At 38.8% G+C, this 72,089-nt stretch overlaps 1 protein-coding gene across 1 annotated transcript; it reads right to left on the bottom strand.

Annotated features, from left to right (window-relative positions):
• Positions 1-21,240: 21,240 nt before the first annotated feature.
• Positions 21,241-54,197, bottom strand: LOC134944327 (olfactory receptor 1E16-like). Its single transcript, XM_063932907.1, has 9 exons — positions 54,045-54,197; positions 53,756-53,884; positions 53,238-53,396; positions 50,536-50,599; positions 49,196-49,318; positions 36,384-36,442; positions 31,485-31,503; positions 23,936-24,789; positions 21,241-21,354 (listed from the first exon to the last, which is right to left on the bottom strand). The coding sequence occupies exons 1-9, from the start codon at positions 54,195-54,197 to the stop codon at positions 21,241-21,243; spliced, it is 1,674 nt and encodes a 557-aa protein (XP_063788977.1).
• Between the last annotated feature and the right edge of the window lie 17,892 nt (positions 54,198-72,089).

The raw sequence follows: 72,089 nt of genomic DNA, 5'->3' as shown, positions 1-72,089 counted from the left end.
AGTTCTCCATCACCCCCCTCTGTCTCAAACAAGCCCTGCTAAATGAAATAATCTACCGTAAAATACTATCTGAAATTACAGTGATCAGACTTGTACTGATAGAAATACATAACAAAATTGCAAATGTGCAGAAACCATATGAAAAATAACAAATGTCTCATACAACTGTACTGACCTTTATAAGTTGATTGACATTAATCAGAAGTGTAGACATACTCCTATCCTTAATTAGTCCTAAATAGCCCCATATGGCTCAACATGAAAAATGCATCTAAGTCTTAGTGTTTGTCTTTTCTGATTAATATTTGCAAAATATGCATTTTTTTCACACTGCTAATGTAAAGATATGAGTACTCTATACTGTTACTGGATCTGCATTCTAAAAGTAGTGCAAAAAAGATGCTAATCCATGAATAGGACAGATTTGACATTGCCCCGCCAAGCATTCTGCAATCCAGTGATGTGCAAATTTACGCCACAATCACGGAAAAGTGCAAATTTTAAGTCCCGAATGCACTAACAGTCTCTTGGCCTGCAGTTGTGGTGAAAGCATTTTTCTATGTGGTGTTAATAAGATCTAGGTCTTAACAACGACCCCTTCTCCATGCACTTTCTTCCTTTCATTTTCGCAGAAGTCATTCACACAATAGTCATTATAACGTTTAATTTTAACTTATTCTGTCAAAATGGTTATTGTCTGCTCACTTGACAGATACAATATATAACACAATTACCAATCTGAGACGGATAAAAAAACTTCTAGTTTCTGGAATACAAGATCACTTCTGAATGCTATCTGCAGTACATAGAACTCTATAATAAGACTACTCTACCCAGAATCCTCTCACTCCCAGTTGTGGATCTACTATACCATCCAAAAGGAGAAACAGAAAGAAAGGAAACCACATCCCTCAGAAATATGACATTCCTGATAAAACTCAAAATATAAAGACTTTTATTTTTATTTTTATATTTATTTTAATTTTTAATTTTAATTTTATTTTTATTATTATTTTATTTTATTTTTGTTTCTACTTTAATTTATTTTAATTTATTTTTTATTTTTAGTTTTATTCTTGTTTTATTTATATTTATATTTATATATATTTTTTTCTCAGCAACAAGAAAACTACATTTCCCAGAAAATCCTCACTTCCAGTTGGGATTCCGGAACAGGAAGTGCATCCATTTTCTAATAATGCTCACTGCTATATAAAGCCCAGAGATGGGCCTCACCCCTCATGCCTTGAAAAAGGATCCCTATAGACTCGAAATGCGTTGACCAGTAGGGGACACTATGCTGATGGACTTGGGTGCGGCACTCTGAAGGAAGCTAGGACCCTTTTCTTAAATATATATTCTATACATTTAACCCTAATTGGGAGTCACAAGTTGGACACTTTTTTCTCCCAAAGGGTTCCTACTTCACTCAGAGCCTAACACCCGCACGCAATATAGTTTTTTCTCCATGTTTTATTTATGTTTTAATTTTTGTATTGAATAAACACTTTTTTTATGAATGAACAGATACAGTCAAAATTATGTTGAAAGAAACCGTTATGGGAGGATCTGACCTACTCTAACTGAATGTTAGGAACGCAAATATCTACCTTTCTTTGGTTTATCCACCTTATTTACTTTAAAGTACCTTTTATCATCTACCAGTTGGAATTGTTCTGTGACCCTGAAAGATACCTTTATGAGCTTATATACACCTTTCCTGTGTAAGTCAGGTGTGTTTTTGTGAAGAACTCCTCTTTGGTGTTAGATCTAAACATACCTTTGTACATCTCTGTTGACCACTCACATTGCTAGCAGGGTATGCAAACAGTATTACAGATTAATAACATCACCCAACACTATTATTCTGTGAGGTCATAATGATACTACACATATTTTTTTTGTGTTTTATGTCATATTCGTTCACGTATTTGTAAGTGTCTAAATGAATCATCGCACCAGTTTGAGGGGACTAACATAGCTTGTCTGCTGTTTAAAGAAACCGCTACACAAGGATCATAACAGCTCTAACTGTGGGTGTTAGGTACGCAATCACCTACCCACTGTCTATCAAAACATCCTGTCCTTGAAATACCTGCACCATCTGTCCAGATAATCTGACAGCGATCCAAAAAGATACCTTTATGTTTTTTTATACCCTTACTTGTGTAAGTAAGGTGTGTCTATGCCAGCATTCCACTTTGTTTTAAATTTGTTATATATGCCTAAAGTCGACCACTCATATTATGAATGAAAGTCGCTAGCAGCATCAAAGCACCTGTGGACATCTATGCATTTATATACTATTATTCTGTGAGGTCATAACGATACTACACATATTGTGATTTATGTCATATTCTTTCACATATTTCTGAGTGTCCGATTGACTCATCGCAACAGCTTGTCCGCTGTTTAAAGAGACCGCTACACGAGGATCATAACAGCTCTAACTTCCACTCACCAGAAGCAGAATACTTAGGACACCAACTATAAGCTAAGTATAATGGTTTTTCACTCCATCTCACCTTCACTACTTGACCAGTTGTGCCATCTACTCCACACAACCACAGATCTTTCCTTTATAATCTTGAACCTTCTGGGATAGGTTCACCAGTGGACCTAGAAGGCAGTCACCATCTGACTAGAAGCGCCACAAAGGACTTATTTATGCTTTTTCTGACTTTCTAGCACCATATGGCAGACAAGTAGAAGGTGTATGAAGACACATCTGACTAATGACTAGTGAGGGTATATTTGGTCAAGGTTGATCGATTTTTGTTTGATGTTTGGTAAATTTTTGATCAGTTTTGTGATTTTGGGACTAAGTCACACTAACAGATGATTTTTGACATCATTTTAAAAGAATTATATCAAAAATCATCTGTTAGTAAATATAGGATTTCGGCATATATTTACTAAAAATCGTTCTGGGTCGATTTTACTGTTGATATCTGGTCAATTTTGTGTTTCAGGATCTAAATTCCACATTTACTAACAGATCATTTTGGACATTTTTTTTAAAACTATGTAAAAAATCATCTGTTGTAAATGTGTGATTTAGACCCTGAAACACAAAAGCGATCAAAAGTCAACCCAACATCGACCAAAATTGACTTTCAGTAAATATACCCTTTAGTGTTTGTCCATCATTCATGTTGAAATGTTTTCTCTTTGTGTATCCATGCTGAGGAGCCCTGCATGGTTAAAAACATTTGGAGATTTTAGATATTGCTGTAAAGTTCTACTATTGTCTATTTTTCCATTAAAGTCATGAGACATAAGAGTATTGCTAAAATTACTAAAATTAATAAAAGAACAATAGAAGTAGATGCCAGTCATAGAGTCATGAGATATGTTGTACTTATATTAACAAAATAAATACATTAAGTGATTGTTTATGGTTGTTATATGATAGGTTGTTTTTATGTATTTATGTGAAATAGTCCTCCAAAAATTAGACCTGGTCACTGCACAAGGAATAGAATTTCTCCTTTGATGTTCTATCATACAGTCTGTATTGTTTGTTATAGAATAAAAAAATCACCTTCAGTAATATTTTCTTTAATTTTTTTGGGACTAGAATGTCAGTCAATTGTTGCAGAGGTACTGTATATTACACTACAATGGATATCACCAGCCGAGGGTTTAATCAGTATAACGGAACCCCCTGCATATATACATCTGATGGGTACAATGTAGCAGCAGTACAGCAATACTTTATTACTTATCCTATTACATTAAGTCTATGCCAACAGTATTGTCTCACATGTATGAGGTCTGAATATCAGTGGTCACCAGGTCAATATTCACAACGGTGAGAGCAATAGGTCAACATTGATAATAAAAACATGGTTAAATTGTTGAGATCATAAATTCCAATCTCTGTAAAATGTTGATACAGTATTTACAGAATGTCGACATTTCCATTAAGCTTGGGGTTAGGGCTGCTGTTAGGGTGAGACTAGGACTAGGGACAGAATTACGGGGAAAACCCTATATGTAGACAGTACAGCAATTTTGGCATAACATTAGCGGTGACATGCAGAATGTCAAAAAAATATGCTGAACTAATCTCACAGTCTGCTAAGGCAGCTACATACTTTACTATTACAGTGTTTATGAATAATTATAGCCATGGCTATTTTTCAGGTGGGATGATCCTGACGCCGTTCCCAAAGCTCTTTTGAAAAATTATTTAATCAGAAACGGCATTCCGGAAACCGCTCACCACAAAAGATGGTCACACAGCACATCCACAGCACCATCCTTAAAAACACAGTCAGCCTCTTCCCTCAGCTATGGGTATCTGCACAAGCAGAAGGCCTCTCGATCCCCAGCTCAGTAGCCAAGGAGCAGATAGGAGAGAGCAGCAATGGGCTTGCCGGGCAGAGGGGGAAGCCAAATTCCATTGACTGCAGGACACAGGGAGCTCCCGCCAGACACCACCAGTAACCAGCCCCAACAATGTCAGAAATAAGATGGTAGGGTTGGACGGGGTCTGCAGCCAGTGTCAGCATTTCAAATTCTGCAGTGAGCAGATGAGTACTCGTTAAACGGCAGCCAATAAGAAATGTTTTAAATGCTATCCCTGTCTCTCCAGGTGCAGGTCCTCGCACCGCAACCAGCCTGCACATCCACCCACAGCCAGACCACCATGCAGAGCACCACAGGCCACACACATAGTAAGTTTCAACTACAGGGCTGCACATGAAGGACTGCTGTGGGTGCATAAAATGGTGTCAGAGTCAATACTTTGTGAGGCTTAATATGGTAGAGAAAACAAATGGTTTAACCACACAGGATCCCTCCTTGCCCTATTACCCTTCAAGGTAAGTAAGAATGCTTAAAGTTGCATAATGAGATAATGTTGCAGATGAATAACCAAATTCCTCTCATTTAATGGCTCATACCACATCAGCAAAGTCAATGATAAAGGGATTGGTGGTGCTCCCCAGAGTCAGAAAATCATGTTTTGTGTAAAGAGAAAGGAAGACTCTATACTGGGGGCACTCTTAGTTACAATAGGAATAGAGGTACAGAACCATGTCAATATTGATCTAAAATCCACTGTTAATTAGATATGTACTAAAATTCAAGTGACAAAAAAACCACAGACACATATACACATAAAACAAAATAATTATTTGTGGACAGTGTAAAGATCGTATTGAATTTCAATGATACTTACTTCTAAAGAAATAGGTATTGATTAATAGTAAAGGGATTGTATAGACCCCAACATTTTTTTTCTATTATTATTATTATTATTATTATTATTATTATTTAATCTGCATTAAATCCTAATGGATAAGTTCAATGCATGTACTTAGAATGGACACTCCTATATTGTGTGATAATCGCTGGTACGTCCACTGGGCTGTTTTGGTATAATGTTTTTATTCGGTTTTTAACACAAATAGACATTATATATACATAAAAAGTGAGAACAGAGAACAAAGTGTTCCATGTGGACAGATATATAATGATGTTGCAAAGTGAACATATATGAAGTTACAAAAGAAACATATATATCCAACAAATATATAAATGATGGTACAATGCCTTAGGAACCAGTGCTAGTTGAACTGTAATACAATGAAATAACATAAATGAGTACATTCAATAAAAGTCAAGAAACGGGGGGTAAGACGAAGAAAGAGAAGGAAAGGTATGTTGAAAGAGGAATAAGGAGAGAAAGGGGGGTCTAGTAGGTGGGGGAAGGTGGGTGTGGGGGGAGGGTTTAATGTGTAAAAAGGAGGAGGGTGGGGAGTAGAAGGTCATACTGCAATCAGAAGTAGAGGAGTGCAAGACGACAATGAAAGTAGGTGCATCTATAGTTGTGGATTGTCTGAGGTAACGGTAAGATTGTACCAAATATCTTTTCTAGTCTCTGCATCAAGAGAAGAGATGTATTTTCCCGATTTTTTTAACAAATTTATTGAACTGACTGCCTGAGTTGAACAAAAGGGCTCTCTTGTCAAAATAGATCAGTTGTAGGAGTTTATGTTTCAACTCTTGGATGGTTGGAGAAGATTTTTCAATCCAGTGTAGTAGGATGAGTTTCTTTGCCAAAGTTAAAGTGATAATAAGAAAAGGTGAGAGGCTGCGATCATTTGTGGGGAGCTTCCAACCTTCGAAATTTAAACATAAACAAGCTAGTGGATTTAATTCTAGTTTCAATTGAATAGAAGAGTTAAGGAAAGCTAAGACCTTACGCCAGAATGTAAAAAATTTTGTTCAAGCACAAAAGGAATGAAAATATTTAGCATTAGTCATAGAACATTTAGGGCATGAACCAGATTCTAAGTTTGATAAACGTTTTCTCTGAGCAGGTGCAATATATATTCTGTGTATTTATAACTTCCTGTAGATTAACTGAATGGAGAGTGCTCATTATCCTAGGGGTCTGAGTATTAAATAGATCATTTCTTGATATTGCAGGGATATCAGCACTCCAAGCATGAGTTAATGTATCAAGGTTATCATCTTTTTGGAATATAATGAGAATGTAATGTAAATAAGGTAGAGTGACTTGACTTTAAAAGTATGCTTGGAGAGGGAATTGAGCAAAGCGTCCAGAGGGTGGGTTGGAGTGAGCAATGAGTTAACTGGTCTTATAGATTGGGCAAAACGTCGTGCTTGTAAATATAAATAAAAATGGGAGTTAGGAAGATCATAGGAATCCTTGAAGGAGGAGAAAGATAATATAAATCCTCCTTGGTCAAATCATCGAGTGCACTGCAGTGCAGCACACTCGTGTATCGTCAGCCGGTGGGAGGAAACTAGGTCCGGAATCCGGAAGTGAGCCGCGAACAGCGGCTCACGAGGTAGGGAGAGCAGGGTCAGTTAGAGCGGGACTCTTGTCTACAACACCCAATCCAGGACATTCAATTTGGAATCCTCATTGCTCCATACACAAACCTCCACTAACACATCTCTAAAAGAGCTGTAAACATTTTAACTTAAGCCAACCTTTTTTTTACAGGTATGAGCGGCATATAAACATAAGTGCTTCTATATTACACCTATTTAACCACGATTTTTATTGAAGCAGCTACAGATAGATAAGCGCAGTAATAATCACAATTTTAATTCCTGAGTGGGTACTGTTATCATGAAGTGTAGGGACTACTTATAATCAGAGAAGCCACAAAAGGGCTCAGCAGCTTACCATGTAATTGCAAATGCATGTAACAAATATCTCTGAATTTCTATTACCATATAGCTTTCAAGTATTGTTGCAAGTATTCAGTGTGCTGGTGAACACCTGGTGGGAATTTTTTTTTTGCTTTTAGTATTGTGACACTGTAGGTGATACCACAACTGTAGTCAACCGCAGGTTTGATTTGTGGTACATAAAGTGGCTACTGTGTCCATGGTATACGGATGGTAGGACCACATTCAATATGTCGCCAACTATTGGTCGACATGCATTGGGTCAACATGAACAAAAAGTCTGCATTGTTAAAAGGCTGACATGTCAATGATCAACAGAGAAAAAGGTTGATATAAGTTTTTATTTTATTTATATTTTTACCTTTCTCATACTTTAACATCCACATGGACTATGATTAGGATTAGTAAACTGCAGTATGGCGGGTGAAGCGAGCCATTCAAGGGTCCATAGTGCACTAATTGGGGTTTCATGGTCATGTTACAGAGAAAAAGTCACCAAAACATAAAAAACCTCATACCTCTACATGTCTCGTGTCAACCTTTTGTTCATTTCAACATTTTTCCCATGTCTACCATATCCATGTTGACCATTTGTTGTTAACTTAATGATCAACAGACTTATCCAGGTTGATCCATTAATCCATGAATTGAGTCTGTCCAGGGGTGCTCTGTAAATCTAAGGGTGCTCTGCCCCACTGTAAACAAAACAAAAGCTAAAAATATAATAAAATTAATGTGTGGGTATATATTTATATATATATATATATATATATATATATATATATACACACACAGATATGATGGGGCTACTAATAATCAAGAAAGAATATATTCAATTAAAATTTAATATGAGCACTTTATTTAGGACAAACTATATAAAAGGCATACAATTCAATAGACTGTAGGTGGAGCTATACTAAAACAAAAAATCAGTCTCTTAAAAGTAAGCTAAAAAAGCGGTATATGAAAAAAAAAATGTATACATATACCCCTTCAGTGGAATACACACTCCCCTGCTCCATTAGCCTCTCACCCGACCTCGCAAAGCTTCAAACAGGCACTAAAAACCCACGTATTCATCAAAGCATACCCTTCCAATGCATAACCTAGTCCTGAGGCTGCTCCTCCATTCCCCTGCCTCATGCCTTGAACATCTCTGCTTTGCTTACATCCTGCCATCAGGCTACCTCCTGCTTTCTTGCACCTCATGTCATCTGTCTGTCATTCCTTCTCACTTGATTGTTAGCTCTTCAGAGCAAAGCCCTCTTTCCTATTTTTGTCAAAGCCCTCTTCTCAACACATTTCACTCGCAACTCTCTCCTACTCAGCAACCCTCTTTACCCACTTTTTCTCCTGCTGTTAAAGGCTCATCTCTATCTATAGCCGCCAGCCCCAAGTAGTACGATGATTACTCTCTTGCTACTTACATCTTAGCTGTATTATGTTTAGAGAATTGTGGTGCTCTTTTTTACATGTACTCTATTCTTGTTATTTATTTAATGTAATGCTAAGTTTTGTCTCCCTGTACTGTCCTTTGTATAGCGCTGCAAAACACTTGTGGTGCCTTATAAATAAAATGTAATAATAATAATAATAATAACAACAATAATAAAAATAATAATAATATATATGGTTGTGTAAGAGAAAGAGAAGGATTTTTTTTAAATAAAATATATTAAAAGATAGAAGGTATGTCTTATCTTTTTAAAATGCAGGATGTCACAGTGAGGGAGGCCGAATGCGTTTTGTCCTAAGACTTCATCAAGGGAAAGTCTTTATGAAGCACTGTCTGTGCTCACAGAGTGACTCAATGAGCTGCCGTTAGTTAGAAAAAACTTCTGCTGCTGCTAATGAAGGCAATTCACCCATCTAGTGGGCTGTCACAGTCACTTAATCTTTAGTTTGACCACTACCACTTGTCCACATATCTGTGGTTAAGTGGACAGGTGATACAATGGCATTTTTTAGGTCAATAATTATATTTTTGTTAACATCATGATACCGCCGAGGAATGGCTTTTCAGGTAAAATGGAACCAAGACAGAATTGGTACTGGGGACATAGGGGCTAATTCCAAGTTGATCGCCGCAGGAATTTTTTTTAGCAGTTGGACAAAACTGTGTGCACTGCAGGGGAGGCAGATATAACATGTGCAGAAGGAGAGAGATTTGGGTGTGGTGAGTTCAATCTGCAATCTAAATTGCAGTGTAAAAATAAAGCAGCCAGTATTTACCCTGCACAGAAACAAAATAACCCACCCAAATCTAACTCTTTCTGCACATGTTATATCTCCCTCCCCTCCAGTGCACATGGTTTTGCCCAACTGCTAACAAAATTCCTGCTGTGATCAACCTGGAATTACCCCCAATTTGCTAGTGTTAGCTTCAAATGTACAGACAGTATAATCGTATCCTTTATTTGTCTTTTATAATGGGTTGGCCATGACCAAACCATTTTCTTAAATCAGTGTAAAGGCTAATCTAAGAAGATTACTGTGTTTTTTTTTTCTCCACAATTTTTGTAATGGGTTGTGTTTTATTTTGTGGTGTATATTTTTGGACTCACCTGGAATTTGAGGGGACTGCAGTTGAAATGGTGGGGAGGGTGCCAGCAAATCGGACGGTGGCCTTGATGCGACCGTATTGATGCGTCGCGTTGGTGGAGAGGCAGATCGTGTCGTGGTCTTTTCTGTGCCACGTGTTGTTGCGTTGTGGATCCGTGGCCAAATGTACTCGTCTATATTTGGCAATCATTGGAAGTCCTCCTTACGTTTTAAATTGTTACAAATGTACCTCCAACATCAGCACCACGTTCAACATTTGAAGGAGTGGTTTGACGTGTGCGTTTCCGAGCCACTGTAATACAAAGAAACATATGATTTGAACACACAAATGCATTTGCAAAAAACAATAACAACAAACAGCATTTCTCATAAATTATTTACAAACAAATATGTAAACATACATTATAAAACAAATCCTCTAAACTAAAACACAAAAGGGTAGTGCAACTTCATCACAATGTTGCAACAACTATGCAACACACATGGCGACACATGCATAGCATACAAAATAAAACAGATTAATGTTACAAACACAAATCTGAACAAATACAATTTTGACTGAAAAACAAACTACATTCCAAATGCATACATAAAATTTTTTTTAAACTTTGGAAATATAAAATAATTTGTGAGAAAAAAAAAACACCTAGTAAAGCGTCTTTGTTTAAAAAATCACTAAGCATCATGCGAACATGTGTCCTTAACAAATAAATCATGAAGAGACCACACTTACACCTTTGCAGATAAATGGTATATCCGACCAATAACCAATACAATCAATTCTAAATAAGATACCTTTCACCAGGTACATTAAAAAGGACCTTAACTAATTAGAACACACAATACTAACATACAGGATATTTTACAAAAACAATAATGATAGATACAATTACACATTAAACTAGCATAGTCCAAATATAACACATAGCAGGACTCCAAAGTTTTATCTAAAAAACAATTTTACACAAAAAAATGACCAAAAAAACTACTCACCATCCTGCCTGGGCCGATCTGAATCACGCACTTAAGTGGCCCCAACCACTTCGCGAGGAATTAAGCTCCGCACTGGCTCCTCCCACTCTGCATAAGTTGCAATATACGGATGCCCACCACCGGTTTGATGGGCAGACTTGGCCTCCTTGGCCATCTTGGCCTTGACACACCGCTTTATGTTGTAAAAACATTTACGACATGTGTCCTCTATCCTGCGAACAACTCCCTCACTATTCACAGCCGCTACAACTTTAGACCAAATAGCACTGTTTCTGCGAGAAGTGACTTTGGAGGCCTCAGCACCAAAGAGCTGCCGATGATGGGGCATCAGCTCACCAACCAGCGCAACATTTTCTGCATAACAAAACTTCACGTTGTGCCCGGTCTTTGTAGTGGTGCGTGGCTGCGGAGCCACAGCACCATCACTCTCACTCACACTAGAGTCCGCTGCAGCAACCTCACCCTCCTCCTCACCCTCCGACTCACTACTCTCCTCCCTCTCACTAACACCCTCAGCCTCACTCACCTCCTCCCTCACACTAACCCCCTCCACCTCACTCAACACCTCCACTTCACTCACCTCCCCCACCTCACTGACCTCTGACTGAGATATAATTGACACAAACAACAAATAACACAAATAACAAAATACACAAAACACACTCCTCCACTAACAGTACACACCACACACCAAACACACCCAACCCCCCCTACACACACACACACAAACAACAATAGACTGAAATAAAAACACAAGCACTAAAAATATGACACACTTCAAAACAACACCACAACAATAATCACAAGATGACTTACAAACAAAATACACCACTCAGCAATCACTTAAACTCACCTAAACAACTTTCCACAACTCCTACTGCAAACAACACTACCTCTCTCCACTAGCTAAACCCACAAGATCCGTTCGGTTTGGGGCGTATTTATACTATGCTGCACAGACACTCCTCCATCACAAACCCAACCAATCACGGACGAGTGACGAAAACGAAAATCAGAAAAAACGTGGCCGAAAAGGGAGTCAAATCTCGGCCGTGAAAACAAATATACGAACCCGTAAAATAAAACAAAAAATACGGCTGCAAAACAAAATTCGGCCGCATTAGGACCTTAAAAAATACGAATAACATCGACATCCGAAAATACGAATACCAAAAATACGACAGCATAGTAAATGATGCGTAAATAAAAAAAGTTGCACATTATCACTCCCGATGTCATTCGTGTTTAATCTTCAAACAAATTCCGCAAAATACGAATCTTAGTAAATATACCCCCTGGTGTCTAAATTACAGACTAACCAGTCAGCTAAAGTGCCTATGGTTGTCGGACTTGATATCCCACACACAGAGAAGACCTGGTGTCTGGATCTGCTTGAAACAACAACAGACCAAATCAAAGTGTCATAGATGGGTACTGGACAGCACTGGCCACAATATCTTCTCTCATCCAAGGGTGAAACAGCCAAAAACATCAACTCAGCCTAAAACTTGCCGACGTACTTTTACACAAATTTCCCATTTCAGAGATAGAAGATAAGAAAATGGCAAATAAATGCCAGTACCAAAAAGAGGACATGGTCAAGAGTATCAAGTACTGAGTCTGTATGGGTCAAGGACTTATACCTGCAGGTGAGCTCTAGTATGACTGCAACACTCGAATCAGTTGTTCAGTGGGGGGCTGACATTGATCAGGTGGATGCCCAAAGACACGACCTACTGCCAGTTCTCATCCCAGTGAGAAAAGCAGCAGTGCCATAACACTATCCATTGGGTGTGGGTGAACTGACCAAGACTAGAAAGATTATGGAGACTCGGGAATCCAGGTGGATGCCAGGAGGCACCACATGCTGCAGCTTTTCTCTGCTATGAGTGAAGCAGACACCCAGTATATGACCACCAAGTTTCCTATGGAAATTGAAAAGCTATAATTTCCTGGAATCTACAGGAAGGCTGTTATCATGGAAGATGTGCCTGTGATCAAAAGAATTTCAGAGTCCCCAGGTTTGGATACCACTTAGCAGTTTCTAACTTCTTGGTTAGGATAGGGGGAGACAAGCCACTGTCCAGATGCACCAAAGGTGATGGAAGTGGAATTCCCTGAGAATACAGCTTTGGAATGGCAGACTGGGGCCCCCAGAGATTAGGGAAACACCTATTGATTCCAAATGCAAAGTTATCCGAGCTGCAGATTTCTAAGGTACCTAAAAAAGTTCTGTTTGGGGTCGATAAAGTACTGAACCTTGCACAGAAACAGTAAAATTAAGAACCACCAGAGGGCCACACTGCACCAGCCACTCTATGTTGCTGCAAGTTAACTTACATGGGCTCCAAGATAACACCGACTACTCTGATGCATTCGTTGCCAGGCTGTGCATCCACACACAGAGGTTTTTGGAGAAAAACTTTGACTATCTGGAGTATGAGTTTACCTATATAATTACATGAGTCCCTATCAGGCCATTGGTTATACAGTAAACAGAAGGATATTAAAAAAAGTTTGAACACTAGAATACAGGTGCAAGGTTTTGAGCCTAACACACTGGCAGCATGCAGTAGTCAGAATGAGTCTTATGTCAGGAATCCCATCTGAAAGTATCACCTACTGATGTCAGCACTCATGGAAATAAAATTACATGGTGCCTCCCTATATGGAGTGGCAGTGGCGGATTTAGGGGGGGGGCACCAAGGCACGTGCCCCCCCTGTCATTTTTAGTGCAGACTGACATGCGGACGAACGTCCGCATGTCAGTCTGCGGTCTCGTTCCCTCCCTGCTGTTAGGAGGGACACGGAGGGCACAGTGCGCGCCTCTCCTGTGTCTCCGGCGGCCGCGGGTCTCATAAAGGAAGTGCCGTTCTGAGCACTTCCTTTATTACAGTGACCCGCGGCCGCCGGAGACACAGGAGGGACACAGGGAGGCGCGCACTGTGCCCTCCGTGTCCCTCCTAACAGCAGGGGAGCGGGGGGGGAGCGGCGGCGGCGGAGGAAGGGGGGGACGGGGGACACACTGGGGGGGAATATCTGGCACTGGGGTCATATTTGGCAGGGAGGGGGAGGGGGGGAATATCTGGCACTGGGGACATATATGGCACTGGGGGCGTATCTGGCACGGGGGGGGGGGATATCTGGCACTGGGGGCATATGTGGCACTGGGGGGGGATATCTGGCACTGGGGGGAATATCTGGCACTGGGGGGATATCTGGCACTGGGGCATTGTCTGGCACTGGGGGCATATGTGGCACTGGGGGGGGGGATATCTGGCACTGGGGCATATGTGGCACTGGGGGCATATATAGCACTGGGGGGGGCGATATCTGGCACTGGGGGCATATGTGGCACAGTCGGGGAATATCTGGCACTGGGGGTATATGTGTACCTGGCACATGGGGGGGGGGCTATATTTGGCACTGGGGGCATGTGAGTACCTGGCACCGTGGGGGAATATCTGCCACTGGGGACATATGTGGCACTGGGAGCACAGCCCTAGCAACAAGGACTACCTCCTAGCAACGAGCATGACACCCAGTGCATGAAACCCCTGGCAACGAGCATGACACCCAGTGCATGAAACCCCTGGCAACGAGCATGACACCCAGTGCATGAAACCCCTGGCAACGAGCATGACACCCTGAGCATGAAAACCCCTGGCACCGTGCATGGAACCAAGAGCATGAAACCCCTGGCAACGAGCATGACACCCAGTGCATGAAACCCCTGACAACGAGCAGGTATTTGAAAAGTAATTAGAAGCCTTACTGTAGGACTTAATGTGTAATGGGCATTACGGTGTGTGGCATAATGTATCACGGACATTGCGGTGTGTGTCATAATGTGTCACAGGCATTACCGTGTATGGTATACTATATCGCTGGCATTGTGATATGTGGTATAATGTCTCAGGGTCATTGCAGTGTGTGGCATAATGTATCACGGACATTGCGGTGTGTGTCATAATGTGTCAGGCATTACGGTGTGTGGTATACTATATCACGGGCATTGTGGTATGTGGTATAATGTCTCAGGGTCATTGCAGTGTGGCATAATATATAACGGGCATTGCGGTGTGTGGCATAGGGTATGACGGGCATTGCGGTATGTGTCACAGGCATTACGGTGTATGGTATACTATATCACGGGCATTGTGGTATAATGTCTCAAGGTCATTGCAGTGTGTGGCATAATGTGTCACAGACATTGTATGTGCTATAATGTATCAGGGGCAGTGCAGTGTGTAGCATAATGTATAACGGGCATTGCGATTCCTGTCATGATGTGTCACAGGCATTACGGTGTGTGGCATAATGTGTCTGGGGCATTACAGTGTGTGCATATTGTGTCATGTGCATTATTGTGTGTGGAATAATGTCTAAGGGCCATTGCAGTATGTGGAATAATGTATACTGGGCATTACTATAAGGAGGAAAAATGACAAATAATGTAAGGGGCATGAATCAGGATTATTTTTCTTTCCTGTGGTGGCCAACGTCTGGGCGTGCAGGTTGCAAAACTGGGGTATAAGGTAGTCTTTTCCTGCAATACCACGCCCATTCAAATGAAGCCACGCCCATTCCAACGAAGCCACATCCCTTATGGGGCCCCCCCTGCAATTTTTTTCTGGATCCGCCCCTGTGGAGTGGGGACTGTGTGAATTTAGAAAACAAAGAAAACCAACAGGGAGGTGGGAGTCACGGGGACAGCTACCATCAAATTTATTAAGTAAGGAAAGGATACTACAAGTATAACATTTTGAATCAACCCCCATATTTTTTATGAGAGGCCTGTTGTCACATTGCTGCCTACTCCAAGAAGAGAATAGTTATAAAAGCCTCGTAATTATGATTGGAGGGTTGCGATGAACAAAGCTTTATTTGATAGATTGGAGAAAAGGTACAGTAGAATCATGATGGATGAAGCTGAGGTACAGTAGGTAGTTAGGAGAATTTTGAGGGATACAACTGAAGTCGATAAACAGGCATACAAAGAAAGACTCTGAAAGCACCACCAGAAAAAACTGTTTCAACTTTGCTCACAGTAGGATGAGGGTCTTATGAAATAATTTATAGAGCTGAAGTCTCAGTACAAATTGAATTAACCTGTAGCAAATATCAACTGTATTGTACATTTTACACTACAATAAATCTGAAATGTAATCAGTTTTGTCACTCTGGTTGTTCAATCATGGACCAAACATCTTCTCTAATCTCCCCTTATACTAAATTCCCTGTTAAAGAAACAAATTTTATGATATCCTACAGTAATCAGGAATTTACATTTCCTATGACTATCATGCTGACCCAAGGTTATTTACTACATGTCACCATACTTTTTTCTAAACTCACTAACAGGGCTGTATTGTATTGTATTAAATTGACTATAACAGTATCATACACTGCAGCATTCATACCACATCCATGAACCCCAATTTCAACAAAGATTTGCAAATACTTGGAATAATCTGCATAATCAATTATGATTTATTATTAAAGATTTCCTGAGTGCCACCGACCATTGCCTATATTTCTGACCCCATGACAGGGGTATCCACGGCGGGCATCAGAGCTGCTTTACTTGTCATCATTTGTGCTGTCACCGTAGTACATGTGTATATATATATATATATATATATATATACAGTCTGTGCGGACCGGCACTCCCCCTCCACACTTCAATGCTTAGGTGCCATCTCAGGAGTAGATGAGTAGATAGGACATAAAGCAAGCAGCACTCTAAGTCTGATGGAAAGTCAAATATCTTTCACACACATAGTGATCCGACGTTTCGGGGTCCAAGCGCCCCTTTGTCACCTTGGACCCCGAAACGTCGGATCACTATGTGTGTGAAATATATTTGACTTTCCATCAGACTTAGAGCTTAGCTTGCTTTATGTCCTATCTATATATATATATATATATATATATATATATATATATGTTAAAAGAAGGAGAAGTGGTGCTCCATAGTGCAGTTAAGAGATTTATTTCACACAAATACAAGTGCGAGTGTCCCTCAGGAATCTCCTCTCCCATACCTTAAAATCACACTCTGTTGGCTGATTACCACATGGCTAAACATATACTGCACCGGGCAATGCTGCAAATGCTCCCCACTTGTCTGCTCCCAGATACCTGCACCACGCCGCCGGCTCTCTCACCGCTGGCTCAAGCATGTCGGACCACAGTGGGTTTATGTGGGGTGAACGGCACTGCTCCAATGACATCAGGAATACTCCGCAGATTAAAAAGGGATATGAAAACATTTTTTTTAAAACAGCAGACACACTTAAAATCCAGAGACAAACCCCAGGAGGAGACAGTGAATGGATTAACCAACAGATATAACAAAAGAGGTCTAGAGGATGCAGGGAACGAGAAGACTCCAAAAAGAGAGCCCAAACTGAGAAACCTACATCCTCAGTAGATCATGTGGGTATTTTCAATCTGTCAAAGGTTTTTTGAATCCCACAGAGGTAAAAGTGATGCAAAAATGTCTTTTTCTTGCACCCTCCTGCAGGATGAATAAAACAAATGTTTATATAGATCTTAATCTATTTGTGAGGACCTAACCCTAAAAAGGCATTTTTTTTAAAGAGGTGATGCCCCTATTAAGAATTGGGAGAATGAAAGGTTGTCTTGAGGACTAAAAGTACGATCCACATATTATCCTATAGAATCCAAGGGTCCATATGTGGAAATGTTTATTCAGTTTGTAAAAAAAGTTCTGGATTAACTAGATAATAAAAAGAGATATTGGGAAAATAAACACAAAAAATGAATAATGCCCCAAAAGGCATTAAAGGGGTTGCTGAAAATAAAAGTATTGTAATCAAAGGTGCAGATAAGGGGGGGAGGGTAGTGATTCTAGATTGAGAAAATTATGTTAATGAGGCATTGAGGTTACTGGGGGATGAAAATTCATATATAAAATTATCCAGTGATCCCACTAGAGAGTATATAAAGGTACTCAGAGAGTTACTCGATACAGGTATCAGAACTAAATGTATAACATAGAGGAATAAAAATATATTTTGAATGAAACACAGAGATTTACTGTATTCTACCATATTCCTAAACTGCATAAGAATTAGTTAACCCCTCCTGGCCGTCCCATAATATTGGGGATAGATTCTTTGAGTGCACGAGTTTTGGAATATGTGGATAGGTATATAAATAAATATGTGTCCAATTTGAAAACATATTAGGGATACCACTCATGTACTACAGATAGTAGATGAGATAGAGTGGAAACCTGAATATAAATGGTGCATGGTAGACGTGTAAGCGTTATATACCTCAATTCCACATCAAAAAGGGATAACAAGTGTAAGATCTACCCTAACGAATGATGAAAATATGCCATCTGAATTGATTTGTTTAATTTGTGATTGTCTTTCATTTGTGTTAAAGCACAATTATTTCAAATTTTTGGAAAGCTGGTACAGCCAACGCTGTGTTACAGTGATGCATAGTATTTGATTGCCCAACCTGGCAAATTTATACATGGCAGTCTGGGATAGTGGCATCAAAAGTATGAGGTTATTTGAGAGAGTTGTCATCTTTAAAAGATATATTGATGATATATTAATTGTGTGGAAAGGAGAGAATGGAGAGTTTGAGGAGTTTATGAATCAATTAAATGTGAATGAGTTCAATCTTAAATTCACATATACTTATAATGAGAATAAAATCGAATATTTGGATTTAGTGCTAGACTCCACACAAGCCGCTTCCACAGGAAAAGTTAACACCTACACCCACTTTAAAAAGGAAGATAGCAACAGTTATCTTGACTTCTCAAGTTGCCACCTTCCTTCTTGGAAGAGAAAGATACCTTTCTCCCAGTTCTCAAGGCTGAGACACAACTGCAGCACTATTGAGAATTTAAAGAGCAGTTGTCTATTTTTAAAGAAATACTTGAGGAAAATGGATACCCAAGGAACCTCATAGAGGATTCAAAAGGGAAAGCAAAGGATGAGAGAAGGGAAAATTTGCTGGTATATAAAGATAAGGGTGGTAAAAATGAGGAAAACATTAAGAGATTTGGTTGTCCCTTTGTGACTAACTATAATAGTGTTTTTACATAAAAATTGGCACATACTAAGAGAAGACCCTATACTCTCAGATTATTTATCTAGTGCACCTAATATGGTGTTTAAGAGGGTCAAGAACCTTAAATCACATGTCTCTAAGTAAGTTGGAACCTATTATGGAGAGAGAAAAATAAAATCCATTTGGTGACATAAAAGGTTTTTTCACCTGTGGAAAATGCAAAACTTGTAAACAAGGAGATAAAGGAAAAACGTTCCAAATGAGTAATGTTAAAAAAAACCTTTCCCATAACTAATTTTTTCAACTGTAACTCTTAATTTGTAGTTTATGTTCTAACATGCCTGTGGGGGCACCTATAGGTGGTAAAAATGAAAAGAGTTCTAAAAATTTGGATATTAGAACATATGAGAAATATTAAAAATAAAGTCACAAATCATAGTGTCCCGAGACACTTTCAAGAATATCATGGGAGTGATCCCACTAAACTTAAATACAAAGGGATTGAAATATTACTTATAAATGAGAGAGGGGGAGATAGAGAAAAGGATTTGTTAAGAAGAGAGACATACTGGATCATTACCCTTGATACCCTACTGCCGAGTGGTTTAAGTGAAGGCATGGAGAGCACGCCATTAATTTAAGAATATTGTTTAGTGAGTCAAAAGCTTACTAACATTACATTTAATTCTTGTATGTGATGTGGTATTAAGTGTTCTGATTTTTGATTCATGTTTGTTAAATCATGGAATCTGTTTCTGATCGTTTGAGTAGACACATGCACATTTGTGGCTTGCTGGAGGTCATTTTGCAGGGCTCTGGCAGTGCTCCTCCTGTTCCTCCTTGCACAAAGGTGGAGGTAGCGGTCCTGCTGCTGGGTTGTTGCCCTCCTACGGCCTCCTCCATGTCTCCTGATGTACTGGCCTGTCTCCTGGTAGTGCCTCCATGCTCTGGACACTACGCTGACAGACACAGCAAACCTTCTTGCCACAGCTCGCATTGATGAGCCATCCTGGATGAGCTGCACTACCTGAGCAACTTGTGTGGGTTGTAGGGAGGTCATACAGGCACGTGGAGGCCACACACACTACTGAGCCTCATTTTGATTTGTTTTAAGGACATTACATCAAATATGAATCAGCCTGTAGTGTGTTTTTCCACTTTAATTTTTTTTTTAATCCAATATTTTTTAATTATTTTTCCACGATCTCAGACAAACAAAAAAACCACAGAGAGAAAAAAAACAAAAAAAAAAACAGACAAACAAAAACAACAGAAAATAACACAACAAAGAAACATTTCCAGATTAAGGGAATACGCAGATTCCCACATTATAACTAATATCAAAAATATCATTAGAACTATGCAGGCTTAAGGTTAAAAAGTGTCACAGGTTGTCATAGATTATTCAAATATCGTGCATAAAATTACTTGTATCGAAGAAACACAGTTATGTAACACACAACAAATCAGAATGTGCGGGCAGGGGAGCGGCTGGTCGCAGGTGCCAGGGACCTTCACGGGGAGAGAAGACTCTCCCGGTGCAGAGCTATGTCCGATATATTAACACAGGTCACTTGATAAGTGTCTTATTCCTCTACACATCCACATCACTGTGTCGGATACACAGTGACCGGTACTCAAACATTCCGATTCAGTGAGTGCGAAGACTCAAGCCATCTACCCCACAGATCTTGATATTTTTTCCCTGCTTTCCTGGCTAAATATACATATTTCTCGTGAGCAGCTGTATCATTAACAAGTGAAACCCAGGACTGTAATGTGGGAGCATCTTTAGCCAACCACCGTCTGGCAATACACACCTTAGCCAAACCACAAAGGTTAATTACGTATCGTCTGGCAGGAGGATCCAGGGCATCCTCCTCCATAGCTGAGAACACACAAGTCACCGGGGAGCATACAGAAGATGGAATTCCAGTCAACACCAGGGCCTTAATTTCCACTTTAATTTTGAGTGTGACTCCAAATCCAGACCTCCATGGGTTAATAAATTTGATTTCCATTGATAATTTATGTGTGATTTTGTTGTCAGCACATTCAACTATGTAAAGAACAAAGTATTTAATAAGAATATTTCATTCATTCAGATCTAGGATGTGTTATTTTAGAGTTCCCATTATTTTTTTGAGTAGTGTATATATATTTAACTATATGAACATTGTGCATAGGGTTAATGTGTATAAATATTCTTATCAGTTCCTTCTCTGTGCTGTAAGCGACATAAGAGAATGCTGTGTATAACTGCAGTGGTGATTTACATGGTGATAACAAGGGAAGACTATATTTACATTTTACAAGAGATATCACATTATACTAGTTTTTTTGTTATCTTAATCAAATTATTCTGCTTTGAAAACTATTAATGTTAATATACACCGATCAGCCATAACATTTATAAAAATCTGCCTAATATTGTGAAAGTACCCCTCATGCCACCACAACAGTTCTGACCTGTTGAGGCATGGACTCCACAAGACCTCCTCCTGTGAAGGTGTCCTGTGGTATCTGGAAACAAGACATTAGGCTAAATTCCTTTAAGCCCTGCAAATACCCATACACACTTGAATAGTTGAAAGATGGATTTCTCTTGAACTTCCTGGAGTCCCTGACAAATTATATTGAGTGTACACGCTGAGCATTTTTACAAATAATCTGAATGATGAGTGATCTGCTGGGAATTATTTGTGAAGCTGGCTTTGGTGCCTTTTTTAAATTTATGAGTGGCTTCAAAGTTCCAGTTCTTTCAAATTGGTCAAATAGCTCATATTGAACATGGTTTTTTGTGTACACACATGCCAATATGAGCAATTTAATCAGGGATATAGAGAAGATGCAATGCTGTGTGTCCTAAGGTTTGGGCCACACATAGCAGCCAAGCGGGTCCCGCTGAATGGGACCCACTTGGCTGGGAGGGGGGGTTTGTGTGCACACAGATTCTGTTGTGTGGGATGCCACAGAAAAGGATCCGGTCAGTGTCACATGGGATTTCATTGAACACAGTGCGTCACAGCCGAAATGTATGTGTTAACAATGAAATTGCGCTGTCCTGTCATCCCGCCCAACCACAGCATGCTGCGGTTGGAACCGGCGGCGGCAAGACTGCTGCACATGTGGGCACCTTTATAGGCACTCATATGCAGTATCCTTGCGGCCAAGCGGATCCCGCTGAATGGGACCTGCTTGGCCTGCTTGGCCGCTTTGTGTGGCCCTACACTAACACCTTTTTATCACACGCAGCATTATCTTTTTCAGAAATTTGTTCCACTAACTAGTATTTCAGTGTTATTGGACCAGTCAGGCTAATCTTTATTACCATTATGCATTAATGAGCCTGGGTGCCCATGACATTGTTGTTATTTCTCCAGTTGTCCTTTCTGCGACCACTTTTGGTTCTAACAATTGCATATCCATAACATTCCAAAAGACCTGCTGTTTTGGAGATACTATCACATACTGTAGTCATCTAGCCATCACACTTTTGTCAAATTCTCTCATATCCTTACTCTTGTGTATTTTTACTGGACCAACACATCAACTTCAAGAACTGACTGTTCACTTGCTATCTAATATAATTGATAATGTGCAATCCATAAACTGTATTTTTGAGGTGTCGAGATCAAGGCATGAGGCACAGGAGATCGAAAAAAAGGAATATCACAGAAAAATTATCTTATAACATTAGACATGAAATTTGGAAATATGACTTTTTCCATTTAATTTTCACCAAACAGTAGAATTTTTAGTGGACACCACACCTTGGACTGTTAACCACACTAGAAATTCAAATTGAAAGGAGTAGTTAGTATTTTGGTTTATTGTATTTGGTAAGTCTATTTTATTTTTAATTTTGATACATTTTTTTTTTACTTTTTAGTCTTTAGTTTTTCTTGGATCCAACTTTTTTTGTAACCCACTTTTGTTTACTTCTTAGTTATTATCATCATCTTTTACAAGTTGAGTATCCCATATCCAAATATGCAGAAATATGGAATATTCTGAAATAAGGAAACCTTTGTTTTCTGATGGCTCAATGTACACAAACTTTGTTTAATACACAAAGTTATTCAAAATATTGTATTAAATTATCTTCAGTCTGTATGTATAAGGTGTACAGGTATATGAAACATAAATGAATTGTGTGAATGTATACACACTTTGTTTAATGCACAAAGCTTTTAAAAATATAGGCTAAAATGACCTTCAGGCTGTGTATAAGGTGTATATGAAACATATATTTATATTCTGTGCTTAGACTTAGGTCCCATTGCCATTATATCTCATTATTGTATGCAATTATTCCAAAATATGGAAAAATACGATTTCCAAAATACTTCTGGTCCCAAGCATTTTGTATAAGGGATACTCACCCTGTATTTCATGTTGGAAATGTCTGCTGTATTTAAGCTGTTTTTTTGACACCAGACAGACACGTTTTTCAAATGTCTTTCCAATGTGGCCACTAACCAAATAAACTGACCACTGTACACTATCATTAACATAAAGTTATCAGTGACTACACCCAGATACCACTGGGTATCTGGGTGTAGACACTTGGTACTCAATCATGCATAATACTCAAAAACCACACTGTTTTACTAAGAACAGACAAACTGAGACACAGGACGGTAACAGAACACTATCAGACAAAAACAAAAACAAATTGTAAACAGTCCACATTGCCTTGTTACCTGTGGAGCTAAAGCCAGGTACACACTAACCGATGTGTGTACCTGCCGATATTGGCTACAGCTGGGATCTGGCTGAGTGCTGGCATCTGTAGGTGCATACACACTTGCCGATGCAAGTGGGGAGGGAGCATTGACATGGTTAGCGATGGGGAGGATAAGGGGCTGTTGCATGGCCCTCGTTAACAATGTCCTACCTCATCTGTACTGTTCAGATGAGGGAGGGGGTCATTAACGACGTGTGGGAGTGCGCATCATTAACGATATTGAGTGTACACACTAGACAAGATAGTAAAAGATATCGCTCAGAATTACCCTACTGTGCACTATCTTCTACTTTCTCGTGTAGTGGGTACCCGGCTTAACGTCTCAGAAAAGCAATACTCCAAAACATACTTTTCTTGAACATAATTATTTTTAACTTTACCTTAATTTACCTTAATGCATCTCTTCATTGCTTTCTTAACATCTTTATTCTGTAGACTGTATATCAGCGGGTTTAACATGGGTGTAACAGCAGTGTACAGTACAGTAAATACCATCTCCAGGACTTTATAGTGGTCATTGAGTGGCATCATATACACAGAGGTACCTGTCCCATAAAATATGGTGAGGACTATGAGGTGGGATGAGCAGGTGGAGAAGGCTTTTCTCCTGCCATCTCTGGATTTAATCTTCAAAATGGCACTAACTATTTTTATATAAGACTTCAAAGTGACCAAGAAAGGACAGAATCCAAATAGCAACAATTGTATACAAATTACAATATAAAGCAATTCTTTATTTTTGCAGGATATCTTCATGAGAGATTTGGCATCACAGAAGTACTGATGGATTATATATGAATTACAGAAATACATTTTTGAAGCTGACAAAGTAACCACTAAAGAGTTTAAACATCCAGTTAGCCATATGGCAGCCGAGAGTTGCACACAAAGTTTCCTATTGAACATACGGTGATAGTGTAAGGGCTTACAGATAGCAACATACCGGTCATAGGCCATTATTACTAATATAACATCTTCTGTGCTGGCACTTTCCCAAATAAAATACATCTGGGTAAAGCACTGTGTGAAGGACACTGTGTAATTCCCAGACAGTAACATGTACAGCAGCTTAGGGATGGTGACTGTTGTGTAACAGAGATCTATTAGGGACAAATTACATAGAAATAGATACATTGGGGTGTGTAAGTGCTTATCCATAAATATGACTGTAATTATAGCAGAATTCACAAGCAGTCCAGTCAGATATAAAAGGAGAAACACAATGAAAACAAAAGGTTTATATACTGAAAAGGTATAAAAAGACGCAATATGGAACATGGGAAGTGATGTGCAATTATCCATCTGCTCTTCATAAAAATTCACTATTTTTTAGAATTTTAGGTTACCTAAATGTTTTTAAAAAGTTACTGTCTAAACTGCTGTGAACATAAGATATAGCAGAATTTAAAGTACCACAGCTATCATTCTTCTGGTATCAACTGAAGAAATGTTTTGATTGTATCCAGATTTTCTTCTGTACTTGAAAAAACATTGGGGACATTAAAAAAAAACTGATTTTTTTTCTGAACTTAGAATACAGAACCTTTTTGCACACTTACTGCTTCACAAATGAGCCCCACTGTAGGCACAAAGGATAGAACAAGGACAGATAAGCTAGAACAAGATAATGAGGAGTAGAGATCAGAATATCCCACTAATAAAAACAATGATAATAACTACTGCATATGCAGACTACATTGGAACTGTGTTCTATGGAATGTGTTTGTGTTGTGTGTTGAAATGTAATTTGTGATTCATGTGCATGTAAATAATTTATTAGCAGCTATGGTTCCCCACAGTCCCAAGATGTTCATTGCATTTCATTTATAATGCTATCCATCCAGGGGCAGATTGGAAAACAAGCCCAGGAAATTTAAGGAAGCAATACTAATTGGGTGGGGTCTGTTCATGGTGTGGAGTCTGTCAAGATGGGCAGAGTACCTCCTTATAGGGCCTGATTCTGAGTCGTATGCAGTTACAACCCTCCTTGCAAGGACTGAGACACCCACTGTCAGTGTCTACTGACTCTGCAATCATGCTTTTTGCATCTATGGATGCCCCATCAGTTGAACCATTGAAACTTTAACTAACCCTAAGCTACTTGCAGATCATCTCTCTGAGTATGGCCCCAAATGTTAGAAATTCAGTATCTCTCTAAGTAACCACTTTCAGCAGCATGCTCACACTATGTTACATCTACATCTGATAGGTCAACTGCTGTAACTTCCTAGGACTTCCCAACACATTTCTGACACACTTCTTGGTGCGGGCATCTGAATTAGTATGCATGCGTGGTGCAACTCAGATGTTTGTGCACTGCAACTCAGATGTATGCGCAGATGAAAAACATTGCACAAAAAATTGGCCACCACAGGAAAAACACATTGGCCCCCACAGAAAATGCTAAAACACATTGGCCCCATTGTAAAAATAAACAAAAATATCCTCCCTTACGGAAAACAATTAAACACATTGACCCCGACATGAAAAATAACAACAAATTAGTCTACATAGGAAAAAAAAACACATTGTAACCCAAAAGGAGAAAAACAAATACATTGGCCTCAAGTGGAAATAAAACACATTCTAACCCAAAAGGATAAAAACAAATACATTGGCCTCAAGTGGAAATGAAACACATTGGCCCCCACAGGAAAATATATAACACATTACCTCCCACAGGATTAAATATAACATATTGCTCCCCACAGAAAAAAACACATTGATCCCCAACATACAAATATCACACATACAGTTGTGTCAACATACAACCTTCCTTTATTCTGCCATGTATGGCATGGCTTGGAATGCCATTACTATGAGATTTAGCCATTATTTGTGATTTTTCTTAATTTGCTTTTCTAATATGCTATGTACTTTATACATATTCTATTATGGCAAACAAAAAGTTTAAAATGTATTCACTTGCTACTTGTGGAACAAAGCTTAGCCATGTTATGCATAGCATGACAAATTGAGCAAAAAAGAAAAGGTGTATGTGGACACATCTATAGACCCCCAGGAAAAAGAGACACATTGTCCTCCACACGAAAAAAGCAAATTGACCACAGTCAGTAAAGAATAAAACACACTGACCCCGACAGGAAATGTAAAAAACACATTGGCACTCACATAGAAAAAAACAACAAATACATTGGCCCCCACAGAAAATAGTACATTCGACTCCACAGAAAAAAAACATATTGATTGTTACAGAAACAAAACAGATTGGCCCCTATAGAAAACAATAAAACACATTGGCCTCCGCAGAAAAAAAACCTCCACAAAAACACATTGGCCCCCACAGGGAAAAATACAAACATATTTGCCTTCACAATATAATATTTGGGTAGATGGTGTTTGTCCCTGGTAGGGGAGGGTACTGTGTCTAGGGAGCCTGTGGTGGTAGGGTGGGACAGCATATGTTCATAGGGTATAATGGGTAGAGTACATCCTAGGGGCATGGGGGGTTGGTAGAGTGCATATTGTATGTACCAGGCTTGGAATGGTACTATATGTCTTTAAGGGGAAAATGTCTTTAAGTCCCTCCAGCAAATTATCAGGAACCTGTTGATGTTCTAATGAAACATTTGAAATCAAAACTATTGGTACTTCCAGAAAGCTTATATTTTCATATAAATAACCAATTTATATACAAATGTATTTCTGCTTATGTATCAGAGCTGAGATATATGAACAGCGTTGAATTGGGTCTCTCAGAAGTAGTAAGAGACAGGCTAGTGTGTGGTATGAACAGTAAAAGTTTTCGATTTTTTTAAATCTGAAACAGAGTTAACATTACACCATTCAGTACCAATTGAGCAGCAAAGCTTGTCTCAGAGATGCCATGAAAGGGTCTTTATATGGGCAGACACATGACACCAATCACTGTTGGCATGAATGTAGGAAAAGTCATAACAAGGGACATCAAGAAGAATATACAGATGTAGCCACCCTCATAAAGCTCTGGTTTTACTTCTATGTATCATACTGCATAAACACAGAAACAACACATCTCTCTTTTTGGGAACTAAAGAAACCCAGAGTGGAGTACATATTTCCTACTTTGAATGTGTTTTGCCATTACTGAATATATACTTACATAGGTATCTAAAGATAACTTTATATACCAGTCCCCATTAATCAGTTATCTTACTGTACCTTCCTTGGGTGGAGGTTATAATATGGAGCAGTGAAGAGTAATTTATATACTTCTCATTAGTTGTTTAATTGTGACTTTGGTACGCAATCCACACCATACCTGTGAAATCTCAAGTTTTATACGGATCCTGTTCAAGTGTGAATATCTCTTAACAATACTATACACTGTACCTTTCTTTTTATTCTTTACATATATTTGCTGAGAACAAACACTTGAGCACAAGTATAAAACAACCATCTTCCCTACCTGTATACACATATATGAATTGTTTTGTATGCATTATTGTTGTTTTGTATATTATGTAAGGTTAGTAACAGCACCTGTACTTGTAGGCCTCAGTCTTATATTTAATGTTAATGCTATATTTTGTTGGATAAGATCATAACCATTGGACTGAGTACAACTAAATAAGGTAGCTTCTGCGCACATTTTAAGGTCACAAACTTTCTTTGTATATCGTGAAGAGACTAAGAGGTTCAGGAATTATGTCACATTTAGGAAAGAGTTAATGGACCGTGTCTATAATTCCAGTACTGTAGAAAGTTAAAGCAGGTAACTTCTGTATATGTGGATACATCATAACAATGATTAATTCAGTGCTGCACACAGTACAATGCACATCCAAATGGTGAGGACCTCTTTCCAGCACAGTTGGATGGAGTCCACATTGCTAAATTAGGTTTGGCACAGGCCTATTTACAGGCTGAGAATTAAAAAAAACACTATGCAATCCACACAGACACACACCCCCACACACACACACATTTATTTCAGTACAAAGCAAAGGATTGGTTCCCTTCTTGAAAATAATTTTTAAAAAGCTGTGAGTTCATACTGCAAAATGCCTTAAGTGTGCAATTATTCTCACCACTTTAAACCGGGTGTCGAGTGCCTCCCCTTTACCCCTCTTCCCCATCAAGTGAGCAAAACCAGCTTGATGGATACTTTTTCAAGAAGTGGACCAATCCTTGCAATGTTCTATTTCACCAAAGGGACCCTAACTATACCCATGGATGTTGTAATTATGCAATTACTGTTGGACTGATATATACCATCCAAAGAAATTTCAGGAATTAATTACAAATTAACTTATAGTTCCTGGTGATAATAGATGAGGATCAAGCGCCCACCAAACACTTAATCCATTATTGGAACAAGGGGATATGAAATGAAAACATGAAATGAGGTTGAGAATTTTTTATTCATCATTATTAATATATTATTATATATTATTGCTGAATATTTAAAAAAAAAATAAGCTCATTAAACCTTAATTTTATCCAATCCATCCTCTTTAAAACTCTTTACTATATTGGACTGTATGTGAGCATTGTTTAACTGTGCATATTTATTGCTAGTTTTTGTAGATTGTTCTGCAGTAATTAGTGCATTAGCCGGTTTTACTGAAGTGCGTAAGTGCGTGCTTCATTTAAAAATACAAATAATTAAGTAAAAAAAACCTGCCTGTATTGCATATTGTTAGAACTTGAAAATTTTTTAGAAAACTACACTTGGAATAGTAAATTGTTAGTGTTAGTTATGTTTCCACGGCTGGATCCAGATACTCATTTTAACTTAACAGGAAAATAACAAAATACAGGAAATTATAAACACAACAGAGATTTATTCTTCATCATTTATTCAATGTAAATTGTGAGATAGAGACAATAAGTGGCTGATGTTAGCAAAGCTCGATATAGAAAATACAAACCCATTGAAAGATGTACATTTCTGCCTAAAACAGTTAAAATACACCATAAAATGTTCTAGCAGTTAGCACAAATATACATTTCCTTCACTAGATTTGTTAGTAATAAGTACCATGATCACAATTAGAAATTATGCTACCAAAAGAAATTAAAAGTCAAAATGTATACATTTCATTTTCCATCATTATGTGTTAAAATAACTTAAAATAAATGGATTAACGTAATTATAAAAAACAACAACATTCAATTTATAAGTCTGATTTTCTGCTGTGAATTTGTGTCATACAAATCTTGTTGTTAAACAGAAGATGACAGAAAAGAATAAGAGAGCACGTGCTTACAGAAAGCTTCTGAGATACATGGAACCTAACAGAAATGTTTAGATCTCACACGGATGAAGAATTGCAATAAAATTGCACACACATACAGAAGTAGTATCACTAGGACTAAAAAAAACACTCACATATGCATCCATACCCCACACTCAGACTTACTCATATTCATTAATACACATACACTTAGACACACACTACAATCTAATATCTCAGAGAAATGAAGTCACTTCTTTGTGTTGCAGATGATATTGATAAGATCCCATCTTACCATTGGAATTAAAGACAGGTCAATTTTATGTTCCTGCTTGTGTTATACAGAAGCAATGACGGCAATAATATATAACATAAATGATACCTCTAGGGATCAGTAGATAGTTGGGCAATTACACCATTGATCCTCTTCTTCAATTCCCATTTTCCTTTATTTATGAAGCTATTATTGTGGTGCGGTGGGAGATTTATTCTTAAACATTATGTAGTCAGCTAAAAAACATATTACTTGCTAATAACAAACAAAGGTATTACTAATTATCATTATACATATTTATCAGACAATCAACAGGATAAAATGTGATAATTATATAATTATTATATACATACAGCAGGGCTTCATTCAGAGATGGACGTAAACACAAGTTTAGGCTTTTTTCAGAAGCAACTTTCTGTTTTTTTACTGCATATACACATATTTTTCAAGATGCACACTTTTTTTCCAAGCAACTTGCACTTAGATACAGTAGTTGGGCAATTGAAAAATTGATCCTCTTCTGCAATTTCTACTTATGTTAATGTATGAAGCTGTTATTGAGGTGAGGAGGGAGATTTCATATTAAACACTATGGAGTCAGGTAGGGAAAAAACATTTTCCTCACAGTGGAATTTTGCCACTTGCTAAATAAAGCAAATAAAAAAATCACTGTCTAGCATTATGGAGTCTGATTACAATGTATAAGTAATACCAATGGCTTATATACAAATCCAATGGAGGAGGATCTGCACATACTGTATGCAGGAGATGAGTCCTGCATGATTTCTCGCAGCCCCCCTCAGCCACAGCATTATTGCTGCAGCATTTGGGGAGTGAAGCAGGGGTAGTGGATGGGGCTGTTCTACTAAACAAAGGCATGTAACCCTATTTTGTAGGTGAGCTGATCCCAGGGTCTGTGCCATCATATGCAGACATCCTGAACCCAGCTGACCAGTTCCAAATGTCAATTTGAGTCATTTTTAGTTTACACAGATGGGCAAGGGGACATGAATATCACAACAGATGGTCACAGTGGTGATCCAAGGTGGCCAAGGAAGAGGGGTGAAGGGGTAATGTATACATAGCCAAAGTATGGTAAGAGTGTGCTGTGGGAATGAAGATGTGTAGTTCGGCTAAGATAACTGGCGAAAAGGTGTTTGGGTGCATTATATGGAGGGACTGAATGATATCTATCTAGAAACATTTTTTTCAGTCTTCTAAAATAGATATATCAGGGAAACATTACTGTTCTATGGAGAAAATTCCTGTGTATCCTTCTAGTTCCTACACAAGAAAATCCCTGGCGCTCCTAAACCACCAATTCTGCTCGTTTATAACATAAAAATTGATAATAATTATCTGCTCCCAAATGGCGCCACTGAAGCGTCAAAATCAAGAACATAAAAAAGAAGAAATATTAAAAGAATAATATATCAAGGGAGCGCTCCCTTGATGTATTTTTTTTTTTACATTTCCTCTTTTTTACCTTCTAGTTCCTGCTTTTTCTAAGTATGTGAAAGCATTGTTATTATGTGTGTGAGAACACGGTCTACTGTTGCCAGTCTCGCATACTTTTACTTTATCCTTACAAAATTACATTCCTTATCTTATTAATAAACATAAAAAAATGAAAAAAAAAAAATTCCAGCAATCATTAGTCCACAACCCATGTACTATAATGCACTAATGACTTAATAGCACTGCATTTATTTACATGAGATTTATTTAGAGGAATTAAGTTGCTCTGCCTCTCTGGAATGTTACATCATGGCATGTAGGCTTAAATCCATAGTTCTTTTTCTGGACAATAGTCAAAGTTTTGTTTGAATAATAAAGATTTTTTTGAAGGGATCCATAGACCCTCTTTCAAAGTATATGCCTCATGTAGACAATCTCAATAACTCTCTTGGGTCTGTTTGACAATTTTAATTGGATCTTATTAAACAGTATGGATTTTATGCAAAAGTATTGACACTTTAAAAAGCCCAAGGAGGCAAAGTACTAAAATTCAACTTGTTACACCAGAGTTGCCCTTCATGTTCAAAATTATGTAATTTGCGCTCAGTGTGCTGACTTAGCACGTCATGGTTGGCATAATAATTTACAGCAAAGCCTTAAATCCTTTTCTACATTGGCTATGGGTAGATACTACATGCTTTCTTGATTCTGCATTGGAACCACTATTGATAGTACAAAATCTGCTGCTCATGCCTCAAATGGGAGGCATTTGATATGCCGGTTGTCGGGATCCCGGTGCTCACCATACTGATGCTGGAAGCCCGACAGCTGCCATACTGACAACTATTCTCCCTCTTGTGGTGTCCACAACACCCCTGGAGGGAGAATATATAGCGTGGTGTGCATTGTGCGCCACCTTGCCCACAAGGGGCTCTTTTGCGCTCATCCCGCTGCCTGCATCCCAAGCACCGGCATGACATACTACATCCCTCCAAACTACTCTCTCTAACTTCCTCTCCTAGCCTAATTCAATGGACTGACAACTCTACTCATCAAGAGGGCCACTGCCATGATCTTTTTTTCACCAGACTATGGTCCTCATTTAACTTCAGTTGCAGTTTTGCTATTTTAGCAAAACTGCAAATGGCTGATGCTGAATTCATAAAAATGCTCAGTTTCTGAAATAGCTAGCTCTTCTTTCCCACAACCTTTGACAACCTTATTACCTGCATTCTCTCCTCAATTACTTTGATCTCAATGTCACTGAAGTCCTACAATCCTCATGAAACTCACAGAAATATTATTACTATTTATTTTTAAGAACTTTCCACCTCTCTGCAACAACTGCTCTCACCAATTTAAACATTGACTTCTCCTGAGATGGCTGTATCACATCTGAACCAAGCTATAGAGATAGCCCTTGATTAAGTGGCTCCAGCTACCCATCAAACTCCATGTAGGCCCAATTGAGAACCATGGTACTCTAAATTAACAAGACATGTAGAAAAACTCTCATGTCATTGACGTAAATCTCATACTCAGAACAACTTCCTCATATATAACTAACTACCACTCCTATCGTAATGCCCTGGAAACGGACAAAGATATTTCCAAATTCTCATCTCTGCTCAAGCCTCTAACCCCAAGTTATTTTTAATACAATTAAATCACTTCTCTACCCTCCCTCCCTCCCTCACCCAACCAATCAACCAGCCAGCCACTATAAATGTGCAAGATCTTCTTTCCTATTTAAAGGGCAAGATAGATAAGAGCCAAAATCAATTGGTAGGCTCTTCCTCAGCCAGTGACCTGTTCAATTCTCTACTTAACCATCTGACACCTTCTCTTCATTTGAGCCCACAAGTATCTACACTCTTCTCATCCACCTACTCTACTACCTCTCATCTTGATCCTATGCCCTCAGAAATAATTAAAGTTCTGTCTCCTATGCTCATTCCAACCATAGCTAAAATATTTATTCTCTCTCTCTATAATGGTATATTTCCTTCACCGAATAGACATGCAGTGAACACTCCCATTCTAAAGAAAACAAAATACTGACCCAAACACTCTCTCAAACTACTATCCCATTTCTCAGCTAAGATGCCCCTCCAAGCTACAGTACTTGGAGAGACTTGTCTACACTCACCTTATGTACCTTCTTAACTCACACAACTTATTGCACAAACTTCAGTTAGGCTTTCATTTCAAACACTGTACAGAGACAGCACTTACTAAAGTAGTGAATGATCAGGTAACTGCAAAGTCAAAAGTCCATAACTCATTTCTTATTTTTCTGGATCACTCTGCAGCATTTGACACTGTTGACCTCTCTCTTTTCATACATACCCTACAATACATATGTCTTAAGAACACAGCCCTTTCTTGGCTCTCATCCTACCTATCTAATGTCTCTTTCAGTGGTCGTTTCTCTCACCTCCTCTTCGCTACCTCTATCAGTTGGAGTTCCGCAAGGCTTAGTCTTAGGCCCTTTGCTTTTCTCAATCTTTACCACATCTTTTGGCAAACTAATCCACTCTTTTAGATTTCAATATAATCTGTATGCAGATGATACTCAAATCAACCTTCCCTGTCCAGATTTGTAGCCACATGTATTGGTCCGTGTTACTGAATGCCTTTCTGCTTTTTCATCTTGGATGTCATCTCGTCAAATTAAACTTAATATTTCCAAAACAGAATGAATTACATTTCCACTGACCAATAGTAGTTTCCAACCAATTATCTCTATCACTGTTGAGAAATTGACAATCAATCCTACCCCACAAGGTTGCTGCCTAGGTGTCATCCTTGACTCTGAACTGTCCTTTGTTCCTCACAATTAATCTGTCTCAAAATCATGTTACTTTTATCTAAAAAACATGTTCAAAATCATACCATACCTTACACAAGACACAGCAAAACCTCTAATCCATTCTCTCATTATCTCCAGCATTGATTATTGCATTCGTCTTATAACTAGTCTTACCAAAAAGAATGCATGTGCAAGGCTAATCTTCCTCACTAGACATTCATGATCTGCAGATACACTCAGTCAGTCCCTCAATTGGTAACCTGTATTCTACCATATTTAGTACAAAGTACTTTTACTCACACACAAGGCCATTAACCAAAGTACACCAACATACATATATTCACTTATCTCAAAATATTTCACAACCGGACCCATTTGTTCTTCAAAAGATCTATGTCTCTCATCCACACTCATTACTCCCTCCCATTCATGCTTGCAGAACTTTCTACAGGCTTCACCTACTCTGAGGAATGCCCTCCCATGCACAATAAGACTCTCCCCTAGTCTCCAAACCTTCAAGCGTTCACTCCTTCAGGCATTTTTATCAGATACCAGAACCACCCTTACTGTATATCCTTCAAAAACTTTCCTGTCCAAGTACTTCCTCACTGTAGAGTCTCCTCATATCCTCACATATTTTCTCTTTCATCACTATCACATCCTCCTGACCCCATGCCACCATTGTTGTGGACCATTGTGCAATAGATACACCTATCCTTGTGTATCAATACATATATTCCTAAAGATTGTAAGTTTGTTTGCAGGGGCTTCTTAGCTCTATGGCTGTCTATTGTTACCCAGTTTTGTTTTATCACTGTTGTTTCCAATTGTAAAGTGCAATGGAATTAGATATGCTACACAAGAAACTATTAATAAATCATTAAACAAACCAGTATCTAAGAAAAGTTGTGACCATATATCTAATGTATATTTTTAGAAATGGTTGCTTATAATATTTCATTCATAAAGTAGTTTAGAACAAAACAAAATAATAATTAATGTAATTAATTCCTGGCTTGGCAAGCTTTTTTAAAGTTGTTTACACATACTATTTCAGCATAATATGCCCCTCAATTAGACTTATTGGACATTTGACCCTGAGCAGGTCTACCAACTTTCAGGAATCATTTGACAAAATGAAAAAGCTATTATTTGATAATTGTGTACTTATAGTGCCTCCCATTGTTTTTTGCTAAGTGTTTCTTGTAAAGCACTTTTGACATTGAGTCAGAATGTAATAAATCATGAGTTAATAAATTATGTTAATCTACTGTGATCAAAAATCTCTGTCATTAGAATGTTTTGTTTTGTTTTTTTGCCATGCCTGGAGGTAAAATTGGAAGTGGTGGCTTTTCAGTGCTATTATACTTTAGGTGAACTGTGCATTTATTAACTGATCTATGAGATGGCTACTCCCAATGTAGGATGTCAATTTATTTTTACCATGAAGTGTTTGGCTTTCAAGCCTTTACATTTGGACTATAGGTATAAAGTCATAAGCCATGTTAAAATACAATGCAATCACAAAACCCTCCAGCACAAAAAACAGTAGAACAGCACTCATAATATTAACCCCCCCTAATTTATTTGAGAAGGGGTCATTGGATGTCAACAGGATGTTTTAAGATGATTATTGTTATGAAACAACTTAATTATCACCTTGGCATGGATATCTTATAAGGGTACCCAAGACCTTTCTTCTGGGCCGTAACCCTTCCAGTTAATAATATATTAGAATTTGTTTTAGACCCTATACGAATCCAAGATATTTTTTTTCTAGATTTGGTGTATTCATAAATACTATCAGGAGCAGGCTTATGAGTAGGTTTCCTGTTAAATGTTCTGGATCTAAATTTGGGTTTCAGCATTGAGATCTAAAAGTATCTGGGGATTTTCATGGATAGAGGCAAGTCCAGTTGGTACACTAATTGATTGATCTTCTTGATTATGGTATAAGGACCAATGTATCTTGGACTGTATTTTCCATGGATGGAGTTGAAGAATTTTAGTGGTTAGCCAAACTCTATCTTCTGCCTTAATTTCTTATTTTGAAAGTCAGTGCAATGATGGCCACCTGCTATCGTTGCCTTTGTTTGACCTTTAGATATTGCTAACCTTAGCCTTAATCTTCTGCAGCCTGGAAATAGTGTTTCCTAAAACATCTGCTTCAGATACTGAAACAGGAAAAAAAATTGAATACTTGAGGGTGAAAGTCAGTAATGCAAAGAAGGAAGCCCTTTTATATGCCGAATAAGGGGAATTATTCTAGGATAATTTGGTTCGCAGGATTTATTCAGCCAAGTTGTTATGAAATTGATATAGCAACAGAAGTACTGTTCCACTACTTTATTTAACCATTTTGTCTTGCCGTTTGACCGTGGATGGTATGCTGATGTGTATGAAAGTTTGGTTCTTAAAACTTTTCTAAAGGTTTTCCAAAAGATTGCCAAAAACTGTTTTCCTCTATTTAATACTATATTTTTTGTCATATGCATACAAGTTGGTAGATGTGTAATGGGTGTGAGCAAAGAATTTAGTCCACATGTTGATTCCAAACCTGAGTAGCATTTATTGAATATAACAGGGTACATTTGATAGAAGTAAATCAGCAGTCAATACAATAATGTATTAATCTCTCTTGGGCTAAGTACTGTACAAGTCGGTGGTGCTTAAACAACACATTGACAGACTTGTGCACATGCAGATACTTATATAGAGGCATGTAAACAAGTCATGCACCTGGAGAATAGATAATCTTTTAAACATGTGATGTTATTTTGATATATGGATCATGCACAATAATACAGAGTTAAGAGACAGCAGATAGCAATTAGTCACTTAACAGATGTGTCCTCATATAGTACATCTATCCTCAATGTGCCACACAACAAGAGATGACTGTATGAGTGAGCCACAGGTCCCATGCACCTTTGCTAGCATCGGGCTTCTTTTTTAGCCAAAAGTACATCTCAGTTACAACACAATATGATTAACATATGCCATGAGACTGTACTGATTACTTTGACATGCAACACTTATATGTCTGAGTCTGTATATGAAGCACAATGGTACTCAGTATAGAAAAAAAAGCTGCAATCTTTGTAGATACAATGACTTGGTCTCACAACATAAAAAGGTGTCACATCAAATTAATCAGCACAGTGTCTTGGTGTATCCTTGGAACAGTATATCACATTGTGACTTAAATGCTTTTTGGGGAAAAAGGACACAAAATTCATACCTGATGCTAGCAGTGTCTCGCTGGACCTGTCATACTGTGTGGGGCTGTTTGGCATGACTTTTTTTGGCAGAAGGAGGTCTTTCTAATGCAATAAAATTTACAATTTTAATGAACCTTTTCACTATAACCAAGATGCTATTAAAACCCTTGGACAGTGGATGATCAAATAAGATATTCATGTTGATATGAGTCCATGAACTTTTATGTATTGGTCATCATTCCAGTAAACTCAGAGGCACTTTTTGTGGAGACTTCACTTGTTCACAAACTGGACATGACTGAACAAAGCTTTGACAATCTTTGCAGAGGTCTGGCCACTAAAAAGATTAAGGCACCAACTGAAGGGTCTTACTAATGCCAGGGTGGTCCTATTTTTATGGTTATGGACTTCTTGTAGAATTTCAAATCTTAACTCTCTATATACATAGCCTTTACTACTGGGAGCCTATATTTCTATTTGTTGTAAGTGAGTGGACTGACTTCTATATAAGACTCCAACAAATTTGATAGTGGGTATTATAAAATACAGAGGTAATGCGCATGTCTGAAAAGCAATAAAACTCCTGGACAGGGCATATACCTTCACTTTTTTGTTCCAAGTCCAGTACATACTAATAGAAAAAGGGTAATGTGGGCGCTCGGAGGGGATCGTAATACAACGGCTGTTGGTTTTGTAAATATTAGATTTTGTTTATTGGTATAAAAATTCTAACAAAATAGACATTAGATGGCTATGATGCCATTAACAATTCATATACACAATTAAATAAAAATATGAAATAAAAAACAGATTAAAACAGTAATGACTGTGTCCTGGGCCTCAGAACTTGTAAGTGTTTAGGTACCAACCCAGGTTAATGTTAGTTCTCTTGCATGCATAAGCCAGCTGTTAATATCAATAAGGGTTAGTGCATATTTAGCTCAATTGCACTTTGCTGGAAAAAAATGCTGATTAATATTGAATAGAGCCTGCTGATACTTCACCAAGAAGAACTGATGGATGTAGTAATCAGTGGTATGGCTAGATGTGAAATGTGCCAATCCCGCTGCTGTCTCCTGTCCGTGAGACTTGTTTGGTCCACTCACTGTTTGGATGGCTGGCCGCACAGCGGCGGTTCTCTTCAACGGTGCCTGCTGGAGATGGTAAGGTGTGCTGTCTGCTAGCACTGTGCCTGAGCAGGAGCGTAGAAAGGGAGTCGCACGGGCAAGTCCTGGGTAGCAGGGGACGCTGTAATGTCGTGATCCGCGGCTTCCGGGTTCGGGGCTTCCGGCTTCAACAAGGTAGAGAGGTAGAGATATTGGGAATGCCTGCTATATGGGGAGAGGAAGGCTTTACAGGACTGATCTCAGGAGCTGTTCTAAAAAATATGATAGTTTTAATAATAATAATAATAATAATATAGAGATTAAATTAAAATATATTTAAACACTACTGTCCTTTGAAGCAAATATTATGTAAGGATTTTGTATGTGTAACAGAGCAGAAATATTTTGTATTTCCATTGTTTGTGCCACTAGGAACTGAAGCTGTGTGTTTGTTTTGCCACTCTCACATTATGCTGGAAAAAAACAATATAATCTACAGTATCTACTAAGACTTGGAGAGAGATACTGTATAGTGAATGGAGATAAAGTACCAGCCAACCAGCACCTAACTGTCATTTTTCAAACACAGCCTGTAACATGACAGTTAGGAAAAGGATTTGTGTTACTTTATTTGTCCACTTTTATATTTCTTAAGGCTTAGTACATAAATCCTTATATGTATTATCACTAGTAAACATATAGGACCTGATTCTGAATCAGAAACTGTAGTGTCTAATTGTGCATCATTTGTTGGTGCTGTTGCACTAGCCCTTCCCTGGTGTACAGGTATTTTTCTGAATATGCATCTTTAGATGCTGAAATCCGCTTGGTGCATCTTAAGATGCAACCGTTGGTCGCACTATGGAAACTTACATCAGTATCATGCTAGGTGCTGATCCACCGCCAGAGTAAAGCATCTAATGTAAAAGATTATGCATATGAGTTCATTCCGGTGATACTCCCATAATACACCCTAACGATGGACCATTTTTGTGCATTCAATAACCATCCCCCAGTCACTACCCAGGAACGCATCTCAAGACATGTGTCTCAACTGCATCTATGACTCTGTGATTGCGGACTCAGGACACATGAAGAGTTCAGATGTCCTGAGTACTTAGACAAATGCACAGTAGAAAGTGCAAATATGTGGCGACTCAGATAGTGGATAATCTACTGATCTGCAACCGATGCTATGTCCTAGTATGCAGCTGCTTGGACTCGAGAGCCTCTGGTGGGCATCTCAGTACAAATCTAGGCAGCTGCAGCAATTGCATATTTTTGCACAGCTGCTGTGTACACATTCACAGGTGCAGCATCATTAGTGTACATCTCCGACTCAGGCCCAGAGACAAGTGCCTGGCTGAAGATCTAGTCATAGGGAATGAGAGAGTGAGACGAGGGGGGAAAATGCTATATTACATACAAATAAAATATGCTGTGACTTTTTTTATTTTATATAGAGTGTCCAGAGAGCAACAATGAGAAATCAGACATCAGTGAAATATTTTCACATTCTGGCATTTTCTGATATCAATATGTGTAATGGATTAGTCACCAGTTTATTTATCATGATATTTATGCTGGGAGTGCTGGTGAATTATTCTATAATCACAGTCATATCCCTGGAACCTCAGTTATATAAACCAATGTTTCTAGTTATCTGCAATCTGTCAGTTGTAGACATATTATATACAACAGTCACTGTCCCTAAGTTTCTGGACGTGTTACTCTCCTGAAATAACATTGTATCTTTTGCTCAATGCTTCACACAGTTTTACTTTTACTTTGCAGTTGGCATTACAGAGGATATTTTGTTATTTATTATGGCGTATGACCGATATGTGGCTATATGTCTCCCCTTACACTATCATGAGTAAGAGAAACTGCACCCTAATAACTAGAGGAATATGGGTGACTGCATATTTAAATTCATTACTATTTACAGTCTCTGTATTGTATCTATCCTCCTGTCATTTTAATATAATCTACCAGTTCTTCTGTGATGGTAACTCACTCACTAGGACCATCTGCACAGGCACAGGGCTGCTCTTTATAGTAATTACTTTAGAAATATTGTTATTTGGACTTGGTCCATTTTTATGCGCTTTGATATCCTACATAAACATTTTCTCCATGGTCTTGCGCATTAAGTCCAGCGATGGAAGAAGAAAAGCCTTCTCCACCTGCTCATCCCACCTCTCCGTCATCACCATGTACTACTTATGCATTCAGTTAGATTATTTGTTACCAATGTACTCGGATGTTATGGATTTTGTGTTCACCGCATTCTATACAACAGTCACACCAATATTAAACCCCATAATATACAGTGTACAGAACTCTGGGGTAAAAGTGGCTCTGAGGAAGTTATTAAGTCACTTTAGTGATAGTTAACAGAGTTTTAATCACAGTACATTACTAATATCCTCCACCCTCTGCAGTCTCAAAAAAAATCATCACCATGTGAAAACATATAGCGTAAAATACAGGGGCTGCTCCAGAGGTGGGGCTGCAGCTTAGTTAAAAATTCAAATAGGGGAGACACACGAACTCCCAGTGAGGCAGTTTGAAATGTCAGTTGGTGTGGCTCCTCTATCTGACATTTGAACTGACTGCCACTGGTAAAACATTATTTGAAATAATAGTAATGTCTACGAGTAATGCATCTAACGATACAAAAATATAATAACATTTCAAATAGGAAAAAATTATCTGAAAAATAAAAACTTCTTTTTTGAAATTTGGAAGTTGATTGACTTAAAAGAAACTTTTAACTTTTGCTACAGATGTCCTCAAAAGGTATCTGTTCTGAAGTTTGACAGTAACCTTGTTTATAATGTTAACAGCACAAAGCCAACATCAGCATTTTGACATGGTTCAATATATTGACAGGCACCAGCTCAATATATACTCAAACTGTTGACAGGTTTGCAATGTCAAGGTCTGAATGTTGCCGTGTGAAATGTTGACATACTGAGGGTGCCATTAGTTATAGAGTCATGCGCCAGAGAGTTAAAGTTAGGCTCTGGTGGGGAGTTAGGGTTGAGCTTGAGGGGGGAGTTTAGAGTTAGGCAACAGGGAGCAGATCCTAATCCACAGTACACTACAAGTCTGCTGGCTTGCAGCTGTGGTACAAAAATAGTGCTAAGCATTTCAATTAAGTGGCAAAAGTTAAATAATGATGCATGTTTGGCTGTCTTAGTCACATCAAGCATTTGCACCACATGACACAAAATACTAGATGACAGAGGACATTACTGTACTAATGAATTTTAGCGATGAATGTAATGACACCTGAGTTTGGCAGACATGCGGGATACCGGCGGAACTCACATTTTTAAAGGGGCAATCACTTACAAGGCATGGTTTTGCCCATTAACTTATTTCCCCTTAAAAAAAATGGCATCCTGCACGGCCCACTAAATTTAGGAGTTATTACATATGGTCCTGAGTGTTTTAGGATTTTTTACAATTGATGTTTAAATGTTGACTTTTTTGTTTATTTATACTGTGAAGCCATGTAAGGTCATGAGACATAAGATAATTGCTAACATTATTGAAAGAACAAATAAGAGAAGTGAATGTAACAATTGAATGAGATTTTGTTATTGTGAAGAAGTACTTGTGTGTGAAATGTGCATGCCGGCATGTTATAAGAAATAATAATGTTATATTAAATTAACTTGCATTTAAATGAGATGCGTTTAGCACTTAAAATTATGTAAAAGGTCATTGCAGCCAGGAACGTGTATTTACCTGTGCAGTAAATGGCAATAACTGAGTTTAAATGTGGGGTCAGCCCAGCTATATGACAGCAATGCCATTCATGCCATAATTAGTAGGAAATTATTTGTCCAACCTTTAACAAGTGATATTAAGATATACTTAACTGGACAATTCGGGGCAGCATAACTATATCGCAATAATACCATATACAAAAGTGGCTGTTAGCAACGTATAGGAAATCACTGTTTAGGTACCACACCAGTAATACTAACATATACAGAGCAAAATGAGTCTAGGGTTATAAATTGCCCAGTGGTTCACACATACGGGTAATACACACTGAATCATATAACCCTGAGCGCATCGCAATAGACTGCGATAAGCATAAAGTGAAAAAGCACATCTAAGGATTATGGATTAATCTGCAATCAATTCAGGGTAAATAAAGTTTGCTAGAGACTCAACAGACAATACTGACAACTGTAAAGGACTTTAATGTTGATATAATGTATTGAAATAAAGAAAACATAATACATATATTTGGAAACATAACAGCTGATTTAATCAGCACAATGTTGGTTCAGTCTGTTAACATAATAGATTGAGACAAAAAGAAACAACATATACATTTGGAAACATAACTGATTAATCAGCACTGCATTTGTTCTGTTTGGAGCAAAACACAGCTGTCTTTAAATAGTGTCTCTTTGACAAAAATTGTCTTCAAATTTGGTATTATCCCTGTTGGTAGTAGATGCCCTATACATTGAAAAACAAAGACCTACCATATTATTTCTGAGATCACAATTTTTATATAAACCTATGGTAAATTACCTTTATGTGAGCACTGATTTTTATTGTTATACATATTTCCAACGTACAAAAAGGTATTATAGTCAAGATTTGAGAGAGATTCTGACACCAATCGATATATACATATACTGCATGAGCACAAGCATATCAGTCAGTGTGAATTTAATCACACTAACACATTTTTCTTAATTAAATTTAATTACTGACTTGAATGACATATATGATGTCCAATGCCACCATAATCAGACTAATAAAGATAGTAGCTGCTTAATTGCAATTTACTTAAAAAAATTTTTTAATTGGTCTGTGTAATAGATGGGACATACATTGCTGTTGAACACTTTTTGTGAATTGGTATGATGCTTAATGTAGCTAATACCACCATCAACAGACCTATCTTGAAGAAAACATGTACAGTAACATATACTTTCCTGATACTTATGTCTGTGTAATAGACGTGGCAGGGACTACCAATGTGTGCTTGTGAGTACATATATAGGTATCAATTTATTTAACAGGAACTCATATTTAATAGAGATGAGCGGGTTCGGTTTTACTCCATTTTACTTGGATTTACTCGGTTCTCAAAATGGCATATTATTGGCTCACGGATGTCTTGTGTTTTGAATAGCCAATAAGATGCCATTTTGAGAACCAAGTAAATCCGAGTAAAACCAGATCCCGCTCTTCTCTAATATTTAATAACCTGAGTCAAAGATACAAATTATTCTAGTAATCCCAATTATAAATATATGCAATACATGTGTTGCTTAATGCCATGGTCAGCAGACTATTAATGAGAGTATTTATGTGAGCATAATTTATATTTAAAACCCTTTTTGGATCTATCTGTACACTGGACGTGACATATAGTATTTACAAATGAAACATTAAACTTGAGAATAAATATAATACTCCGCATATACAGTATCACTGTCAGATCTATCCTAATGAGAGAATATATATATATATATATATATATATATATATATATAAAAAAATATACAGAGCCAATAGACTCCGCACTCACGATACTCCATGGCACTTATACACCTGCTCCCGTTCCTTCTTAATAGAGAGTACAACCTCCCATATGCAGTAGGTCCATAGAAGCAACACTGAGAGTCTTATAGAAAAAGTGTGATTTTTTGTCAGGGGACGAAGGGGCTGCGACCCCGAAATGTAGATGATGATGCTACATTAAAAGTACACTTTTTCTATAAGTCTCTCAGTTCCACTTCTATGGACTTACTATATATATATATATATATATATATATATATATATATATAGTTACACATACTCTCTGTATAATATAAGTGTCTGTGAAATATACGTGGCATAGGCTATCAAAAGCAACCGTACATGTTATATAAAGTGGGAAAACTATATGTTTGAATTTTTAATCTGTTAAATAAGAAATTTGTAATATAACAGCAATACCTTTGCAGAAATTCGACCTAGAATAATCTCTCACTGTAATATCTATATAATACCTAACTATTGACCTTGGAGCAAAGAACTATAATTGTATAACGCTCATAGCTGGATAGAATGGATCAATATATGGAAATAAAAATGGACATGCTAGTGGTATCTCCATGAATTGACCTCAGAAATATGTAACTAAATTCTCAAGTTAAAAATGTAACTCCTCTAACGGAATTAATTGATACAATTTATGATTCATATATAAACAACACACAGTATGTCGTGAAAATATTTCAATACGTTTTCTTTACTCTTTATTTTCACTTTTTTGTTTATTTTTCACACAGCAAGATGTTTTATAAATAAAAGTAACAAAAGTTACATTTTACTGATGTGAATTATTCAACCTTTCGTTAAGTGCACCAACAAAGAGACAATCCATTTATTTTCCTTGGTTGTTGGTCATACGATTCTCTTGAAGCTTCTGATGTACATGAAACACGGAAGAATGATGCATGGTAATATGGTTATAATAAATTAAAATGTCATCCAGGAAATTATGAAAATCTTACCAGACATTGTCCCCCAAGACATTGTTAAAAGTAATAGGAAACTGGAGGGTCATTCCTGAGCCTAAAATGTATTCCTTATTATGTATGTTGAATGCCATTTTCCACTTGTTCTCCACTTTTGTCTTGACAAAATTATGGGGGTTATTAAGAAACCAAAAAAAGTTATCAATTGGGCAAAACCATGTTGCACTGCAGGTGGGACAGATGTAACGTGCAGAGAGATTTAGATTTCGGTGTGTTATATTGAGACTGAGCAGCATACATACTGGCTACTTTATTTTTACACTGCAATTTAGATATCAGTTTGTACACACCCCACCCAAATCTAACTCCCTCAGCACAGGTTATATCTGCCCCACCTGAAGTGCAACATGTTTTTGCCCAATTGATAACTGTTTTGGTTTGCCAAAAACTCTGAATGACCCCCTATATGCCACCTATATTATATTAATAATAAAGTTCATCTTCTGGAAAAATTCCCTTTGATTTATTCAAGTTACACTAACAAATTACTTATGGTAGAATATAAACATTGCATCTATTGTTTCAACAGCTCTTTCAGAGGTTGCCATTTTTAAGCATACAACAAGCAGGCAGGTGTATTTACTAAGAAGTGTCTTTAATAGAGAAGACTCCACATGTATGCAATACACACAGTGCACAAGAAAAGCATATATTAATATAAACATGATTATGATTAAAGAGCAAAAAGACAAAATCACATAAAAAATCAAATCATTCTAAATTTATTGCTTAAAACCGTGCTTTATATAAATGTGCATTTCTCTGAGCCATTGTTTTGAATATTATTTTTTACTATGATTTTCAATCATAAATGCAAATTGGATATTTACTAAAGCAAACTAATGGAAATTTGCAAATAAAAAAAGCACTTTAGATGGCAAAAGACCATCATATTAAGTATATATAGTGAGAGGGTATACCAGCCTGTCAATCGACATTTAGCCTGCCCCCTGACTGTGGTGAAACCCGCCAATGGGAGTCCGGGGATGGACAAATGATGATTAAAAGGCTGAACAGTGAGTTCAGTGCTGCGATGGTGGACGATCCTCAAGGAAGGAAGCCAGGACATATGTTACATATAACTTCACATGTGTGCTCATATGTACTGGTCAGCTCCTCCCTGCACACTGTGGATGGCACTGCAGCCCAGAGTCAGCAGCCATTGCATCACATGACCATGATCTACAGAATTAATGTACACATTCATGACAGATAATATATGGTTCCTATGCCTCATAGAAACATAGAAATATAGAATTTGATGGCAGATAAGAACCACTTGGCCCATCTAGTCTGCCCCTTTTTTTACATTATTTTTTTTATCTCTAACCTTATTTGATCCTTATTTCTTGTAAGGATATCCTTATGTCTATCCCATGCATGTTTAAATTGCTCTACTGTCTTAGCCTCTACCACCTCTGATGGGAAGCTATTGCACTTGTCCACTACCCTTTCTGTGAAATAATTTATCTGCAAATTTCCCCTGAACCCCCCCCACCACCCCCCCTCCAGTCTCAGTACATGTCCTCGTGTCCTATTGCTTCTCTTCATTTGGAGAATGTTTCCCTCCTGGACTTTGTTAAAACCCTTGATATAGTTGAAAGTTTCTATCATGTCCCCCCCTTTCCCTTTTCTGCTCCAAACTATACATAATGATATTTCTTAGTCTTTCTGGGTATGTTTTGTGATGTAGGCCATGCACCATTTTAGTTGCCCTCCTTTTTACAGTTTCTAATGTATTAATATCATTTTGAAGATATGGCCTCCAGAACTGAATACAGTATTCTAGATGAGGCCGTACCAATGACCTATACAGTGGCATTATTACTTCTTTCTTTCTTTCTTTCTTTCTTTCTTTCTTTCTTTCTTTCTTTCTTTCTTTCTTTCTTTCTTTCTTCTGCTGATTCCTCTCCCAATGCAGCCAAGCATCTGACTAGCCTTCCTCATTGCCTTGTTACATTGCATACCTGCCTTTAAGTCATCTGAAATAGTTACTCCTAGATCCCTTTCCTTCTCAGTAGTTTCCAGTATAGTGACATTAATACTATATTTAGCCTTTGGATTTTTGAGACCCAAGTGCATGATTTTTCATTTTTTGCATTAAAATGTAATTGCTACACTGTTGACCATTCTTCTTGTCTACCTAGATACTCAATCATTTGTTTTACCCCACCTGGTGTGTCTTTCCTGTTGCATACCTTTGTGTCATCTGCAAAAAGGCATACTTTCCCTTTAATGCCATTTGCAATGTCACCAATAATGATATTAAAAAGCACTTGTCCAAGTATTGATCCCTGGGGTACTCTACTGGCAACATTTCCCTCCTGTGAATGCACTCCATTTACCACAACTCTCTGTTTTCTATCCTTAGACCAAGATCTTATTCATTCAATAATCCTAATATCCAATCCCAAGATTCCAAGTTTATTTAGCAGTCTGCGATGTGGAACAGTGTCAAAAGCCTTACTAAAGTCTAGATAAGCTATATCCATGGCTCCACTTTATCCATCACTTTAGTCACACAGTCAAAAAATTCAATAAGATTTGTTTGACATGATCTCCCCCCAGTGAATCCATGCTGTTTGGGATCCTGTAAATCGCTAGATTTGAGATAATCTACAACTCTTTCTTTTAATAGTGTTTCCATCAATTTCACTACTACTGATGTAAGACTCACTGGTCTGTAGTTGTTTGCCTCTTCCTTGCTTTCACTTTTGAGCAGTGGGACTACGTTTGCTCTTTTCCAGTCCTCTGAAATTACTCCTGTAGCTAATGACTGGTTGAATAATTCTGTCAAAGGTGCTACCAGCACCTCTTTAAGTTCTTTTAGTATCCTTGGATGTATCCCATCTTGTCCCATATATTTGTCCACTTTCAGCTTTGAGAGTTCTGTTAGGACCTTCTCCTCTGTAAATGTACTTGTGTCATTTTCCTGAATATCCCTGCAACTTAACTGTGGCCCCTTCCCCTCTCTTTCAGTAGTCAATACTGAGCAAAAATAATTATCAAGATGATCTGCTATTAAATTGTCTCTCTCAAGAAGACTCCCAGTGTCTGTCTTTAGTTTTATTATTCCGACTTTTGTTTTTCTCCTTTCTCTTATATACCTAAAAAAAAGTTTTGCCTCCTTTACCCAATGACTCGACCATTTTCTCCTCAGTTTGTGCCTTTTAACATCTGATTACCTTCTTAGTCTCCTTCTGTCTAAAATGATATATCTCTTTGTATTCATTATTTTGTGTCTGCTTATATTTCCTAAAAGCCATCTTTTTTGCTTTCACAATATTTGCTACTTCTTTTGCAAACCACACTGGCTTTCTTTTCCTTGTGTTTTTCCTAACACTTTTGATGCAAAGGTCTGTTGCCTTTAATATTGCACATTTTAATGTTTCCCACCTCTCCTGCATGGCTTCCAAGTTTGTCCACTCATTTGCCTGGGCTTAGTGGTTCAGGACTTGGTGCAGTTGGTATCTAAGTAAAGTTAGCATGGCTTCCTGATATCCATCACCAGGGCTTTCAGTTGTATCTGCTGTTGTTGCAGGGGTAATCTGATTTTTGATGGATCAAATAAGGTTTGAGATTAAAAAATATGGTAAGAAAAAAGGGGCAGACTAGATGGGCCAAGGGGTTCTTATCTGCTGTAAAATTCTATGTTTCTATGTTTCTTGTTGAAAAACAAGTGGTAAATATGTGTTTGCTGACAATTGTTTGTGATCAGCAGTTCATCATGGTGATTTGTAAAGCACATTTGGATAATGCACAGGCAGTTCATCGTTTGTAGTAATGTAAACAACTGCTCAAAAAGTTGGTATAGTATAGTCAATTATAAACTAAACATTTTGAAATTCTAAAAAGTTTGAATTTTACAACAAAATAAATCACACTTAAAAAAAAATAAGAAATTTGAATTTGAATTTTGCACCAAAAAGAGAAAAAAATAGCTTCCTGAGGTGAAAGTTGCATTTGTACATTTAATTTTTAAACAACTGTTACTATCCTTTTCTGTGTTTTCTTTTAAAACAGGGACTCACCAATTGCCAGTGCAGGAGCTATAGTGGATGTCTCTATTGCTACATCAGCAACTGGATGAGGTGTCTGCATTTTCAGAGAAGGATGCACCATTGCTGGAGGAGGGGCAACAACACTTGAGGGACCTGCAAAAAATATTGAAATTAACTTTAATCTTGTGAAACTGTGTCATATTTGTGCCATGCATACTAAATTGTATAATATAAATTTACCTGACACCTTATCACCCGCAATAATGTTTTTTCTTAGTCTTGCCTTTCTTCTTTTGTGGTTCAGTAAATAAACAGTGAACAATCAATGCAAGTAAACTTAAAAATAATTGTCATTGATTCATTTGCAAAATGATAATGGTCAATAAAATATCTCTGGAGCTGCTATGGACCCAGCATAATGCACATAATTTTTCATATTATGAGTAATTAAAAAACATTAAGTGTATCATAGGGGCCATTACTGGCTATTTATATGGGTGACTTAAATGCACCTTTCCTTGAAACAATTACCAAAGGAGCATTGCTAAAAAAAATTGCACTCACCAGACATTAGTGGGAACCTGAGTCATAGGGCAGTATTCAAATGATATATCACTCCCAATCTCCTATCTAAAGTGATCCCCATTATTGCACATATCACACCCATAGAAATCAGATTTAGCTGCGAAAAGTGTTGGGCGCCCTCGCTACCCTTGGGGTAGTGAGCTGAACTTATTACACCATACCCATCAGCAGAAACAGAACGGGTGTTTAAGGGGGTGAAAAAGATTTAATACCGCCCATAGACTTGTCCCGGACCATTTTGCCTGAAATAATGTCAACCAATGGTTTCTTGCATTCTAGGGAGTCCAATTGTGGTGTGGGGGGAACCATCAGTCTACAGATGGAGCAACACTAATCATGTCTCCATCTGTGACTAGATGCGCCCCACTGGGTGCACCGCCCAGAACTAATGTGATGTACGTGCATCGTAGACATGAACGTGCCCCATGCACTTTGAATGGTAGCATCTGAGTACACTCGGCGGTGGGCTGAGGCACAGGCATGCCAAAGCACGCTGCTCGACCCCACCTGTGATGCAGTCATGCTCAATGAGCGTGGCTCCATCTTTACTTTACATTTTTTTATCTCCTCTGCAATTTTAGACTGTTTAATTTTCTTTTAATGTCCTAAAATATTTTTATGCATCCTGCTCCAGCTGCTACCTGTGGCTTTCCATATAGTAGTAGAGCTAATTATGTCTGTGCTAATGCAAGCAACCTATTATAAATTGTAATATAATTATCAATAATAATAATAAATGAATATAAATGCCACAACACTCATCTGTGTACTTACTCATCCCTCACATTCTTGTACGCTGGGACGAGCCTGGACTATAAAAGCCTCCAGAGATGAGTAAATAAGCATACACTACAAATGATAAAAATACATCCTCAATTAGCTATACTTCTTGCTGGACATAAGTTATAATGGCATGAAGGGATACAAGTTATAAGGTGTCACAAGCTTTAATTCTACAGAAATCAATTGTAGCTGGTAATATCATATCATGAGATCTCTAACATACAGTATCACATAAAAAAGCCATGTGATGACACATCAGTATCTCACCTAATGAACAAGAGAAAACAATGGATTGTCAACAGGTGGCACCACAAGCTGCTACTTGGACCGTATCACACCCGGAAATGTCACCACATTTCAAAATGAACAAATACATTCAATAGAAGGATGGACTCAGTCCAAAGCTTTTGTAACAATAAAGGATGCTGTATAAAATACTTTCATTTTTTTCTTTTTTTTTTGAAGGGTAGGTAATTCATATGCAGTCATCTGCTATTCTTTAAACGTCACAGTGGTCTTTTTCTCCCAAGATGTAACATAGGTAACAAAGGGAAAAAAGACACAATTGTAGTGTTGTTTTAAAAAATCAAATTGTTCAGCCTGTGATGTGAAAGATATTCGTGATGAGGAGAAGCAGTACTGAAGATGAAGCAAGTGTACCCAACTTACACTTTATCAGTGGGATCATTATAACACCATGGTTGCCAATTCCATGTATATACCAAAGCTAATAAGCAATCATACCCCACTAACTATTGTCTGAAGCTAAATAAAGCACATAAATGTTTCTTTTATATAGTGGATTTTAAGTAATGACTAGTATACCTTACTTAACCATGAGTGGGGTATACTTGTTACACAATAGTCACTGGGGTACTCTTGCTTCTAAGCTTTGTTATACACATGGGAGTGTATATGGGTTACTTATCCTTCACATAAAAGGTACACAGCATCAATTATTGTTACTGCTGTAACTACAGTATGTGGACTGAGTCCATCATTGTATATACACTGTATCTCACTTAATGGGGGGAATTCAAATGTTTGAAAGGTCGGTTGGGTGTCTGTTTTTTCCTGTCTATTAGATAGGAAAAAATAGACACCCAACCGACTTTTTAAAACAATTGAATATCCCCCAATGATTTTGAATGCCTAGAGTCCTTGGTAATAACTGATACTTTTTCATACATATATTTTGTGGTGCCAAGATTGAGTCATGAGCAAACAAAAGAGATAAATTACAGAGGAAATAAACTGGGACATTAGATATTTCACAAAAGATTGCAATGTTTAGTGGACGTGATACCTGTTTAGTTTTGGTTTGGACTTATTTTTGTAATTTCATTTTGGGTCAGTTATTTCAACAATTTGGATTAATTCTTAGTTATTATCATCACCTTTTGCTTCTGGTTGGCATGTATGGTGGTTTTGAGTTTTCATTTTGTAACAACACATCTTTCCAATGTGGCAGATATGAGACACTCTCTATATACTGTACACTGGCCACTAGGGTGGGTTGAAAAGTGAGTCAAATATGAAGAAATTTTCTGCATCGATTGCGAGCGGCAAAAAAAAAATGTGGACCACTCGAGAAGATGACTGCAGTTTAGTTTTTCGAAATTGGATAATAGGCATGCCGGCAGAACACCCCTGCAAAGCACTATGGCAGCACTTTTTCTCATACTGTTTGTTGCTAAGTAGCAGAATAAGAAGAGTTATGGTAGACATACATTTGTTATCTCTCTTTCTGTGAAGTACATAGGGTCCACAGGGAAACATTGGGGTGTGTAGTGGTGGATGAGGCATCTGGGCACCAAACTGTTAAAGTTTTAGCTATCTCAGGATGCATAGCTTCACTCCTCTAACCCCTCCTTCAGGCACTGGTAACTCAGTTTTGTTATCTAGTCCAATGCAGCAAGCAGGAAAGAGAGATGACATATGTTAGACACATTTGCACTGACAGGAGTGGGAACCAGAGGCCAGAGAGAGACCAGGCATGTCAGGGTGGGTGCCCTGTGGACCCTATGTACTTTGCAGAAAGAGAGTTAACAAAGGTAAGTCTACCATAACTCTTCTTTTCTGCAGCAGGGTATATAGAGTTTCCACAAGGAAAAATTGCGGATGTACCAAAGCAATATTGCAAGGGAGGGGACATGCCTGAGTGGATAAGAGAATCTGGTGTCCAAATAAAGCATCCTGGGAGGTTAATGTATCAAATGCATAAAACCTAAGAAATGTGTTTACCGAAGATTACTTAGCCACTTTGCACAATTTTTCAGTGGACACCCCATGGCATGCTGCCCAAGAAGGTCCTACAGACCGAGTAGATTGGGCAGAAATCGAAGCTGGAACTGGGACAACCAGCCAGAGTGTAAGCATGTGCAATCACCATTCTAATCCATCTGGCCAGAATCTGCTTATTAGCAGGCTAACTAGATTTGTGAAAACCAAAAAGGACAAAAAATTGCATCAGAATGTCTAAAGGAGGCAGTACAGTCCACATAGACACGTAGAGCCCTATCCACATCTAAAGAATGTTCTTTATCTGACAAGTCTGCAAGATGAAGACCAGAACCATAATCTCTTGGTTAAAATGAAAAGAGGAGGAGGTAACCAGATTTAGTTCAGAGAACTGCTCTGTCATGATGGAAAATCACAAAGAGAGGACGACAGGATAATGCACCTAAGTCCAAAACCTCCTTGCCAAGGCAATAACCAGTAGGAAGAGAACCTTGGCCGTTAGCCATTTGACGTCCACAGATTCAAGAGGATTGAAAGGGGCTTCCTGAAGAGCCTCCAACACAATAGACAGATCCCATGGCGCCAATGAAGGTACACTGGGAGGCTGAATACGAATAAAACCCTGAAGGTATGAGTGTACATCAGGAATGGAAGCAATCTTGCTTTGGAACCATATAAACAGGGAAGAAATCTGTACCTTGAGGGAGGCAAGATGAAGGACTAAGTCTAAATCTCTTTGAAGAAAAGCCAGAATTCTGGAAGTCTGACTTTAGTGGCATCATAATGATTAGTAGCACACCAAGGGAAGTAAGCATGCCATACCCTATAAGATAATGTATACGGCCAGAGGCCAGTTTGTGGGCCTTCAGCACAGTCTGTACGACCACCTCAGAAAATCATTTTGACCTCAGAAGTGAAGCTTCAAGAGCCATGCCATCAAAGACAGCTGGGCCACGTAAGGGTGAAGGCAAGGACCCTGACATAGAAGGTCCCATCACTGAGGAAGTAGGAGGGGTTGCTCTGCAGAGAGTCCCTGGAGATCTGAGAACCAGTGATGTCTAGTCCATGCTGGAACAATGAGAATGAGCTTTCCTCTTTCTTCCAAAGAACCTGGGGTAAAAGTGACATCGGAGGAAAGATGTAAGGCAGGTGAAAGGTCCATGGGACTGTCAGTGCATCCATGAACACTGCCTGAGGATCCAAGTTTCTAGATCAGGAGACCAGAACCTTGCGATTGTGTTGAGAGGCCATGAGATCCACGTTGAAAGACCTCAGGATGAAGAGCCCACTCTCCAGCATGAACAGCCTGATTACTGAGGAAGTATGCTTCCCAGTTGAGTACATCCGGGATAAACACCTCTGATATGGCCAGAAGATAGCGTTCCACCCAACGCAGGATCTTGGACACTTCCATCATTGCCATGCATCTTCAAGTTTCACCCTGATGGTTTCTATAGGCCATCATGGTAGCATTGAACTGGTCTATTCTGCATGATAGGGTGATCCAGAGTCAGTGCACTGAACACTGCTGTCAACTACAGTGTATTGATTGGGAGCAGAGACTCTACTCTGGTCCAACGTCCCTGAAACAAGGCATCCATTGTCAGCAGGACCCAATTGGGGATCCAGAAGGGACAGCCCATGCTCAATCGCTGGTCCTGCAGCCACCAGATCAGTGATAGGTGAACCTCTGGAGTCAAGGAGATCATTTAAGGTCTGATCTGATGAGGCAGGTCTTTCCACTTGGAGAGGATCAAACATTGTAGAGGGCAGGAATGAAACTGAGTGTACTTGACCATGTCGAAAGATGACACCATCAGACCGAGAATTTGCATCGCTGAGTGTATAGACACTTAGGATGGTGAAGGAAATGACATATTTTGGTCTGCATTTTCAGAACTTTATCTGGAGATAGATACGGTCTTTGGCTGTGGGTGTCCAGGAGCGCCCCCAGGTGAACCTGTATGTTTTTGGGAGAACATTTTTTTTTTTTTACATGCAATCCTAATTGGATAGCCTGTAAAAAATAATCGGTGAAACATAGGAAAAAAGTGCAAAAAACAGACATTTTTAGCACCCAATGTTTAATCGCCTCTAATAGGATACCACCCTATGTGTGTATGTTAGCTGTTCCACTCATAGTCATGCATCCAATGTCAATCATATCAAGGTTTCTTTGAATTTCACAGGACTTATTGCATCCCCAGATCAACAGTTGACAGTGGTATGTTGTATGGGTGAAAGGAACCAGTCTTTGCAAATGTTCCCATTGACACAAAATACTTCTACAACATAGATATGTGGAATTTGTGCACCCACGAAGACTATGAGCACCCCTGCTATGGCCACCAGGTCCAGTGCTGAGGAGATAACTGAGGCTGTCCTTGAGGTAAATGGTGCAGCAGACCAAGATGCAACAGGTGCATGGCATTCAATTTACAAGGTTAAGAGCATGTGGCAGTAGAACCATATTGCTATACAGGCAGCATACTGAGCAGACATTGTATGTCCTCATCATAGGGCCTCTGCTGTAAGGCAACATCAAATTGACCATCTTCAACATACAACTGGGGCTGCACCACACCCCAGGGATGCCCAGACTCTACTCTTAAACTCCAATTTCTTGTATAGAATTAAGGGAACAAAGGTCTCTACCAGTCTCCATCTTCATGGGGACTACAATCTAACTAGGACCTGGCCTGGAGATGAGTGGAAGACAGCCTTCAACACTTGTGATTGCCACTACAAGTATTTGTTAATGCCTTTTGTTTAAGCAATGCACCTGATGTTTTCCAGAACTATGGTATATAAATAACATATTCTGAGAACTTTTATAAAAATACATTGTGGTCTATTTGGATGACATCCTAATATTATCCAATGACTTACGGAATCATTGCAAACTTGGATGGGAAGTGTTTTGTCAACTTTGAGCAAACCAGATTTTCCGTAATTTAGAAAAAATTTCCTTTGAGCATAAAGAAATTGCATTCCTGGGATATATTATCTCTAGTTCTAACCTTTAGATGGACAAATTCACTGGCATTGTCAACTGGCCTCATCTGACTTGTTTAAAAGCAATGCAATGATACCAGGGGTCCTGCAACTTCTACAGACAAGTCATTACTCATCTATTGAGGCTTTTATCAAAGTGCTCACAGAGAAGGGCAAATATACCAATGAGTGGCCTCCTGAAGCAGAAGCATTTTCTCCAAAGAAGCAATGTTTCATTTCAGCAGCCATTCTAAAGCAACCTAACTGTGAGCAGTGTTTCTTACTGGAGGTGGATGCCTCTACAGTTGGTGTTGGGATAGTGCTCTCACAAAAAGATGAAATAGGAAAGTGGTACTCTTCTGGTTTCCTGTAAGCTTTGGTCTTCAGAGAAAAATATGCCATCAGGGACAAAGAATTATTAGCCATCAAGATGGCCCTGTAGAAATGGCAATATTTTATGGAGGGGCAAATAACTTAATGTTCTTTAAAATAGCTCACTGCCTAAACTATTATAAGTCCATATGGTCATTATTGCTTGATCGCTTCAAACTGGTTATCATGTGGAGCCCAGGAAGCAAAGACATTAAAGCTGATGCATTGTCTACAGGCAATCTGTTCCACCTAGGAAGATGGAATTTAGGAGGATAATTTGATTCTGAATCCTACTTGCTATGTTGCTGTATCCAGCAAAGTTAAGTTTCCTTCAGGAAAACATTTGTGACACCAAGGTTATGTACAGAATTACTCCAGTGGGCACATTCAACAGGTTTCACCATTCATGCAGGAGTGAAAAAGACTTTGAAGCGGGATTGTTGGTGGCCAACTATTCAACAAGATGTCAAGGACTTTATGTGTGACTGTCTCTCTGCACTCAGCAAAAGATTCCACCTCAATCTCCTACGGATTCCCTACCTCCACTACTAGTGCCTTATTATCCATGGATCCACATCATCATGGACTTTGTCACAGATTTGCCCTCCTGTCAGAACTTCATAGCAATAATGATGGATACATTCTCCAAGGCTGTTTACTTCATTCCCCAAGGACACTGTATCCAACTGATGGGTGCAATTTACTTCTAAATTCTGGAGAGCACTATGTAAGTGCTTTGATGTCATCCTGAGTTTCTCTTCATCCTATCACCTCAGAGTATTGAACAGATGGAGCAGGTAAATCACTATTTGGAGAAGTTTAATTCAGTTTACATTTCTTCCAACAGGATGACTGGATCTCCTTATTACTGAGGGCTGAGTTTGCCCATAATAATCTTTTCCACAACATTTCTGTATGGGTTGACTACAGTCTGCCAGCGGCCGGACTCCTGGTGACCAGCATACTGGCGCCGGGAGGCCGGCTGCCGGCTTACCGACAGTGTGACGAGAGCGCAAATGAGCCCCTTGCGGGCTCGCTGCACTCACCACGCTACGGGCACGGTGGTGCGCTACGTGCGCCACACTATTTTATACTACCTCCAGGGGGGTCATGGACCCCCACGAGGGAGAATAAGTATCGGTGTGCCGACTATCGGGCTCCCGGCGCCGGTATGCTTGTCGCCGGGAGCCCAACCACCGGCATACTGAAGACCACCCTTCTGCACACCTTCCATTCATCCAATATGGGTTGAATCCAGTTTACCTGAATCACCAGCCTACTGGTTTGTCTTCCAGCAGTTCACGGTATGGCGAGATGCTTTATTAGCATCTGGAATGAGGTACAGTAAAGAGGAATCTAAGTAAAGCCTTTCCTTGGTACAAACCTTTGCCAATAAGAAATAGAGGAAAACTCCTCAATTAAGAACTTTTGATAGGGTGTGGCTTTCTAATTGAAATTTGCAGTTAAACATTCCTACCATGAAGCTGGCCCCATTCCTTCAGGTGAATTATGTGGCTGTATTGTCAGTAAAACTTCCTTGCACTTTAAGGATACTAAGTGTATTCCATGTCCGCCTTAAACCATTGTTTCTCTACCAATTTTTGACATCTTACAAATCCATTTCCTCCATTTCAGTTGACCATCAGGAAGAAGTTACAATATTATTGTACTCCATGATTTCTAGAGGTTCTGCTATAATCTGGTGCATTGAAAGGGGTTTGGTCCCGAAGAACATTGTTGGGTAAAGTATTCAGATATTCATGCTCCTCAACTTGTTAAGGAGATCCACAAAAGAATCCCTCAAAAGCCTTTTGAGGGGTGTTTGGTGCACACCGCTAGATGGGGTGAGTTAATGTCAAAGCACAACAGTGAACAGGGTTTACATGCTGGGTCTGGCAATGCTGGTCCCCCAATACAGCATCACCTGCCCGCAAAGTCCGTCGCTACTATTGACTTTCTTCAGCTGTAGCTTTCCCTGTTTGCAACAGAGAGCTTTATCTATGGAATCAGTATGTAATCCCAGCTTTCGGTAGACCGAAGCTGGGTACCCGCTAGCCTGTGTCCTTGCAGTGGCCACAGTGTGTCCCCTTACAGGCTTGCTACACTTGCCACGCTTCAGGCCCAGTAGAGAGCTTAGCTAACTGCAGGGCTATATTCCCACACCGGGGTGATGTGGACTACCACCCGAGGGGGAATAGTAGGGTTGTGCTGGGATTGCATGCACCAGCATTTCACCAGTTGTCAGGATTCAGGCATCGGTATCCTGATCACCAGGATCCCGACAGCCAGGATGGTAATTGCATCTCTTGTATACGCATTTTAAAATTGAAAATAAAATGCAGCTGTGTCTAAATGTGATGTCATATGTGATGTCATATTTGAACTTCCATCTATAAGTTCCTGGGTACTCTCCTGTGCCAGTGTGAAGGCACGAATACCTAACTCCAACATATACCTTGTGCTTTCCAGTGTCTTATCAAATCACCAGTAAAATGGTGCAGTGACCATTTTACTGGCAATTTGCACATGCACATTAAAAGAAAATCACCAGTAAAAAGGCTACAATGACATTTTCCTGAAATCTATGCATGCACACTAGACTCTGGCACAGTGCTAGGATCTCATAGTGAAACTAGTGCTGACAAAGTCTACTGTGCTGCTGGCTAGAGAGGAGGGGGCATGGACTGAGACTGAACATGGACCCGTTCCTCTCTTAATATTCCCCTGACTGGTGCAATAGACTCCGTATATCTGTTATGGGTCTTAGCCAATTCCAAAGTACGGGTCATCATGCAACATCCATCCATGAGTTTGCAACACATACAAAACAAGACATTTCAAGCACCACCAGTGAAACACATTTTCAACTTTTCTCATGGTAGGGTGAAGGTCTTCTAAAAGGCTTCATAGAGCTGAGGTCTCATTACAAATTGAATTGTGCAATTTTACACTACAATAAATCTAAAATGTTATCAGTTTAGTCACTGTGGTTTTTCAGTGATGGAGAAAAATTATTCCTCAGTCTCCTCTTATATGAAATTCATTTTAAAATAATAATATATATAGTAATGTTGTCAGTACAGATGGTGTAATGGTTAGCATGACTGCGTCACAGCACTGAGGTCATGGGTTCAATTCCCACCATGGCTCTACCTGTGCGGAGTTTGTATATTCTCCCAGTATTTGCGTGGGTTTCCTCTGGTACTCCGGTTTCCTCCCACACATCAAAAATATACTGGTAGGTCATTTGGATCCCCCCCAAAAAAATATTCACCCTAATATGAATGTGTGTGCGTGTACATGTCGTAAGGAATATAGATTGTAAGCTCCACTGGAGCAGGGACCGATGTGAATGGCCAAATATTCTCTGTAAAGCGCTACGGAATATGTGTGCGCTATATAAGTAATTGGTAATAAATAACAAATAAATAAATAAATATAATATAATAATCTGCAGTAATTTGGATCTTTCGTTACTTATGTCTGTCATACTGACTATTTATCGGTTATATCCTTTACACTAAACTCAATAACATTGATGTATTGTATTACATTGTTTACATATGTAGCACCCACTGCACCCTTTATTCCCTGCCCACTGAACCCCAATTTCCATTACAGATTTGAAAAAGTTCTGGAAAATGCATAATAATTAGTATATAACTATATTGTACTGAATATAACTACCGGTATATTTATTGTATTGAGTACTAACTGATTTTTCTTTTAAATCCCCAGATGGTCCTGCAGTTCCAAACATTATAATTTCCCATAGGTATATATTTTCTTATTCTGTATGAACATTGTGCACAGGCTAGCAGTGTATAAATACTTGTCTCTGTTCCCTCTCGGTGCTGTAAGTTACATAAGAGGAAGCCGTGTGTTACTGCAGTGAAAGCCAGGGAAGATCATTGAAGAATATGCACAAGACATATTACATTATACTAGTGTATTTTTTATGTCCTACTGAAATCATTCAGCTAGTAAAACTATGGATATTTGTTTATATCAACCAGCCATAATATTAAAACCACCTGTCTAATGTTGTGTACTGTAGGTCCCTCTCATGCCACCAACACAGCTCTGACCCACTTAGGCAAATCCATTGCAGGTGTCCTGTGGTATAGGGCACCAAGACATTAGCAGCAGATCCTGTAAGTCCTGTAAGCTGCGGCTACGCAGCCCCCCATGCAGCAAGCTGTGATGCGCTGAGTGTTCTGATACCTTTCTATCACAGACGCCGTTAACTTCAACAGAAATTTGGGCTATAGAAGCACTTCAGTGGGATTGGTCCAGATGGACTTGCCTTCATTCTCCACGCGCTGTTTTTGATTCACCGCTTATTCTTCCTTGAATCACTTTTGGTAGGTACTAACTATTGCATACTAAGAAACCCGCATAAGGGGATGCTCTGACCGAGGGCTTAATTCAGACCTGATCGCTGTGCAGCGATTTTTGCAGCCATGCGATCCGATAGTCGCTGCCTACTGGGGGAGTTTATATTATCTGTGCAAGTGTGCGAACGCATGTGTATCAGAGCTGCACAAACTGATTTTATGCAGGCTCTGCACAGCCCAGAACTTACTTAGCCGCTGCCATCACTTCAGCTTGGACACGCCTGCGTTTTTCCAGACACTCCCTGAAAACGGTCAGTTGCCACCCACAAATGCCCTCTTCCTGTCAGTCACCTTGCGATCGCCACTGCGATAGTTTTTTTTGCACCATCCCGTCGTTATGCACTGATCCCCATTGCTGCGGTCCGTCGTGCCTGCGCATTGCGGAACATACACACGCGTAGTTCAGACGTGATCGCAGGCTGTGAGAAAACACAGCCTAGAGCTCAGTTCTGAATAACCCCCCTAGTCATCTAGCCATCACAATTTGGCCCTTGTCAAATCCCTCAGATCCTTACACTTGCTCATTTTTCCTGCTTCCAACACATCAATGTCATGAACTGACTGTTCACTTGCTGCGTAATATTCTGTATATCCCACTCCTTGAACTCCTGGTAACAAGATAATCAGTGATTCACTGCACCTGTCTGTGGTTTTAATGTTATGGCTGATGGATGTACTGTATATTAGTGGTAACAAACATATTTTATATTTACTTGTACGTGTTGTAGAAATGTGTCGTATTACAGTAAGTACAGACATTGACGTCTATTCTGTAAATCAATAATTCATTTAAGGTTTAATATTATTGTTTTGTATTTATTATAAAAATCAGCATCACAGCCATATATATTTCTGCAGTTTTCTTCGATTTCTAATTTCATTATAAAAATAAATGAGCTATACTGAGCCCTTTATATGCTGGTTCAGTAAAATACATTTCCAATATTTACATAAATCTGATATTAAATGATGAAAAAATAATGAAAGTTAGAACAAGAATAATATACAAACAGAATTTTAACACATTTGATTCAAATACTCTGTAGGGATTTTGTATGTTTTATGGAACAGAAAGACTCTGTATTCCCTCTCTTTCCGTCACAAGGAACTGGAGCCTTGGGTTAGTGTTGCATCTCTTACACTGTACTTGCACACACTATATGTTCTATGTAATATCAATAAGAAGCAGATAGGACTAGATTATGAGTCAGACTCTGTGCTGTCTGTGCGTCTTATTCCAATATTGTTTCTGAAACTATAAGCCCTTCCCTTGATGCTTGGTGCATCTTTAGATGTATCCAGTGCCGGACTGGGGTATGAAGGGCCCACCGGGGAATGAAGTAATAAGGGCCCATACTTAAGGGTATGGCCAGCCTACAAAGAGGATGTGGCCAGCCTACACAGAGGCTTGTAATACACAATAGTCTTGTGCAGTGTAATGCACCATATCTACCATGTATAATACAAGTGCACAGTCTGGAACCTGATCCCTAGAGGAAGTAGTGGGCACTCAGGCAGTGGGGCCCACCGGTGGTTTCCCCTGTACCCCTGTGGGCCAGTCCGACCCTGGATGTATCTATCAGTTGCACCACTGATTCGTGATCCTGTCCCATGCAGCTGTTGGTGTAAATACTCCAGAAGAGTATGGCCTTTAATATTAACAATAATTATTTAATAATCACTCCAGCAATACGCTTGCGATACACTCATTGGCCCTCATTCCAAGTTGATCACTCGCTAGCTACTTTTTGCAGCCGTGCAAACGCATAGTCGCCGCCCACGGGAGAGTGTATTTTTGCTTTACAAGTGTGCAATCGCATGTGCAGCTGAGCGGGACGAAAAAGTTTTTTGCCGTTTCAGAGTAAGTCTGAACTTACTCAGCCCATGTGATCACTTCAGCATGTCCGGTCCCGGAATTGACGTCAGACACCCACCCTGCAAACACCTGGGCATGCCTGCATTTTCCCTACCACTCCCAGAAAACGGTCAGTTGGCACCCACAAACGCCCTCTTTCTGTCAGTCTCCTTGTGCTCACCTGTGCGAATGGATTAGTCGCTAGAAGCATTGCCGAGCAACGATGCTGTTTGTATCCGTACGACGCGCTTCCCTCACCTGGTGTGTGTGTATGACATGTGTTTATGAGTACATACAGTCCAACATTTTACACATGAAAACCGGTACAAATCAGGAAAGGGAGCATGGCCACACCCCCTTTTCTATACTTTCAATGTTAATTTTGGAGAGTCAAAAATTAGTACAAAGCCGTTTTTGGCAGGTACAGACCATAAAAAAGGTACTGTACATGCCAAAAAGGTACAGTTGGAGGGTATGTGAGTATGACATGTGTGTGTATGAGTGTGACATGTGTGTGTTTCTTGTGTTTTATGAGTGTGATGTGTGTATAAGAAATGGATGTGTGTATATGACTTGTGTGTGTGTATGACATGTATGTTGTTATGTGGCATGATAGCAGCCTGGCAGCCCTGGCATATAGGATGCCAGGGCAGACCAGGCTTATGTCTGAAAGGGGATGACCCGGGAATTTCCCAGGTCTCAGGTGTAGTGTGAAAGGGGGTCTCAAGCAAAAACCCAGGATTTTTCAGAGGTGAAAAACCCATTTCTGAACAAGGAAATTCCCGGGTCGTATGTATGAAAGTGGTATGACAATGCAGTGTGTCTAGGACGTACCAGGAGAAAGTGCTGATTCATTTTATATGAAACCCTTGTTTATCTATGTGCATCTGATTCTGTACATGAAGCACAACAGAACTTGGTATGGAAAAAGCCATGTGTATTTCATTGAAGCACTTTGTATGCAGATTAAGGGACTCAGTTGTACACAGATAAACAAGCGTCACATATCAAATTAATCAGTGCAGTCTCCTCATCTTAGACGCATTGCATTGCAAAGATTATTCCTGACACTACTAGAGTCTCACGGAACCTGGCATACCAAGACGGCTTGCTTGGTGTGGCTACAGCAAAGATATATGATGACACATCTATTTATTAAATACAAATAAACTATAAAATGTGATTTTATTTCCCCTAGAATGGTCAGATAACAAAATGAGGAATCAGACATTAGTGACGTATTTTCACATCCTGGCACTTTCTGATATGAATATGATAAGTAAGACTTTAGTCGCCAATTTATTTTTCTTGATATTTATTGTGGGAGTGCTCGTGAATTCTTCTGTAATCACAGTCATATCCCTGGAACTTCAGTTACATAAACCAATGTATCTATTTATCTGTAATCTGTCCATTGTAGACATATTATACACAACAGTCACTGTCCCTAAGTTTCTGGATGTGTTACTATCAGGAAATAACATTGTGTCTTTTGCACAATGTTTCACTCAGTTTTACTTTTACTTCACAGTGGCCTCTGCAGAGGATGTTCTGTTATTCATCATGGCGTATGACCGGTATGTGGCTATATGTCTCCCCTTACACTATCACCGCATCATGAGTAAGAGAACCTGTACCCTGATAACTATGGGAATATGGGTGACTACGTGTTTAAATTCATTATTATTTATAGTCTCAGTCCTATATCTGTCATCCTGTCATTCAAATAAGATTCAGCAATTCTTCTGTGACATTAAGTCTCTTACTATGACCTCCTGCACATGTACAAAGCTGCTTTATATAGTAATTACTATTGAAATATTGTTACTTGGTCTTGGTCCATTTTCATGCGCTTCAGTATCCTACATAAATATTTTCTCAACGGTCTTGAACATTAAGTCCAGCGACGGTAGAAGAAAAGCCTTCTCCACCTGCTCATCTCACCTCTCCATCATCACCATGTATTATTTATGTGCTCTGTTAGCTTATCTGTTACCAATGTCCTCGCATGTTATGGATTTTGTGTTCACCGCATTCTATACAACAGTCACACCCATACTAAATCCAATAATATACAGTCTGCAGAACTCTGGTGTAAAATTGGCTCTGAGGAGGTTATTAAGGCGAAACATTAATATTTAACAGAGTATTTTGTATTTGACAAGCCTCCTCCACTCTCCTGTCTCAATCAAGCCTTGCTGTATGACAACCGCTACAGTATAATACCATCTGAAATATCAGTGATATGTTCTGTAATGTAGGCAAGTACTGTATCTAATGATAGAGAACATAATAAAATGGCAATTGTGCAAAAACAATGTAAAAAAAATATAAAATATCTTACACATATTTAATGACATGTATAAGTTGATTGGGTTAACAAAGAACTGTTTCTATATAAGTATACACATGGGCCCTCATTCCGAGTTGTTCGCTCTTTATTTTTTCCCGCTACGGAGCGACTAGTCGCAAAATGTGCATGCGCAATGTTCGCAGTGTAACTGCGCCAAGTAAATTTGCACAAAAGTTTGGTATTTTACTCATGACCTAACAAGGTTTTTTGATCGTTCTGCTGATCGGAGTGTGATTGACAGGAAGTGGGTGTATCTGGGAGGAAACTGTCCATTTTCTGGGATTGTGCGAAAAAATTCAGGCGTGTCAGGGAAAAACGCGGGAGTGTCTGGAGAAACGGGGGAGTGGCTGGGCGAACGCTGGGTGTGTTTGTGACGTCAAACCAGGAACGAAAAGGACTGAACTGATCGCAGTGTAGGAGTAAGTCTCGAGCTACTCAGAAACTGCTATGAAATTTCTATTTGCAATTCTGCTAATCTTTCGTTCGCAATTCTGCTAAGCTAAGATACACTCCCAGAGGGCGGCGGCTTAGCGTGTACAATGCTGCTAAAATCTGCTAGTGAGCGAACAACTCTGTATTATCCAGATTGTAAAGTGTGAATGCCCGATTGTGTGCTGCCATGGGTCATAGTCAATATCTTCTGGTTGGCTGTGCTGCAACAGCCAAACAGAAGATATTGTGTACGGTGCCAAGCCGCCGAATGTATCATGGCATGGTACATCACATGGTCACACCACTGCCTTGGTTAGTGTGTATGCATAGTGCCATAAAACGTCCCATTGACTGTCAGATAAGCCAGGAACACATTGTCCTGATGTTTACCAGGCCTGATACTCTGCATAGCACTATGATTATCTATCCAATCTTCCCAATATCGGCGTATCATCCAGATAACTATAGCGTGTATTTGTCTAAACGACCCGAAAATATAGATCATCCAGCATGTCCATATGATGCAGTATAATCTAAATTGAAAGTCCATATCGGGCAGACTGATGGATATTTCCCTGTTCCTTCACATGGAAAGAAACAGAGAATTGTCTCCTCCCCAGAGGTGGAGCACAGATATTCTGTTATATCTCTAAGTGCATAAGGAATATAATATATTTTATTAATTCTATATACTTGCATATTTTGTAGGTATACAGGTATACCTATCAGATAATATACCTTAGATGGAAAATGAGCATATTCCATAGAGTAAGATATGTGACCTTTTATACACACATTAGTTCAATTATAAGATACATTGGGCAATATTTACTAATATTCGTGTTTGAGTCGGTTTGTGTAGTGTTTAAACTCGTTTTGTATCGGGTGCATTTTCATGCAACTTTTTGAATCCATATATGCAAAGTTACTAAGCATTCCAGTTTCTTGTTTTCGTGTTTTCCGATGTCGATGCCAGTCGGGTTTTTTTTCCACATTTACGGCCGTCATTGTCGTTTGCGTACGTGTTTTTCTTGGATTTGCAGGTTTTTTCACTAAATTAAACGCGGCAGGGTTTTTGTTTCCCGCGGCCGCATTTTCACTTTCAGTTTCGATTTTCATCCCCGTTCGTGATTGGTTGTGTTTCAGATGGTAGCAGTGTCTGTGCGCAACCATATAAATACGCCCCAAACCGTCCGCACCTCATGGATTTAGTTAGTGGTGAGGAGGAGGGAGGTTGTGCTGTGGAGGTAGCTGATTTTGTGGTTTGAAGAGGAGTGTTGGTAGCGATTTCTGAGTGTGGTATTGTGTTTGAAAGTCGTCTTGTCATTCTAGTTGTCTTGTATTTTGTGGTTTTGTCTCATTTTTAGTCCAAGTTATTTTTCTTTATAGTCCCTTGTCAGTGTGTGTGTGTGTGTGTGTGTGTGTGTGTGTGTGTGTGAGTTGTGTAGTGGTAGTGGAGGAGTGTGTTGTTGTTTTTTTCCCCTGTGTTAACTGTTTAGACACACAATTATGTGTGACTCAGAGGTGGAGGGTGTGAGTGAGGGGGAGGAGGTCGGTCAGGTGGAGGAGGTGAGTGTTAGTGAGGTTAGTGAGGTGGAAGAGGTGGGTGAGGTTGCTGCAGCAGCCTCAAGTGACAGTGACAGTCAGAGTGCTCCGCAGCCACGCACCACTAATAAGACTGGGCGGAATGTTAAGTTTAGTTTTGCTGAAAATGTGGCATTGGTGCGTGAGCTGATGAAGTATCAGAGGCAACTATTTGGGCCTGAGTCCGCCAAGGTGCCAACATGGAGGAAGACAGTGTTGTGGGCGAAAGTAGTTGCTGCTGTCAATAGTGAGGGTGTGGTCAAGCGGACAGAGGACACATGCCGCAAACGGTACTATGACATAAAGCGACGTGTCAAGTCCAAAATGGCCAAGGAGGCCAAGTCGGCTCGGCAAACCGGTGGTGGTCAGCCCTATATTGCAAGATATCTGGAGTATGAGGAGCCCATGCGGAGTGTCATACCTCCTGAAGTTGTCTCTGCAACCCATGTCCGGGATTCAGATAGGCCAAGAAAGAATGATGAGCATGTTTGTTTGTTTTTTTTATAAGTTGTATTTTGTAATCTGTGTCATGTGACAATGCATATTACTCCCATCTTCAAGTATGTGTTTGCAAATACATTGTTTTGGGTCATGTGTTAGCTAAAAGCCAATGTAACATCTTACTTTATTGTATGTCATGTGTTTTTCACACAGACATTTAGCATGTGTAGTTTGGACTTGGTGTGTCTCTGATTTGTCCTGCAATAATGTTTTCCTTTTGTGCATTTTTTTTCTTTAAAAAATATGACTATGTTTTATATATAAGTGATCCATGTTTTTTTTATTTAAAATAAGTTGTTGACATCTTAGAGGCTGGAGTACTGGAAAGTGGTTTGTAAACCACTTACATGTGTAATGTCATCTTTACAGATGGGTTTTTTTTTATATAAGTTTTAAAATTTATTTTTTGTTGCTTCTATTTGTTCCGTGACACCATACTGCATTTTTAAAAATATTAACATTTGCTGGCTTTTTTTGTGTGGTCATATAGTGGTAATGTGTATTTGGAGTGCCACATCACAGAGCCAATTATATATTGCATCTGTATTATTTTTAAAAACAATTCAAAATTAATTTGTGTTTTTTTTTACAAAAAAAACCCCATTCCTTTAACTTGTGGCCTATGTCCGTGTCCTGTACATGTTTGCCTGTCTTGATGTTGCCATAGTGCATATTTTTAAGTTTTTTATTTATTTTTTGGTATTTCTGGTCCTTATCTTTTTTTAAAATAAAAACCAAGCATTTCTAAAGGTATTAATGTGTATAAGCATAATGGGTGGATGTATACACAATAGCATGATTTATGAATATATCTCATTTTATACAGTGTCGGAAAAAAGCAGTACTACTCGTCGGCCAGTAAATCCTAACACATCTGATGATGATGACGCTGTGGAAGCAGGTAAAGTGTCCATTGTAGTATAGGGTATGCTTGTAAAGGAATGGCCATAACAAAATTGCACTTTCATTAAAAGGTCCATCAAAAGAAGTATGGAGCAGCAGAAGTGGCTCTTCTGTTAGACATCACCACAAGAAACCTGTGGCCGAAAAGAAAGCAAGGTCGTCTGTCCCGCCACAAACACAGCAGGATACCCCGCCACGAAGATTATCGTCCGTATGTTCTGTCCCGCCACTCCAAATTTTGGACACTCCTCCAAGACATCATCCACACTCCCCTCATATTGATTGTGAGTATCAAACTGGAAAAAAAGTGAAAAATGTCAGAACATAATCATAATCATTCATAACCGCATTAAGTCCAAACACATCCAAAACAAAAATACTTACCGCAGTAAGTAAAAGCTGAAATGGAATACAAACTAAATGGCCTTGTCCACATCCAGTAAATATATATATGTCCACTTGAGTCATACAGTATGACATTGGGTGTAAGATGCTGCTACAAAAAAGCATGTTGGTTTGTTTGTAAAAAGTAAGTTTGTTTTTCCAAAAATCTCCTGTGTGCTTAAGGTAACATTGCAAAATACCTACAAAAACATTACTATGTTTGTTTGAACAAAGCTATAAGGTAACACATTATGTATTACAATGTTTCTTTTATGCTGGAGTATGTGTGAGCTACAATAAAACTAAAGTGTTTGCTTTCACAATTAAGTAACCAGACACATTTTCCACAAGCTGGCATATGTATGTATTTAAGCTATGAGTGATGATGTTGCTAGGCAGAATAGTTGAAAGCAACAGTGAATGACATGTGTTCCATGTGTAGTGTTTTTTTTTTTACATTTCACAACCATATGGATAGCTAACGGAGATAAGTTTAACATTTCAGCTTCGAGTCCTGGGAACAGCATCCCTCCGCAACAACACCAACACAGTGACATGGAGGAGACAAACATCTTAGAAATGCAGCCATTAATGCAAGGAATGAGCCCCCCCAGCACCTGTGAGTACACCACCACAGCAAAGCACACCACCACCACAACACAGCCCAACAACACCAGGAACACAAGGCCCTGATCAGGTGTTTTGGACTAATTGGGCTAGACAGCAGGCCACTAATGAAGATTGCCTGTGTAAGCAGACACAAATGTTTGCCAGCCTACCATCTCACCTCAGAAGAATCTCAAGAAATCTGAGTCGACAAAATGAGCAAACAACCAGAATAGGCAATACCATGGAACTCATGCATACAGACATTACACAGGTCATGGGCAACTTACAGCGCATAATGGAAGAACAGCAAACACTAATGGAAGAACAGCACAGACTAATGGAAGAACAGCACAGACAACAGCAAAGTTATATGAGCATTTTTCAAAACAGTCAAAAGATTAATGAAAGCTTATTCAGAATAGTAGACAATCAAAATGCTGCTACACGCGAACTCAATGCCACCCTCACTAACCTGAATGAAACACTCAGATGCATGCATCAACAGCAAACAACCAGCAGTTCTGGTACGACTACTCCAAATATCACGCCAGTCTCATCAACACCAAGACGGTCCACCAGAGCACGCCAACATGACAGTGCTAAAGGCAAAGGGCAGGACAAGCAGCCACCAAAAAAAAGTAACAAAAAAAGTTAGACATTGGTGATAAGTAAAGTTAGCAAGTGTTTTTGATGCTTTACAAAATATCACACTTAGCTCCTTGCCCCTTTTTTTAAACATCATTAATTATAAGTGCACCAAATTAATTGTTAAAAATAGTATGCACATTTATTCCTTTTCATTTTTTTGGGGTATTGGAGGAGGAAAATGTTGATGAGCCACACATACATGTTAGCAGGAAGCAAACTGACCACTTGATGTTTTTCTAATCATTACTATTTCTAGATTCCAATCATTCTATTTGCCTGCAGATACAATAATTGCCAGCCAGGCAGAATGTCTTTAGCAGGAAGTAAACTGACCACTTGATTCTTTTCTAATCATTACTCTTTCTAGATTCCAATCATTCTATTTGCCTGCAGATACAATAATTGCCAGCCAGGCAGAATGTCTTTAGCAGGAAGTAAACTGACCACTTGATTTTTTTTCTAATCATTACTCTTTCTAGATTCCAATCATTCTCTTTGCCTGCAGATACAATAATTGCCAGCCAGGCAGAATGTCTTTAGCAGGAAGTAAACTGACCACTTGATTTTTTTCTAATCATTACTCTTTCTAGATTCCAATCATTCTCTTTGCCTGCAGATAAAATAATATCCAGCCAGGCAGAATGTATTTAGCAGGAAGTAAACTGACCATTTGATTTTTTACTAATCATTACTCTTTCTAGATTCCAATCATTCTCTTTGCCTGCAGACAATCCAAATTACAATGTTAGTGATACATATCTTAGCTATCTTATCTATACAGCATTACAAGATTAACACAATTGCGTGGCGTAAAAAGCTTGTAATATGTTGCCTTTGTTTTGTTTGAAAAACATTGTCCAAATGAATGTCAGTATTGTTGGGACAGGTTTGTGTGTGCTAAAAATTATAAAGCATGTTTTTACACATGATGCTGAAACAAACAAATATGTACTTTTACAAAAAAATCTGTTTTTAATAATGTATATGTGTGGCAAACTGTGTATTTACTTACACATCATCAAGTTTACAGCATCAAACATTAGGAAATAAATTAGTCCAACTTACAGTAAGTTTGTGAGACTTAAATATGATGTTGCGTCACACATAGGGACACATGTATTCCTCAAGGCAAACATATTATATGTTGAGGAGAGTTTTTTGTGAACACAGGTTCGCAAACTCGGCCATCAGGAACCCACACAGTACATGTTTTGCAGGTCTACTCACAGAATCACAAGTGACATAATTAGCTCCACCTGTGAACCTTTTTACATATGTCTGTGAGTAATTCATACACCTGTGCTTCTACTGGGTTACGAGAAAAACATGCACTGTGTGTGGGCCTGGGGGCCGAGTTTGTGAACCTGTGCATTAGGACATTACACATAATGATAAAGTGAAATACTAAATGGATGATGTGGGCTTGTAAGAAATTAGCACTGTAAGATTTCAAACACTTATCCAGACTTAATGCATGGCACTCATAATCTGTTGTTTTGATATTAAAAAGATACACAATACACATGCAACATTTGTTGACCATATAGCGAGGGCATGTTTGTATGTGTCAAGGAGACAGACATATTCTGAGAAATGGATTTTGACCCAAAAAACAAAACATCTATTTATGAAGACACAACAAATGAAATAAGCAAACCAAGCTTACCTTAGAAATAGCTATTGATGATCTGTTGCCTAACCTGCCTCCCTACATCAGTACTCCAAGTATCCCCAGATGTCTCTAATTCCTCTGCTTGCTGGTTGCTTTCTTCCTCCTCCTCCTCAACATGTGGCAGATGTCGTGCAAACACATGTTATAAAGAAAGAAGCAGCAGAACACAATTTGAGTCACCTTGGAGGGACTATACAACAAAAGCCCACCAGACTTATCCAGACACCGAAACCTAGATTTCAGCACACCAAAACATCTTTCTATCACATTCCGCATGGACTTATGTGCATTATTGTAATTGTGTTCAGCAGGGGTATCAGGTCGGGGCAATGGAGTTAGAAGCCAAGAGAAACAGCCATATCTTCCATCACCTAAAAGACAGATATAGTAACGTGATTCATGTGAAGATACAGCAACGCATAAGTAACACACTGTGGGGCAGATGTATTAACCTGTAGAAGGCATAAGGAAGTGAAAAACCAGTGATATGTGCAAGGTAATAAAGGCAGCAGACAATCTGATCCTAAATGTTCATTTACATATTGGAGCAGATTGGCTGGTGCCTTTAACACCTTGCACAGATCACTTGTTTCTCACTTCCTTATGCCTTC

Source organism: Pseudophryne corroboree, chromosome 7 (assembly GCF_028390025.1).
Source record: "Pseudophryne corroboree isolate aPseCor3 chromosome 7, aPseCor3.hap2, whole genome shotgun sequence".
In the NCBI taxonomy this organism is placed as follows: Eukaryota; Metazoa; Chordata; class Amphibia; order Anura; family Myobatrachidae; genus Pseudophryne; species Pseudophryne corroboree.
Note: the sequence above shows the minus strand (reverse complement) of the source record. Positions and strands in the feature narration are given on the sequence as shown.

What these genes read in the sequence shown, in the direction of transcription:
- LOC134944327 (XM_063932907.1), bottom strand. Translation starts at nt 54,197, where the DNA reads ATGGCAATGATGGAAGTGTCCAAGATCCTGCGTTGGGTGGAACGCTAT. An exon ending in AGTGGGCTCTTCATCCTGAG is followed by an intron (nt 53,885 to 54,044) that starts GTCTTTCAACGT and finishes CTTTTACCCCAG; the next exon opens with GTTCTTTGGAAGAAAGAGGA. An exon ending in TCGTCCCAGCGTACAAGAAT is followed by an intron (nt 49,319 to 50,535) that starts GTGAGGGATGAG and finishes TATTTTTTGCAG; the next exon opens with GTCCCTCAAGTGTTGTTGCC.